The sequence below is a fragment of the Abramis brama genome (assembly GCF_963993115.1).
Source record: "Abramis brama genome assembly, chromosome: 10".
NCBI classification, from domain to species: Eukaryota; Metazoa; Chordata; class Actinopteri; order Cypriniformes; family Leuciscidae; genus Abramis; species Abramis brama.
The window spans coordinates 18,225,403-18,297,491 of record NC_139972.1 but is presented as its reverse complement, the minus strand read 5'-3'; the positions used below and the strand labels follow the sequence as shown (position 1 = coordinate 18,297,491).

The 72,089-nt window shown below is 38.1% G+C and overlaps 3 protein-coding genes across 9 annotated transcripts; all 3 read left to right on the top strand.

Annotated features, from left to right (window-relative positions):
- Positions 1-12,883: 12,883 nt before the first annotated feature.
- On the top strand, positions 12,884-28,512 carry LOC311090339 (uncharacterized protein; the record flags this gene model as incomplete). Its single annotated transcript, XM_084125599.1, has 29 exons — positions 12,884-12,903; positions 13,886-13,988; positions 14,064-14,222; positions 14,315-14,477; positions 14,603-14,706; positions 14,797-14,976; positions 15,136-15,342; positions 15,444-15,623; positions 18,167-18,358; positions 18,457-18,606; positions 19,119-19,222; positions 19,306-19,508; positions 19,961-20,181; positions 20,367-20,513; positions 20,587-20,751; positions 21,168-21,319; positions 21,400-21,568; positions 21,650-21,758; positions 23,397-23,536; positions 23,697-23,822; positions 23,990-24,169; positions 24,693-24,917; positions 25,006-25,132; positions 25,339-25,538; positions 25,633-25,845; positions 26,610-26,755; positions 26,835-26,962; positions 28,050-28,197; positions 28,339-28,512. The coding sequence occupies exons 2-29, from the start codon at positions 13,895-13,897 to the stop codon at positions 28,510-28,512; spliced, it is 4,506 nt and encodes a 1,501-aa protein (XP_083981725.1). The 5' UTR covers positions 12,884-12,903; positions 13,886-13,894.
- Positions 28,513-31,135: 2,623 nt separating this feature from the next.
- On the top strand, positions 31,136-38,873 carry LOC311090338 (uncharacterized protein; the record flags this gene model as incomplete). Its single annotated transcript, XM_084125598.1, has 15 exons — positions 31,136-31,331; positions 31,430-31,592; positions 33,615-33,694; positions 33,792-33,952; positions 34,066-34,156; positions 34,251-34,402; positions 35,008-35,074; positions 35,157-35,294; positions 35,651-35,971; positions 36,717-36,820; positions 36,890-36,996; positions 37,090-37,169; positions 37,266-37,300; positions 37,393-37,524; positions 37,643-38,873. 15 exons carry the CDS (start codon positions 31,136-31,138, stop codon positions 37,892-37,894), a joined length of 2,079 nt encoding a protein of 692 aa, XP_083981724.1. The 3' UTR covers positions 37,895-38,873.
- A 981-nt stretch (positions 38,874-39,854) lies between these two features.
- Positions 39,855-60,370, top strand: scn3b (sodium channel, voltage-gated, type III, beta). Of its 7 annotated transcripts, none has more exons than XM_084125825.1 (7): positions 39,855-40,029; positions 48,068-48,166; positions 50,624-50,787; positions 50,874-51,108; positions 52,796-52,934; positions 56,481-56,562; positions 59,165-60,370. In XM_084125825.1, exons 2-6 carry the CDS (start codon positions 48,112-48,114, stop codon positions 56,542-56,544), a joined length of 657 nt encoding a protein of 218 aa, XP_083981951.1. In that variant the 5' UTR covers positions 39,855-40,029; positions 48,068-48,111; the 3' UTR covers positions 56,545-56,562; positions 59,165-60,370. The 7 variants fall into 7 exon arrangements, with proteins under 7 accessions (XP_083981951.1, XP_083981954.1, XP_083981949.1 ...); XM_084125823.1 differs by lacking the exon at positions 39,855-40,029 and adding an exon at positions 47,392-47,885; XM_084125824.1 differs by lacking the exon at positions 39,855-40,029 and adding an exon at positions 47,458-47,723.
- Positions 60,371-72,089: the final 11,719 nt, after the last annotated feature.

Genomic DNA, 72,089 nt, shown 5'->3' with positions numbered 1-72,089 from the left:
GCCCTGTCCCAATTTTTTGTCCCAGTGGGACATATCAGGACAAGCAGAAGCAGGCGAACTGTACAATCTGTGTATCAGGCAAGCTGCAGTTATCTAAAGCAAACTGTGACACACTCCCACATTTCTATTTCTGAAATTCATACTGAAGCTTGTATCCTGTTTTTTTTCCTTTTTCTCCTACACCAGGTTTTTATTGCGATGCGACATTTGGGGCTGTAAATATGTCTGTCCTGCAGCCTTGTCCAAAGGGACATTACTGTCCTGAAGGAGCTGGTATTGCCAAACAATTTCCATGCCCTGCCGGCACCTATAACCCCCGTGAGCTCATGGACAGTCAAAGTGACTGTCTGTTGTGTCCGTCAGGACATTACTGTCCAGATGTTGGACTTGAAGAACCTACAGGTGAGACTGATGACATTTCAGTAAAGATTCTGAAACAAATGCCCCAAATTCTTGCTTTACAAGCCCTGTGTTCAAATGCGTATTTGTAGGACTGTGTTTGGCTGGTTTCTGGTGCAGAGAGGGCTCCTATTCACCCAGTCCTATGGATGGCTCTACAGGGGCCCCATGCCCAGCTGGTCACTACTGTCCTAAAGGTGTTTTAAAAATTTCAGCTACCAGAATTAGCCTTTATCAATCCTGTCTTATGAGAAATTTGCTAAAGTTGTTGTCTCTAAATAACATCTTTTGTCGGCATAAATTAAAAATAAAACACTAGAAACTAATAATCAGTTATGTTCAATTCTACAAGTAAATTCTACAACATAATGTCGGTGCTGATAGCATAGTGGTTAGTGCACTGACATGGCGCAACTGTGCCTCTGGCCGACCCGGGTTCGAATCCAAAATAAAGGTCCTTTGCTGATCCCATTCCTCTCTCTCCACCCAAAAGCTTTCCTGTCAATCTTCACTGTCCTGTCCGCAAAAAAGCACAAAAAAGCTAAAAAAAAAATATATATATAATGTACAGTATTAGTAAAGTAATAAAAGTATAAAGTAATTTACACATATTATTTCACATATTTATATTTTGTACACATATTATTTGCTGTTTACCTAATTCTGTTAAATTAAATATCACAGCATGTGAAGAACTTTTGAACATGTTACACTGGTATGATATTTGAACTTATGGTACACTACTGATGTGATTTCATTCATAAAAGTGTTTTAAAGGTCTCCCTGTGTTACTATAGGCACTGCCAGTCCTATGCCCTGTCCGGTGGGAACGTGGTCTAATAGTACAGGACTGAGGAGTGCTGAGGAGTGCCAGTCATGCCCTGGAGGGTTTTACTGTGCCTCTACCGGTCTGAAAGAACCCAGTGGACTCTGCTCAGATGGGTATGTGCAAAACAATATGCACAGTACAATTGCAACACAGATGCCCAGTTTAACGTATGGCATCATATGCCCCCAAAAGGTTTTATTGTGCTGAGAAAGCTGAGACTCCCACTCCCACTGATGGGGTCTCCGGCCACATCTGTCCAGTGGGTCACTACTGCCCTCCAGGAACCACTCACCCTGTTCCATGTGATCCTGGGACTTTTGTAACCGTCACTCAAGCCTCCCAGTGCTGGCCCTGCACAGCTGGCTGGTACTGTGTGGATGGAGCCCGGCTGCTGTGCCCAGCTGGTTGGTGCTTTGGTCTCTCGTTGGCTATGTTCGGAATGGAGTACTAGTGTTCTGCTTACTGGATGCTGCACAGCATATACTGCCTACATTTTAACAAAAGTACGTGAAACAGTATGCATTATGCAACTGTTCATGTTTTAAACAGTAGTGTGCTACATTTCTGTCCTCATCCAGTTATCAATTTGTAATTAATAATTGTTATTGTGTATTAATGTTTTATGTTAAAACAACTTGGCTATAAGATCAAATAATGATTAATATAAATCTCTCTCTCTCTCTCTACAAAGCTGCTATTACTTTCAGTTCCAGTTCTGCTTTTATACAGAATATTTACAATATTATACACTATACTATTTACAACAGATATGGTAATAATAGTATAGTAGTATGCTATTCCGAACATATCCATTTTATGTTACTGCTAGAATAGTAGTGAAAGTAGTGTCAATAGGTTACTTCCTAAGTCTAAGTCCAAGAAACTCAATTAATTTGTAAACAGCACCACACAGTGGAGAGAGACAATACACAAACATGCTGACTGATTTCATCCAAATCCAGCAATCATATTTAAGCTGTTATCTTATGTCTGCCTGTAGGTTTCTATTGTCCTGAAGGCACAGGGTATGACTGGAGGCCTTGTCCAGCAGGGACATACAGTCCTGACTCTGGTTTGAGTGTCCTCTCTGAGTGTAGGGAATGTGATGGAGGACACTACTGCCCTCTTCTGAACTCCACCTCTGTCACAGGAGAATGCTCTGAGGGATATTACTGCATGCATGGAAACATCTCACCTCAACCTCACACGCAGTCTGCAGGTAGCTGGGTTTACATCCACGGATTTGGAGAATTTTAGATCATTTAGGGTTATTACATAAAAAAATTCTGAATGAAAGATGTGAATACAGTATTTAATTTTTTAATAATTAAATATATTCAAATAAATTTCTGGAAACAGTTTTTGAAAAGGCAACATCACATTGTTTTTGCCTTATATGAAGACTTTATAAATATATATAAAATAGAATTTAATAATGCTTTTTTTTCTCCAAGGAGCAGGAGGACCTTGTCCTGTGGGTCACTTTTGCCCACAAGGCACCACTCAACCTCAGCCTTGTCCAGAGGGCACTTTCAGTAATAAAACCAAACTGATCAAAGTGGTAAGAGGAATTTCTCTATTTATAACAGCATGAGACCACACAAGTCCTATTGTCCTATTACATCTGTAAGGACCATGGATACCTTCTCTTAAAGGAAGAGTGTTTGTCATGTTCTGCTGGTCATTATTGTGACATATCTGGGCTGGCTTCACCCAGCGGAGAATGCTGGGAAGGTTTTTACTGCAAACAGGGAGCCGTACTCCCCAACAGCCCAATCAACGATCACAGAGGAGGACCGTGTCCGACAGGTAAATGACAGATCCCCAATTCAGGGCAGATTAAAAACACCCACCTTCCCCTCACACCGGCCCACCTCATCCTGTTTTCCGCTCCCGCGCAGGTTATTTTTGCTCTAGAGGCTCCAGCGCTCCTCAAATCTGTCCAGAAGGATCCATCAGCAGTAGAGAGCGACAGGGCAGCTGCAGCCTGTGTCCCCAGGGGTAGATACACTTATACATTTACAAAAATGGTTAACATTTAAAGGTGAACTGTATCGGGGGGGGGGGATCTACTATCCCAGATTGTGCAGAGCCATCAGCCCACATTATTTCAACGTAAATGATCACGTTTCACTGTGGAATTCCTGGTGAAAACTACGTCATTACCCATGATTCTGCAAAAAACAAGCATGGTTTTATTTTTCTCCATCGTTTTTATTTCAGCTGTGTTGTTCGCAATGCTTCATGGGATTGTAGTTCTTTCCCTCATTAAACCCGTTAATTGCACAGTCTTGTACCTTTGTCTTTTTGTCTGGTTTTTAAATACTTTTATGCTTCAAATCTAAGTTTGTAATGTTGTGAATGGCCTCGTAGCTGGTTGATCTGGTTCATGGCTTATAAGAAAGAAGAAATTTTAAAAATCCCTATGGGACAAATGAATCAAGGCCACTGGAAAAGCAAAGTTGCACTGTTGTGAGTTTGGGGGCGGGGCTATTTGTTTGATCGCCCAATAGCAGACAGTGGAGTGTTCATGAAGCCTGTCATTAATTTTGCATTCTGTTTACCATCAAGTCATTCATTGTGAAGTAAATATCTCTTTTCACTCACAGTTACTACTGTCCTGCCTATGGTTCCTCTTCTGAGGGCATTGATTGCCCAGTAGGCCATTATTGCCCGACGGGCACCCATCTACAAAATCAGCACCCCTGTCCAGCAGGGACTATTAATCCACATACAAGGATGACCAGCCGTGAAGACTGTTTTCCCTGCCCTCCAGGTACCATTTCTACAAGCGACTGCACTCCTATTGAGTTATTTCTCAGAGTTACTCATCTCTTATTCTCAGAGGGTCACGCTGCCCTATTTCTTCACAGCATTTGCGTAATACCATTTTCAGTTGCAGCCCCTTGTGCTTCTTTCAGCGTCTGTCAAATCTCAGCTGTGAAATTTCCTACAAACTTTCCACCCGGCAGGTTTCTTCTGCGAGTCTCCTGGACAGAGTGCTGTGTCTGGACCATGTGCAGCTGGGCACTTTTGTCTCTCAGGAGCCGTGTCCTCCACACCCGTGGATGGAGGGACAGGTGGTAAATGTCCTCAAGGACACTACTGTCCGGTAGGGTCCTCATCCCCTGAGCCTTGTCCACCAGGCCGCTATAGCAACAGCAGCCAGAACACTAAGCTGTCTGACTGTCTGCCCTGCCCTCCAGGTCAGTGCTCCTCTTTTGGAGACTTCAGACTTCCTTTTAGATCACTTCGTTTCTACTGATTTGTGGACATTTTCTTTGTAGGATCTGCTTGTTCCAGTAGGGGTCTCTCCTCCCCTTCTCATGTGTGCCAGATAGGCTACTACTGCCCACATGGCCAAAATTCCAGCCAGCCTGCTGACTACATCTGCTCACCTGGACATATGTGTCCACCTGGCAGACCTACCCAGATCCCCTGCCCCCTTGGGACTTTCCAGAGCCTCCAGGGGCAGGTCAGTTGAGATTGTTTAATGCCACCTTAAAATTTGTAACATAAAAAGGTGTTTCTCTTTAGCATTACCATAAGTGTTTTTTTTTTATTAAGTTAAACTAAAATAAAAGCTGTTTAAAGTATTAAAAAACATTAATTGAAATAAAGCTGAAATAAAATATAAATATTGGATGATAAATGAGAAGTGTTGATTTGGCAACTAACTGAAATAAAGTAAATTTAAGTTGGAAAAAGTAAAATTACTACAACTAAAACTGAATTGAAAATAAATTAAAGCTAAATAGAAATCACAAAAGCACATAAAATTACTGATACAAACTAAAATAAAAAATAAAAAAATATAAAAATAAAAGCTAATTCAAAATATTAATGAAGACGATAATAGTATTTAATTAATACTAAAACAAAACTGATTTCCCATCTCAAACAATGTATTGTGTTTAACAGCATTCTATAGTGGAAATTATGTTTATGTAAAATTAAAATGAGCAATGGTTGAGTAAAATGATAGACTACTTATTTATATAGCAAATTTTCTAGCATGGTGTACAGTGCTGGTCATAATTATTTGCCCCCCTTGGTAAATATGATCAAAGATGGCTGTAAAAAATAAATCTGCATTGTTTATCCTTTTGATATTTTATAAAAAAAAAAAAAAAACCTAACCTTTTATTGAAGTAAAATAATTGAAAGTTGGGGGGAAATACATTATAAAAATAAATGTTTTTTTCCAAAACACATTGGGAACAATTATTTGCCCCCTTTTATTTAATACTTTTTGCAACCTCCTTTTTCCAAGATAACAGCTCTGAGTCTTCTCCTATAATGCCTGATGAGTTTGGAGAACACCTGACAGGAGATCAGAGACCATTCCTCCATACAGAATCTCTCCAGATCCTTCAGATTCACAAGCTCATGTTGGCACTTCTCCTCTTCAGTTCAGCTTCAAAAAGCTCTTTCTTTTTTGTTTCATCTGTCCATAAAACGTTTGAAAACTAACTGACACTACTGGAACTTCTTACGGGACGGGTTCTGTGGTCAGATGAAACAAAAAAATAGCTTTTTTGGCAGCAAACACTTAAGATGGGTTTGGTTCATACAGGGATAAAAAAAAGTGGGCCTAATTTTCTGCCAGAGGTCCTGGACTTCTTATTCAAATACATGGCATCATGGATTCGATCAAATACCAACAGATCAAAAATCTAAACCTGACAACCTCTGCTAGAAAACTTATAATGGGCCATGTTTGGATCTTCCAACAGGACAGTGATCCAACAACAAACATCAAAATCAAAACAAAAATGTGTCACTGAGCACAAAACTAAGCATCTGCAATGGCCATCCCAGTCCCAGACCTGAACCCTATAGAAAATGAGTGGGCTGAACTGAAGAGAAGCAGCACCAACATGGATCTGGGAATCTGAAGGATCTGGAGAGATTCTGAATGGAGGAATGGTCTCTGATCTCCTGTCAGGTGTTCTCCAAACTCATCAGGCATTATAGGAGAAGACTCAGAGCTGTTATCTTGGAAAAAGGAGGTTGCAACAAGTATTTAATAAAAGGGGGCAAATAATTGTTCCCAACGTGTTTTGGAGAAAAACATTTATTTCATAATGTGATCCCCATAATGTGAAATTTATAAACATTAAAATGGTTTCACTTTGTTTAAATGAATATAGTTTTAAATATATAATGTATCAGATTTGTATTATGTATGATTTCATATTTTAAGATTGAAACTATAAGTTTGGGGCAAATAAAACAATAAAATATCTATATAAAAATAAGTGATAAAGGCATGGTAACATAAAATGAAAGCCTAAAGATAAATACTTCATCTACTTCATATCCATAGGCAGAATGTTCTGTGTGTCCGGCTGGATATTTTTGTGCTGGTTCAGACACAGTAACAGAAGGAACCTCTATACCTGTGCCTTGTCCTAAGGGATATTACTGCCCTCCAGGTACTGACAAAATTACTCTGAGTACATGACGAGGACACTTGAACCCTTTTTTACTCTATTCTTTGTACTTTGAACAGGCTCAGAGTCCGGAGTGAGCTTCCCCTGCCCTGTGGGCACTTTTAATGGCCAGTTAGGCCTGTCCAGGAAGGATCAGTGTGTCCCCTGCCCCCCTGGTAAATACTGCAGCTCCTCTGGCCTGGACACCCCTACAGGCAACTGTTCTCCAGGGTGAGTTTATTCCACTCAAATGTCCTGGTGAATAATATAGGCCTGTTTTCTCATGCTAATGTCTTGGATTTTGCAGTTATGTTTGCAACCTGGGTGCCTCGCTCTCAGAGCCAGTTGGAGATTCCACGGGAGGAAGATGCACAGCTGGCTTCTATTGCCCACCGGGTGCCAGCCATATGGAGCCCTGTCCTCTGGGCACATTTGGCTCATTAGAAGGTCTTTTTCCAGCATATGTAGCATGCTTGCGCTGTTCAATATGGATGAATGGAACTAACATTGTGGGTGTTTGAATAGGAGCAGCATCTGTAGTGATGTGTCAGTCGTGCACATCAGGACAGTACTGTGCAGAACCAGGGCTGAGTTCACCCTCTGGGCCCTGTAGTCCTGGATACTACTGTATTCAAGGATCACACACCCCTACGCCTCAGTACTACAACAACACAGGTCATTTTCTCCACTTACCGCAGTGTTTGATCATGGTAGTGAGTCTAAGCATTGCAACGGTAATTAGTTGAATTTGCTTCAGATGGTGAAGGACCTGGGGCTTGTATAGCGGAGGATGTCCGTTCTCAGATTCAGTTCATTGGGGATGTCTGTCCTGCAGGGCACTACTGCCCGATTGGCAGTGCACGACCAGAACCCTGCCCACCAGGTAGAGTTTGAACTAAAATTTGAATCATTAACTCACTGATTTTCTTTTTTCTGTGGGACAAAAAGGAGACGTTTAACATAATGTTCACGCTGCTCTTTTTCATACAATACTTGAAAGGATATAGTGACGAGTAGTTTTCAAGCTCTAAAATGGAGGATTTTCTGTGAAAAAAATGACCTTGATTTTGGTCTGTTCCTCACACAATGCAATCGTATAGTATAAGAGGACTTGGAATATAACACACAAGTAGTTTTATTTTTTATCCTTTTTGGAACTTTTTGGCTGCTGACCACGATATGCTTTCATATTCTATTGTTCAAGCAAATCAATACTTTTACTTAGAAAGGATGCATTGAATGTATCAAAAGTGACAGTTAAGAGATTTATGATGTTGCAAAAGATTTCTATTTCTGTTTCAAATAAATGCTGTTCTTTGAACTTTCTATTCATCAAAAAATACTGATTTTTTTTATCAAGGTTTCCACAAAAACATGTGGAACAGTGACAATTATAAGAAATGCACCAGATTAGCATATTAGAAAAACTTATGGAGGATCATGTGACACTGAAGAATAAAATAATTGCTGCTGAAAATTCAGCTTTGATATCACAGAAATAAGTAATATTTTTAAATATATTGCAATAAAAAACAGTTATTTCAAATGGTAATAATATTTCACAATATTACAATTTTTATTTTCATCTCCTTTTGTTTCCACTGAAAAAAGAGCAATGGCACGTAAATAATGGCAATTTCCTTTTTTGGTTTAACTATTCCTTGTAGCAAAGCAAATCTTGTAATGTTTCTAAGAAACGTTACTATGTCACCTCCAGTTTGATTTACAGAAGAATAATCGACATCCAACTTGACAGTATTTTGTTAGTATCTCTCTAATTGCGTTTAATCAAATGATCTCTGATTGTTCTATATTATAGGTTCATTCCTAGGCCAGCGTGGTGGTGTGTCTGAGACAGAGTGTCATCCATGTACCCCTGGATTCTACTGTCCAGACTGGGGTCAGAGCTCTGCAGAGCTCCGCTGTCCTGAGGGCAGCTTCTGTCCGGCAGGTTCTGTAACAGGACATCAACCTGGTAGGAAGCAACACTGACAAAGCAGAAATCCATATTGTCCTCTGGGCATCAGTTAAACTGGGCTACTGGATGTACACAGTGCTGAGCAGGTTTAATAAATAGAGAGTGTCTGCTTCCTCCTTCCATTTATCTTAGTGACTCGCCATAGCATCTTTACAGGGTTGCCCTAGTGCTGTCTGAATTATTTAGTACTGCTGCAATAATATGTCTAGACATTGTTTATTTTTATACTGCCTGTCTCTTACCTTTATGATCTGTCTGTTCAGACCGTCATTGTCCGTCTGGTCACGCATGTCCGTATGGCAGCGTCAAGCCTGCCATCTGTTCGCCTGGTACTTATCAGCCTCTGCCATCCCAGCCTTCCTGTCAACCATGCCCACCAGGTAAATATTATATGGGTGAGTCTTTCTAAGCCTCTTAAGGAATGTCTGGGTCATATTTCACCCTAACATCATAAAGAAAACAAATAAGTAAATGTTTTTTATTAAAGGAACACTCCACCGTTTTTTGAAATGGGGCTTATTCACCTTCTTTCCTACATTTAGATAGGTGTGCAAATGCATTTTTGTCTCAGTGCATGCATTGTTTTAGTTTGACAGGGTCGGCGCTAGCTTAGCTTAGCCTAATGAATGGAATCCTTTGTTGCCAGCTAGCATGTCCTTAGTAAAAGTGATATAAAAAATAAATAAAAACCACCTAATTACTTCTTGTGGCCTGTGTATTCACAACGAGTACAAATAGCGATGCAGATTAACACTAGACGATTTCCTATGCAGATATTGACTTGGGACTATATTAGGGGGAAGCACAGGCGAAGCACTGCTACTTGGGCGCAGAGATATCACCTAATGTAGTCCTTAATATATAAGTCAATATCTGCCTAGGAAATCGCCTAGTGTTAATCTGCATCGCTATTTGTACTCGTTGTGAATACGCAGGCCACAAGAAGTAATTAGGTGTTTTTTTTTTTTTTTATATCACTTTTACTAAGGACATGCTAGTTGGCAACAAAGGATTCCATTCATTATGCTAAGCTAAGCTAGCGCCGACCCTGTCAAACTAAAACAATGCATGCACTGAGACAAAAATGCATTTGCCCACCTATCTAAATGTAGGAAAGAAGGTGAATAAGCCCTATTTCAAAAAATGGTGGAGTGTTCCTTTAAGAAAAAATGAAGCCTACATTTATAATTTGCCTTGACTAATCTATGTATTATTTTTAGGATAATTACGCATTGTTTATCATACATTTTTATAGTTACTATCCTGATGTTTTATGTTACTACAGGGTCTTTTTTTACATTACAGTGAAACAATACTGTAACACAAATTTGAAATAAGCACATTTTAATTTCTAAAATCTTAATGGATCTAAAAAAAGGGAATAATTGTCTTCGAGCAAAATTTAATAAAAAAAGAAGAAATACATTTTGAAATAAGAAAATTAATAAATAAAATTATTTTTGATTGAAATATGACATGGAGATTTTTGTTGTTGTTGTCAGATTCCCTGCATGCCAAGAAATGGAAGCATAAAAAAGCCGACATTTAATGTTTTACATTTACTATTCTCATTATCAATTATGATTTTCACTACAATAATACAGAATTTTTTTCAAATTACAGTAATACATTTTTTTTTAAATAAAATTTTAGATCTATATGGTCCTAAAAATAAGTTTCAAAATTTAGATTCACGCGTGAAATATGACCTAGTCATTTTCCTGACAGGTTTCTTGACTTTCAAGAAATGTCTCGGTCATATTTCTCCCCAAATTCATAAGAAAAATTGTCAAATGTATTTTACAAAGGAAATTAAGTATTGACATTGTTTTCAGGACAATTTTACCTCCCAATTCTCATTACCACATTCTCATTTTTCTTTAAATTAAAATCAGCATATTTTTATTTTTAAAGAAACATAATTAATTATTCAACTAAGCGAATTGTATTATTTTTACCGTACTATATGCTTTTTCTTCTACGAGGTTTATACTGTATGGAGGGTTGCACCACCCCACTTCCTTGCCCTCCGGGCACTGCGAATATGATTGAGGGGTTGCAATCATTGCTGGATTGCTCTCCATGTCCTCCTGGATTCTACTGTAACACCAGCGCACTAATCAGCCCCTCCGGACCCTGCTCCGCGGGTCAGCGCCACAGAGATTCCCATTAGAATCTGTTCTGGTGGTGTATATCTTAATTTTACATCTGGTTCTCCCTCCATAAAGGTCATTTCTGCTCATCTGGGGCCACAGAGCCTGCCCCAGTCTCTCAGATGTATGGAGATATATGTCCGGCAGGATATTACTGCCCTGAGCAGAGCAGTGCTCCGTTACCCTGTCCTGTTGGTTTTATTCTCCAGGACAAAGGGGCCACCTCCTCTAATGACTGCTCCCCTTGCCCTCCAAGCAGATATTGCATTGCACCAGGCTCCTCTCAGCCCTCAGGTTGGCAGATAATAAATATTACACCGTAAACCACAAAATAATTCAGCTGAATGATGATGAGAAGTGATGCATATGTTATTTTTGCCCTTCTGCAGGGTTTTGCGCTCCAGGTCATTATTGCGTCGGAGGTGCAGATACTGCCGTACCTCAGGCCACATTCTCTCAGAGGACCTGTTTTTGTGACCTCATAACTTTATCCCACCTCCAAAAGTATGATCTTTGCCTTCTGAAGCACAATATAACCTGTTCAATTCACATTCCAGGTAGGATTCCAAGTACTAAATAATTTATATGGTAACGGATGAGGCTGTTAAAACTGACTGACACTTTTTCAAGGAGATGGTGCCGGAGTCTGGGATGACCTGGATCCCAGACCTCTATTCGATTTATCCGAGTCTGAGGGTTATTCAGAATTACGTCTACAAATCACAGAATCATGTACTGGTTTCAAAGGGGACCTGTGTCCTACAGGTACGCAATGCACACTGATATATTTGTTAATAAAAGGCTTCTTTAACATTGTATTAAAAGGATTGTTCACCCAAAAATAAAAAAAGCATAATTTTTTTGACTAACGTCATTGGCGTTGCAAACTTTTTTCTGAACACAAAAGGAAGTATTTCAAAGAATTTGCTGGTCAGTCTTTTCTATGCTGTTACAATGAACTAGAACTGGAGATGTCAAGCTTTAAAAAAGGATGCAAATGCACCAGAAATTCATCATAAATGTAGTTTATATGACTTGTGCACAATATTCCAAATCTTCTGATATCATGTTATTCTTCTGGGTGAGCAACAGACCAGAAAGTTTGCCATTATTCACTAAAAAACTTCACATCCAGCTTTAAAGTTTATGACAGAGTAATGTTGTTCGATTCATTCAGACCAGTTGTGAACCCATTCATTGAAAAGTTCTGACTCAAAAGGACGATTTATTCACAAATCAGACATCACTATTTCGAAGTATATCAAGACCGAATTTTCTTTTCTTTTTTTTTTTTATGGTGAACTATCTCTTTAATGGATGTCGGCCATCTCTATCTGTATAAGATCATGATGATTATGTTCTGATGGCTAAAGCTCAATGAATCATTTCTACAGGGTCTTATTGCCCAGTGGGTTCGTCTCTTCCCCAGCCCTGTGATTCAGGCTCTTATTGTAATCAGACTGGCCTGCACACTCCTGTAGGCCTCTGTTTGGCTGGATTCTTCTGCCCCGCAGGATCCTCAAATCCTAGTGCTGTGCTTTGTCCTCCTGGACACTACTGTCCCCGAGGCACACCACTACCCCTGCCCTGTCCACAAAGCACAATTTGTAGTAAGTGAAGCTAGAAGCTAGAGCTAGAAGGATCAGTGAACATTTTCATTATTTTGCAAGATGCATATTCAATTTAGCTTCAGTATTTACCAGCATTGCTTCATAGTTACAGTCTACAAATCTTTCTGTATACCCATAATGCAGTTTATTTAAGAAGAATGCGTAGATGTTGTTTGACATCCCGTCTTTATTGCCTATTAACATTTTACCTGCCATTAACCAATTAAAAAGCTTTTTTTAGCTATTTTCTGGTAGGACAAGTCACTTTTCTGGTTTGAACTCTTTGAAGCTTTATGGTTTTATTGTTTAATACTCACCAGGATCTGCTGGTGCATCCGGTGCAGAAGATTGCCTTGAATGTCCACCGGGATATTTCTGTGAGCGAAGAGGCCTAACTGAGCCCTCTGGTCTGTGCTCTGAGGGCTATTACTGCCCTGGAGGACAGAACACATCCAGACCACCAGAGTATGTGTGTGGTGCAGGCCACTTCTGTGAAAGGGTAAGTAAAAAACCTTACGCACAACAGAATTTATTTATTTATTTGTTTATACAAAATACAGGGACACATTTTTTATTTGTATGTGATTCAAATATATTGTTTGCTTTTTGCTCAATTGAACATGCACATTTGAACAACTTTAAACATATTTATTTATAACATTAATGGCACCAGAATACAGGGACAAACCTTTTTTATGTATATTATTAAAATATTAATAATAATTCAAGAATAAAATTCACTTCTTAGGTCTTGTTTAACCTGAAAAATGAAATAATATTTCATTTATAAAATTATATACAGTACCTTTAAAAGTCAAAGAAGTTATACTAGATATGGTGTACAAATTCAAATTTATATATATATATATTTTTTTTTTTAAATATAACATTATAAAATATTCTCATCATTTTATTATTTAATGTTGTTAGATAATTATGTCTTTTATATGGGGTTTCTGTAGTATTTGAAGTCTTTTTCATGACTGAAATGTTACATTTTGAGTGACCCAAACTCTGTAAAAGTGTATTTTAACAAAATTGAAATGGCATGAATTTACTAAACTGACTTGTTAATTTAAAGGGATAGTTCACTCATCATATACTCACCCTCAAGTTGTTTCAAACCTGTATGAATTTCTTTCTTCTGCTGAACACAAAGGAAGATATTTTGAAGAATGTCAGTAACCAAACAGTTAACTGGTCCCATTGACTTCCATAGTAGGAAAAAAAATACTATGGAAGTCAATGGGACCAGTTAACTGTTTGGTTACTGACATTCTTCAAAATATCTTCCTTTGTGTTCAGCAGAAGAAAGAAATGCATACAGGTTTGAAACAACTTGAAGGTGAGTATATGATGACAGAATTTTCATTTTAAAGTGAACTATCCCTTTAAATCCTAATTTTTTTAATTAATTTAAATATCTTATAATGGCAGTGTGACTTTTACAAAACATACTCATGTTGTTCCCGCTCTAACAGGGCAGCATCATGGAGAGGCCATGTTTCCCAGGTAGCTTTCAGCCCAGTCTCGGCCAGCATGGATGTGAACTGTGCCCTGCCTGCTTTTTCTGCCCTGAGAACGGTACAAATAAAATTTCCTCAATAAATGAACAGATGAAATATATGCCTTTGCTTAAGGATGTATTTCTTGTACTAGGTATGACACACCCATTCCCATGTCAGCCAGGATTTTATTGTCCAATCGGAGCATCCAGTCAACATCCATGTCCTCCAGGGAGTTATGGGAACCGGTCTGGATTGGCCGAGTCTTCTGAATGCTCTCAATGTGACCCTGGGACCTATTGTATAGGCTCAGGTATGACGCATGAACAATGATTATTTTCCCCAGAGAACATGCTAATCCTGCTCTGTCTTATATGTGGAGCTGATATTTGTTTGTTTGTCCAGGGAATGTGTCACCAACTGGCCCTTGCAGTGCTGGATTCTTGTGTTTTGGAGGAGCCGTCACTCCCTCCCCAAATGATAATGAGACTGGAATACCATGTCCATCTGGATCATATTGTCCAGCCGGAAGTTTTGCTGCAATACCTTGTCCCAAGGGCACATTTAGGTACCAGTGTGACACATAATAGTACAAAACAAATGAAAAAATGAGAACATTTTACGTTATAAAATATTGTTTTTAAATCAATTTAAAAAATCTCATTCTATTAAATAAAATAAATTGTTTTACAGCAATCTGCATCAACTATCCAACATAAGTCAGTGCCAAAACTGCACACCCGGGTTTTATTGCTCAGAACCAAGCCTGACCTCAGTCAGTGGACCCTGCTTATCAGGTTTGAATACAACTCTACGGCAGACAGTTTTTAAGCCTTCACAGGACTTCTTGTAGATTCTTATTAATATGACATGTTGTATTCTCACAGGGTTTTACTGCAGTGAGGGATCTCCGACTCCAGCTCCTCTGTCAGCCGTTTATGGCGATATTTGTCCTCCCGGTCACTATTGTGAGATTGGTAGCGCTGTGCCAACTCCCTGTCCAGTGGGCAGCCAGCGCTCTGATAGTGGGGGAAAGGGCACAGATGATTGCATGCCTTGCCCTGGAGGTACTGTAATACTCTATTTTGGATATATACTGTCTGCTCTGTGACCTCAAGGTAATGCTCCATTGACTTTGTAGGGCTCCATTTCAGTGTAGTTACTACACTTTTTAGAAGAGGTGAAATACAAACGTGATTGTTGTCATTGGTCTTTTTATATCGCAGGTCAGTTTCAGGATCAGAGGGGGCAGAGCGAGTGTAAACCCTGTCCTCCTGGTTTCCACTGCATCAACCTCACAAGCGGCTCTACGGGGGTCAGCACTCCTTTGGTCTGTCCTGAAGGCTTTTACTGCCCCAATGAGACTCAGCCTGGAAACCCAGTTCCATGTCCCAAAGGCACATACAGTGATTCTCTAGGCCTCATTTCAGCAGGTGATGTATTCTCTATTGTACTGCAATAAGTGAGGAACATTAATAAATGCATTTTTCCATTTCTATCATGCTTATTTTATATATTTTTTGTATAATTGCAGAGCAGTGTCTGGTGTGCCCTATGGGATATTTCTGCGGTTCAGATGGTCTCTCCGAGCCCTCTGGGCCCTGTGCCCCTGGATTCCTCTGTTTTGTGCAAGCAACAGTTCCCAACCCCACTGACAACAGCACTGGCACTATGTGTCCACCGGGGGCATACTGCCTTCTGGGAATAAGAGCAGGTTTTTATCAATATTTTAAAGGGCACCTATTATGCCCCTTTTCACATGATATAAAATAGGTATCTGATGTCCCCAGAGTGTGTATGTGAAGTTTTAGCTCAAAAATACCCAACAGATACTTTTTTTTTACAGCATGTTTAAATTGTCACATTTTGGGGCTCAGAAAAACGCACCGTTTTAGTGTGTATCCCTTTAAATGCAAATTAGCAGCTCCTGCCGGCACAGTGGCAGGACAATCTCATCTCAAGGAATGATAATATAAAAACAGAAACTCTCAGTAGCGGTGTTCATTTTGACCCGGAGTCGGACAATAATGCCTACAGAGTCAGAGAATATTTGCTGTATGGAAATAGAACAGGTATAGTCTAGTTTAATTACGGTTTTAACTTATAACTTAATTAATTGTACATCACACAAAAGATGAAGCGTTAATTTTACTCCAGAGAATCAAGTAAGAGAGTAAGAGCTGAATAAACACAGTACAAGAAGTGCACGTTAAAGTCTTATCCATAAACTCTCTCTTTCTCCCTTTCATTATCAACATACACAGCGAAGTACACAAAACACTCATTACAACTAATAGTAAACAAATATATACAGACATTTTCAGTGGGTGCTTAATCAACTGGTAAACTTTATATCGGGGCGGGTCTATCCTAATATGGCAGTTTCAGTCAACAGTCGTAGGAGTGGCTTGTGCAAAAGTACGTCACATTGCCCTGAATCTGAGAACGGCTGGTTCTGAGACATTGCTTATGATTTATGGGGATTTTAAAAAAAGTACTGGGTAAGATTTTTATCATTATAGGGTGGTTGTGTACACACACTGCAGTGCCAACACACATTTATGTTCAAACGCCGTGTAAAAGTGAATTTTGCATAATAGGTGCCCTTTATATAAAAAGCTTTTATTTGTATATTTTAGTAATTTTGTTACGGGTTTTTGTCATTTTATTAATAGATTTGTTGTTTCTAAATATTTCTGTTTAACTTTACTATATATTTATTTCAGTTTTAGTCATTTATAGGGTGGTTGTGTACACACACTGCAGTGCCAACACACATTTATGTTCAAACGCCGTGTAAAAGTGAATTTTGCATAATAGGTGCCCTTTATATAAAAAGCTTTTATTTGTATATTTTAGTAATTTTGTTACGGGTTTTTGTCATTTTATTAATAGATTTGTTGTTTCTAAATATTTCTGTTAAACTTTACTATATATTTATTTCAGTTTTAGTCATTTTAGTATATTTTATTTCAGTTAGTTCCCAAAGCAACATTTCATTTTTCAAGTTTTTAATGTAATATTTATTTTGTTTTAATATTTTAGCTGTATTTAAATAAACAAAAACTAATTTGAACAGTTTTAGTAAAAAACCTGGGTGCACTCGTGCATTGCTAATGGATCTTAGTGGCATGATTTCAGATGTTAAAGATTTATTGTCCAGTACTGAGATGCACTGTATAATTAATATTTTCTATTACTCATGTTATGTAAAGTAAAGTGAGTCAGAAAATGGCTTTGAAAAGATAACTTATTAAAACGACTATGTATCTCTTTTCATTGCCGACCACAACTGGATAGAAAATGGAAGCTTTAGCTAAGTTCTGCCAGGAAGACTCAATCACTACGTCACTTATTACCTTCATCTCTATCCAATCACGTCTTTATACTTTCTGTATAAAAGATAGGTACTTACACGTTTGAATTCGCAGATGCCGACGCGACAACAACCTCCACCCTCCCCACCACCACCAGGATGGTCCTGTCCATACCTTCTAAGGGGGTCGGCTGCGCCCCTGCCTTCGTCTTCAGGCAGGAGATGCAGATCCGCTACCCTCGGATTACGAGCTATGGACGGGGCCTACGCCAAAGAACTTTACAATGCTTGCCGGGCTGTCAATAAATATATGCTTTGTTACATCACTTTATATCCTGAGTCTTTCTGGTAGAACTGGATCCACAGTGGAGTGGAAGTGAAGTGCTTTTGCTATTGGCTCATTATTGGCACAATAACAACATTGCTGTGGATGAGCTGTTTAGCTCTTTTACTAAAGGTTTTTCAATCTTTACAAACCCGAAGTCCCCTAAAAAGACTGTCAGCCAACCCAAGGAGCTAGCTTTCTTGCTAACACTTTATAATAACTTTCATTAAAAAACATTAACTTTATTACATTATATAATCAGATCATTGGTTCATTAAATTATCATGGTAATATAATTGGTCTCAAAGACAAAAGCTACATGCCCCTTTTTCCTCATTTTTTTTAATCATCATTTAAATTTTCACACACATAAAGGGTGTAAATATTTTTTTTTCTTTTTCTTTGCACCCTGATCTGATCGAGCGCAGTGATTCTATTATTTCTTTCAAACATTTGCTTCATTTATCCTTTGTGGAATTAGGGTATAGTTTTACAGAACCCTGATTTAAAACCATAACGATACAGTTAAAGCACTGATATTATGGCAGAATTTGGAGTTGAATGATGCAACCATGAGTCATATGTTATTTTTGTCTAATTCTATTGTACCGTGTAGGTGAATGTTCTGCAGGCTACTTCTGTGACTGGGGCTCCAGCAGTCCTGAGCAGAGTCTCTGTCCTGCCGGTTTCTACTGCCCCGCAGGCACACACAAGCCCCAGGCCTGCACTGCAGGCACTTTCAGCTTCGTCATGGGCAACAGCCACAGAGAAAACTGTGAGCCGTGTCCATTAGGCTTCTACTGTCCGGGTGCGTTGTTATTTCTATCTACAAGAAAATTAGTTTAAAACCATCTCTGTGCTTTTTTATAAATCAATTACAATAGATCCTATTGCATTACAATGCAGGGGAAGCAGTATCAGAGCCTCTTCCATGTCCACTGGGACATTTCTGCCCCATGGGCACATCACAGGGCACTCAGTTCCCCTGCCCTCCAGGAACAGTGCAGCCACAGTCTGGGACAGCCAGTATGGAGGATTGTCTGCCGTGTCCTGCAGGTCAGACTGAAAATACATGAAAATAACAAGACTTATTGCAGAAATTATACTTTTAGTCAGCAAGGATGCATGACATAGATCAAAAGTAACAGTAAATAAATGTATAGTGTTATAAAAGATTGTTTTTTTGTAAATAAATATTTTCAGTTTTCCCATATTAAACAGCACAACTGTAACATTTATAATTAGAAATGTTTCTTGGGCACTGTATCAGCATATTAGAATGATTTCTGAAGGATCATGTTACTCTGAAGACTGGGGTTATGGCTTTGACATCACAGGAATCAAATACATTAAAAAAAAATATTAACATAGAAAACATTTGTTTTGAAATGTAATTGTAATTTTAAATATTTTATTTATTATATATATATATTTGACTGTATTTTTGCTCAAATAAATACAGCCTTGGTAAGCATAAGAGACTTTCAAAATCTTTACGTCAGTCTTTTGAACAGTAGTGTACAATATGTGTGGGAAAAGGATCTAATCCATGTAATCTGTCTATCTAGGCATGTTTTGTGCTCGCCATGGCCTTTCAGAGCCTACAGGGCACTGCCAGGATGGATATCACTGCCCTTCGGGTGCCACAAGCCCCGATGGCACTGGAAACATGGTATATATCATCAGTTCTGTCTCTTAATAGAGACACTGTGTGTTTACAAAGGGTTAAATTCATTTAAAATGTGTGATTTGCAGATGGAACCTACAGGCAGCAACATGTGCCCGCCTGGCCATTATTGCCCGGCTGGTATCGGCTCTCCTCTCCCCTGCCCCGCCGGAACATTCTCCAGCTCCCCAGGGTTGAGTGGGGCAGAGCAGTGCCAGCCGTGTCCTCCTGGGTACTTCTGTGAGCAGACTGCTATGATCCATCCATCAGAAGCAACTCTCTGTGATGCTGGGTAATTATTTATATCTATGCTTTTCAGGAGCTAAAGACACCCACACACCCACACCCACTTGAGCTGAGCCAACCGGGTACACTCATGCATTGCTAATGGATCTTAGTGGCATGATTTCAGATGTTAAAGATTTATTGTCCATTACTGAGATGCACTGTAACTATAATTGATATTTTCTATTACGCAAATGTGACGTAAAGTGCAAATGAGTCAGAAAATGGCTTTGAAAAGTAAACTTATTAAAATGACTATGTGGATCCAGTTTCTATCCAGTTGTGGTTAATGAAAACAGATACAGTGGAGTGGCAGTGAAGTGCTTTTGCGATTGGCTCATTTCTATCAGTGGAGGAGGATTCTACAAACATTTGGCATCCAAAATCTGGCATATAATTATAAAATAATGATTTTCTTTTGAAATATAGTTTGTGACAGTCTTATTTGTCCCCTCACAGATATGTTTGTATGAACGGCAGTCGTAGTGCTCGACCAGTAGATGGACTACAGGGTTATGTTTGTCCGAGCGGACACAGTTGCCCCATCGGAGCTCCATTGGAAGTGCCATGTAAGCCTGGCACATATAGCAGTGCTCCTGGCACCGCCCACTGTCTCTCATGCCCAGCTGGCACTATGTGTCCTTCCCCTGGCACACAGGAGCCTTCTCCATGTCCCATGGGTGAGTCCAGCCCAGTGCTGAGATTATGATGGATAATGAGTAATTAATTACTCAAGTCTTTCCATTCTGCATTCTGAATAAAAGTATTAATTTCTTTAAAAAAAAAAAGAAACTTTTGAACGGTAGTGTACAGTATATGCTATTATGTTTGCTCATAGTCTGCTGTCTTTTCTGTGTTGCATCAGGTCATTTTTGCCCTGTTGGCACTGCTGCAGCTGTACCCTGCCCTGTGGGCACACTGGGACAGGTTACAAGGGCTCAGTCAGAGGCTGCCTGTGTGCCCTGCCCTACTGGCCTCTACTGCAGTTCACCTGGAACATCACAACCACAGGGTCTGATATCATCCCACACTTTGGTTTTGGTCAGTGACTGTATCATATGTACTAATTGTTGTTTTGTTTGTAGGCCAGTGCCAGCAGGGTTATTTCTGCCAAGGAGGGTCTCCAAATCCTGCACCTCTGAATACGACTGGCTACCTCCGGAATGGCCCCTGCCCACGTGGTCACTTTTGCCCCTCTGGGACCCTAATGCCTCTGCCCTGCCCAGCAGGCAGCATTCGTAACCTCACCGGTGTGTACAAATCGACACATTTATTTGAATATAATCTATAAAACATTTAGAGCCTCATGTTAAAGCAGTTCAAAGGGCAGTTATTATACGCATAGAAAAACCACTAAAGGAGCAGCATTTAGATGCAAATGAATAATTTAACAGGGTGAGCGCAACAGAGCATCAAAATAAATGAGCTAGCAAAAACAATAGGCTGTGTAGCTTAAAGCAAATGTGCACAAATAATATTGCAGAGATTCAACTTTAGTTGCTCTTATAAATGCACTCTAGCAATATACTGTACTTTTCAAATTATTCACATTCATCTAAATGTTGCCCTTCCCATATTCTTTAGAACCTTTTGCACATCAATATTTTATTTACTAATATACAGTGATTTGTGTTTATAATATAACTATTTTTTGACCTGCTCACAGGGGGTTACTCCATAGAAAGCTGTCTTCCTTGCCCAGCAGGGCATTATTGTGCCAGCGAGGGCCTGAATGCTCCAACTGGGCCCTGTGCTGCTGGCTTTTACTGCCCCATTGACTTCTCCTCCACCACCCCACACGCCTTCCTATGCCCTAAGGTCAGTTCGGCCTTCTTCACACCTTCTATCTATTTTCAATCTGAGCCTAGCAGCCTGACTGACAGGTTTTGCTTTCTCAGGGTCATTATTGTCCCTTGGGTTCACCCCTGGCCTTGCCATGCCCCACGGGACAGTACCAACCGAATCCAGGCTCGGATAACTGCATCCCCTGCCGTCCAGGCTATTACTGTGAGGAGGCAATTATTGGAGATCCCCGGCCATGCCCGCCACATTCCTACTGCCCTGCGGGTAACCCGTAACCCATGCTGCTGTAACTCTCTGTGGTGTCATTGGTACATTTACATTATCCGATTGTGCTTTTAATTGCAGCCACAATGGTTCCTCAGCCTTGTCCAAATGGCACATACACCCCACCTGAGGTCAGGGGTCTGCAGGAGGAGAGAGAGTGTTTGCCGTGTCCACCAGGAAAGTTCTGCAAGTACGTCTACAGATCATATATAAGGGTGTTTCATCAACTATTAGTAAATAAACTTAAAGGACACTTTACAATCTCTCACTAGTTTATTTTATCCACCAACAATTTGAGGTCGGTAAGATTTTATAGAATGTTTTTGGAAAAAAGTATCTTATGCTCATCAAAAAGCATTTATTCATTCAAAAATACAGTAAAAACAATAATATTGTGAAATATTGTTACACTTGAAAATAACTGTTTAAAAAAAATAAATTATTTCAATAATTTTTTTTGCCTTTATTATGATAGGATAGTATAGAGTGGACAGGAAGCGAGGTGGGAGAGAGAGGGGGGGCGGGATTGGGAAAGGTCTGCAAGCCAGAACTCGAACTCTGGTCGCCCGAAGCGCAACAGCGCTATATGTCGGCACGCTGCCCACGAGGCTATTGCCCCTATTAGGTTTTCTAAAATGTAAAATTACGAATTTCTAAAAACATATTTATCATTACAAGCAGAGTGGTTTTATGGCAAATTTTCGAACATGACTGAATGAATTCAGGGCGCACATTTTCATTACACAAAACGGTTTGCCTTTGCCATAAGTGAGTCTCTTTTGAATTTCACTAAACGAATGTGTGTGTGCAACTCAACCCAGCAACAGATACAGGAGCAAACAATCATTTAATTTAGACTGTTCTTTGCTCTTTGTTGATCATGCAACATCAGATCACAATTACAGTATTAAAATATTTATAGATTATTGTACTATATGCATAAATATAATGCTGTATGAAACTTTAATGTTAAATACAATGTGAAAAATCTACTGAGATGTTTGGAAATTTGAATCTGGAAATTTTGAAATTGAAAATGTGTAGGAAACCATGGTTTTAGTTTATGCGGCAGTCGTCTGTGAGGGGCTGCCACTTTAATTCGGTTTTGTTGTTTGTTTATTTTGTGAATTAAAGATATGTTGATAATTTGCTGGTTCACGCCTCCTTCGCTGAACTTAAACATTGTTATAGTGGTGCTGAATCCTGGGAAGAAGGAGGAATGCACTGTCAAAGAGCCCTCCACAGTGCCATCGTGTATGGGCTGAGCAGAGTCTGCCGCCATGGGGGCACATTAACACTCGCGCCACCGGCATCGCTCCGTTCTCACGGCTCTCTGCCCCACCCTGCTTGCCACTAATATATTTGAAAAATAATTTAAATTTATTCCTGTGATGGCAAAGCTGAATTTTCAGCAGCCATTACATTACAGTCTTCAGTGTCACATGATCCTTCAGAAATCATTCTAATATACAGATTTGGAGCTCAAGAAACATTTTTTATTATGAATGTTGAAAACAGACGTGATGCTTAATATGTTTGTGGAAACCATGATGCAATTTTTTCAGGATTCTTTGATGAATAGAAAGTTCATATAGTTCATATTTATATATAATATAAATATTTTGTAACATTATACATGTACTGTATGATCACTACAATATAATGTATCCTTGCAAACTATAAAAGGATTATTTTTTTTTTTTAAAGAATCTTACTGACCCCAAATTTTTTGAACGATTGTGTAATTTGTGGACATACATCCAATTTTTTCAGAATGTAATGAAAATTTGATGATTTTGATGGGTTTTTGTGTCTGATTATACCTCAGGGCTGGACAGGTCAAAGGTCTGTGTGCTGCTGGATTTGTGTGCATCTCTGGAAGTTCAGAGTTCACCCCTCAGGCGGCTTTTCTTCTCAACAGGGACCAGTGTGAGTGGGGAGCGCAGTGTGCTGGACCATGTCCCGCTGGTACGTTATTCAGCTTCCTCTAAACCCTTCCATGAATCCAATGAAGAGTCTTAAAACATGAATAAAGGGATTAAGAATCTTATTTGATTATAAATCTGAGATATTTAATCTGTAGGTGTTCAGAGTGTGTGTTTACTCCTGGTGTTGTTTATTTGGACAGGCTTTTATTGCCCTGAAGGTACTGAGGAACCTTTATCTTGTCCTGCCAACACTATAAGAGAAACCCCTGGAGCAAGTGCTGTACATAACTGTTTGCTTTGTCCTCCAAGACAATGGTGCTTAGAGGGTATGTCAGTTGCTAAATGCTATGTGTAAATACTGTATGTTTGATTACCTGACAGATGTCCATGTAGTGTATACTTAGTATATACTTATATAAAGTAGTTTTACATGTCTTGCTACATCCATTGGAATGAAAAAATAAGTATCCTTTTGCTTTCTGCCCTCTTATAGGTGATCCCATCCCACGCTTGTGTCCACCAGGCTATTACTGTGATGGCATAGCTGATTATGAGTCTGAGGGGCGGCCCGGGCCCAGACAATGTCCCCCGTTCACATACAGGCCCACATCTGGGGCAGGGAGCAAGGGAGACTGTCTCACCTGCCCACCTGGCACTTTTTGTAACTCCTCAGGTCTGACATACCATATATAACATACTATATATAATCGTATATTTATGTCCACTACCTTTCAAAAGTTTGGGGTCAGTAAGTTTGTTTTTTTAAAGACAATAATTTTATTCAGCAAGAACACATTAAATTGATTAAAATAAAGATTTATAATTACATTTACAGTTACATTATAGATTTCAATTTCAAATAAAAGCTGTTCTTTTGAACTTTCTATTCATTAAGGAATCTGAGCACCAAATAAGCATATTAGAATTATTTCTGAAGGATCATGTGGCACAGAAGACTGGAGAAATTGCTGCATAATATATTTCAAAATATTACACTTTTACTGTATTTTTATCAAATAAATTTAGCCTTGGTGAGCATAAGAAACTTATTAAAAAATTGCACTGATCCCAAAATGTATATAATATACCATATCTAATCATATATCCTTGTATAACCACTTCATTTCATGTTCAAAATGATTGTCTAGAGTATCTTTTTGTTCCTTTCATCAGTGAACTATATTAACTGTTTTCAGGGCTCACTGATTTCTCAAGCTTCCTTTGCCCACCGGGTCATTGGTGCAGTGGGACAGGTTTCCCAGTGTCCTGCCCTGCAGGCACTATGAGGGCACAGGCCGGGGCAGCTGCTGTCAGCCAGTGCGAGCTTTGCCCTCCTGGAACCTACTGCCCAGACCCTCGCACCACCGGCCAGTCTAATACAGCAGGCATCCCATGTCGAGCTTCTTATGAATGTCCTGCAGGTAGGTGCATCATTCATATTTACTAGTGTACTAAAAAGTTCATATATATATATAACTGTAAAGTATAGTAAAGTGATCCATCATACAGGCTCAGTGACAGAGATCCCTTGCAGAGCTGGTTCATACTGTAGACCCCAGACAGGAGAGCCCAGACCATGTCCTGCAGGATACTACTGTCCTGAAGGATCTCACACCTACAGCTCACCGAAGCAAGTGTAAGCACCAACCAATTAGGAATGTACGATATATCGGGACCATATCGGTTATGGTTATGAAATTGGATATGTAATTGTGATGCTCCTTTCCTCTATTTTTTACATTTTTATGTTTGCCGTCATATAATGCTAATTTAAAGTTCATCTTTAAAAACACTAGTAATTAAATGTAAACATGATTAAAACAAAATGATCTCCTTTTGCAGATGCACTTTTCCACATTACTGTCCAGCCCACAGCTCTGCTATGCTGTCCTGTCCGGACGGCTGGATGCCGCTGAACACCAGTGGACTGAGGAAGTCTCAGGAGAGCAGCTGTGTGATGTGTGGGGCCGGCACCTATCGGCCTCGCTGGTCCCCTCACCTCCAGTGCCTCCTCTGCCCTCCAGGACATCACTGCCCTCCGGGTCAGCACTGAAGAACTCCCAAATTACAATCAAATAGACTAACAAAAGCAGCACTGATTGATTATGTTAACTAATTTAATGATCTGTTTACTAGGCTCACACCATTATAGTGATCAATCCTGTCCAGTAGGGTACATTTGTCCACAAGGCAGCTCTGAGCCTGTTCCCTGCCCGCCTGGATCATATGGAAACCGCACTAGTGCAGAATCACTTGAGGAATGTCACAAATGCCCACCAGGCACCTTCAATCACTTGCACGCCCAGAGAGCCTGTTTCCCCTGTGGGAGTTCTTCCACTTCAGATGCAGGTCAGAATGTGTTGTAGAAAAGGATATTTTGTCAAGCCTTAGGGGACATTCACACTGAACATGTTTTTGCCTCAAAAACACAAGATGCAGGTTAGTGGAATAAAAAAAAAAATACTGATGCATCAAAATACATTTTATACTGAAATCGAAATTAGCCAAAAACCAAAACTGAAAAATGAAGTTAATTTAATAATCAAAACTTGAGTTGTATGTAAATATTTAAATTGCACATAAGGCAGTTTTTAAATAAACCTTTTAATGATATAATTATGTTTCTAATTCAGTTAATTGTTGAGATAGAAACATTTAAATGGTGTTTGTATGAAAAACTTTTTTTCATGACAGATTTATTCAAAAATACATTAAATAATGAAGACAACAGGTTAAGTAAAATATAATGAATATGTAATACAGTGCATCTACTTAGAAAAATGCTTCTCTCTAGAGTTCTAGCTGACTAAATGAATTAGAAATGAATTAACTGAATTAACTGAAAACAGCATAGACTAAATGAAAATCGATTAAAAACGAGAAATCAATATTGTCAAACCAGCCCAAGCAGATATGCTTACCTGCTGTAGCTAAAAACAATATCTAGAGACGTGTTTTTAAAAAGTTGAACTTCTTTTATGTCTGCACATGTTTACGTAAAAAAACAATGAAAAAGTAGCACAGTAGAAAGCAAAAACATGTTCTGGGTGAATGGCCCTTTATACTCTTAGTATAGAGACCATGGAATGTATTTATTTCGATTCTTTTCATAGGGGCGTCCTCATGTACCTGCATAGGCAAAAACCGTGCGTTTCAGCACTCGGATGGGTCATGCTTGTGTAAGACCGGTTTTGTCTTCTACAATCAATTGGACTTAAAAAGCTTCACTGCAGATAGTGAACTGGACTGTCAGCCTGAGGTAAGATGTGTACTTTAGCTCTATGTCTCTTTCATATAACTGTGTGATAAGACAGTAACGAGCTCTTCATTCTGTGAAGGTAAAGAAGCGCTGCTGGGCAGGTCAAGTGAGGCTGGCCTCTACGCTGGAATGTGTCGTCCCATCCACCTACTCCTGTAATGTTACATGTGGACCTCAGGGAGGGACTTTGGATGTAGGGATGGGCATGTAAGTTCACATACTGTGCTACACATACTGTTCCAATGAGGTCTTCTGTGTATTATTATGTTAACACTTTGATTTGACAATCATTTTAATGTTTATGCTAAATACTACATACACTACCATTCAAAAGTTTGAGGTCAGTAAAAAAAAAAATTCTTATAAAAGTAATACTTTTATTCAGCAAGGATGCATTAAAGTAATCAGAAATGATGGTAAAGACTTTTAGATTGTTATAAAATATTTCTATTTCAATTCTTTCTATTTATCAAAGAATGTCTCAGAGTTTCCACAAAAATAATAAGCACAACTCAAATCAAACCAAATCAGCCTATTAGAATGACTTCTGAAGGATCATGTGACACTGAAGACTGGAGTAATGCTGCTGAAAATTCAGCTTTGCCACCACAGGAATACATTTTACATAGATTTTTAGAATATATTAAAAAGAAAATAGGAGTTTTAATTTGTAATACTATTTCTTTTTACTGTATTTCTGATCAAATAAATGCTGCTTTGCTGAGCATAATAAAAATCTTACTGACCCCAAACTTTTGAACGGTATTGTACGATAATATTTTTAACAGTTGTATAAATTAACAATGTATTATGATAAAAAAAATAATGGTCAATAGTATATTTGCTAAATTATTTTGCATTCATTTTTAAATTCTGTAAAAAGTTGTTATTAGTTTATAATAACCTAATGCTATAATACCTAAGGTAATACCTAATGCATTAACTAATGTTAACGAACTGAACTTTATTGTAAGTGTATAATTTATAAGTTATTACTACACGGCTTTCTGTAATACTTGATTCTGATTGATACGTTCATATTTGACGATTGTCACTGATAACCAATATTATATGCAGTGCTAGTTGCATAAATAATAAATTCATTTTTAGATCAATATAAGCAGAATCATTTACAGGCACATTAGTGCAAAATAAATCCCTTCATGACAATACAAGACCACCCTGTCTGGGTTTATTTTGTGATAATGACCATCTAACTGCACATTATCCCTTACATAATGAGCTGACCCTCATTAAAACGTTATCATGAGAAGTTTATGATGTTTTTCTTCAGTTGTCACTGTGAGAGGTACGTGTCAGTGGAGGAGCTGTGTAACTCTTCATGCATGTCCACACTACCGGTGCTCTCTGCCAGGCTGGATACAGAGGGACAGCTGCTGTTGAGAATCAAAGCCACAGATGAAAGCAGAACCTGGAGCAGGGTGAGTTCTGGACTTTATCAGCTGTTTGTTTTAGAAAGAGGATTCATTATTAATATGTATCGGTTGTTATAGTGATAGAAGAGCCTGTGCTTAGTGATGTCAACTCATCCTCAGTATAACTTTGTTTCATTCCTCACTCAGAATATGATAGATGTACTAGGACCTGATGTTCACGTCAAGAACATTGGAAGGATCCACTTTGTCCAGTTTGCTCCCGAGGGAGTGTTTGGTTGGATTTTAAAAGACCCTGTGCTCATTGACTCTTTAATGTCAGGTAAGCTGACAGTGCTTTTGCTCACCACTGTGTTGATCTAACCTACAGACTCAAACATTTTGCCCAAGCATCTTTAAGTACAGGTCCAAACCAACACTTAATGATAAGCTTGTATGTCTTTCATCGAGATTGTCCAGATCATAAAACTTTAATGCTTGTTGTGGTATTTCCTTTCAGAACCAGTCGAAATTCTGGAGAGAGATTACAGGAGGAGAAGACATGCTGATCAGAATGAGGTTTCAGCGCCTCTTCCACGGATTCCAAATCCCATAGCATGTCTGTCCCCAAACGACATGCTCATCTTTCAGCTCACGATCAATCACATTGGTATGGCTTTGTTAAAAAGTGGTAACCTGTCATTTTTACCTTAAGGAGCTATTTCTACCTGATTTAACCCGTAAAAACAAAAAATTATGAATTTAAGTTGATTCAGCGATATTAAATCATGTTTTTGACTTCAACGAAACCATTTAAAGGTGTACTATGTAATATTGACAGCTACTTTAGTGGTTGAACTTGGAACTGCAGTCCAAATTTAAAATATTGGAGAGTTATTTCTTTCCCCTTCTCCTCAGACTCAACACTCACATGGGTTGCCAGATTGAGGACACAGAATAAAAATTTGCATTATTGATAATGGAAAGTGATGAGCCTTACAGTTTGCAATGTTTTTATTGGCGAGGCCCAGTCCCAGTTTGTTTGCTGGCTTCCATCGCTGTGTTTTCCGCCAACTGGCAACCCGGGGTGTCGAAATACTATTGGGTAAATTGCAGGGGGCGGGATCACACGGACCTAAACAAAAACAGACATTTCCACAAGGAACGCACATTTCAAAATAGAATAAATGGCTGTTACATTGTTTTTCAGAGAAACAAGTATTTGAACTTAGCATGTTTCCTAAATCTGTGCAAACATATTTATGGTATTTTATGCTTTAGTACAGTAAAACCTTTAAAGTCCAACTGAAATCAAAATTGACCCTATTTACTTTGTTAGCGCATATTACTAGTCTTGTGGTGAACAATTAATCCCTGCAAGTTAAAACACAGAAAAAAATTGTTTGCCGTCGTAATCTTTAATCAAAGTCTGAAAAGTTACTTCCGGTCTGGAATGGCGTCCCTTCTGATGACATAGGTTTGAGGACTTGGGTTGGGAAACCCTTAACCACTCCCCTCAAACCGTTAGTCTGCTATGAGTGAGAGATGGAGAGGAGGAGCGCTAGAGTAAAACCCTGCCCTCTGTTCAATATTCCGTTTCACTGGGAAATACGTCACAGCACTGGAGAAAAGTCGTTTGCAACTTCCGGTTCACGCGGACTTTAATTTAGATGTTCATTTCAAGTTACAATTTTTTTTCAGTGTACATGTATGCATGTTTCATGTCACCCTGTCAATTTAGACCGCCACCACAGTCACTTCCCAGTATACCAGAAGGACCACCTGTTCAGCAGTAACCCTGGCTGGGATTTTGGGTCCTTCAGACGTCTGCAGCATCTCGTCATACACACACAGCTAAATTCCAGCAGGTAAAAATAGATAGAAATATCACATTTAGCTTCAGGCCTGGCTTCATGCGGGGGCTTGGGGGGACTTAGCCCTCCTATGATGATCTGAACCCCTCCAACTAGGGGTGCAACGGATCAAAAAACTCACGGTTCGGATCGTTTCTCGGATCAGAGTCACGGATCGGATCATTTTTCGCATCAGCAAAAAAAAAAAATGTTTTTTGTTTATTAACACTTTTAAATTATTGAAATAAAATATATAAAATCAACTTAAAGTGCACAAGACATAATATCTTCTTTTTAACATAATTAATGAAAAACAACTTAAAGTGCAAAGGCATATCTCCTTCCTTTAAACATGGACCAGTGCTTGATGTGTTTCCACTGTCATATAGGGCTGTCAAAATTGCTCAAAAATGACGTTCGAATATTCCCTCAAAAAAAAAAAAAAAACACATATTCGAACTATTCGAACATCTGGTTGCGCATTTTGTCAATGACGCGCATTACGTCAATAACAGGACAAATTAATACAAAGAGACATAACTATAGGCTACTTGTATAGGTAGTTTATTTAAGTTTAAACATATGTGACAACGTATTACCTACACAAAAACAAGTAAATCAACTAATGGCCAAGACCGCAGACCTCTTTCTCTCTCTCGCCCTCACCCATGCTGCGTTCACACCAAACGCGGATAGAGCGTCTGGCGCGAGTGATTTCAATGTTAAGTCAATGTAAAGACGCGTTTACGCGCGTCTGGAGATCTTGCGGCGCGAATGAGGCGTCACGCTCTCTGCGGTTCATAACGGTTTAAATGAACAACAAATATAAGCAAATGTTGAGTGCTGATCAAGAGTTTTGTGCAAGCAATCCGCGGATCACGTGTGTGCCGAACCGAAGATATTGATCCGAACGGATCACGGTGATCAATGATGATCCGTTGCACCACTACCTCCAACCCACACCTGGAACGCAATTTAAACCGCAACGCGATCTAATCCAAATGCGATTTCAACCGAGGGGACACAACCCCCACCCCCCGGAACACGATTTCAACCGCAAGCCCCCCTGATAATTATAAAAGCCCCCCCACCCCCACCCCCCATCTGCATCTGATCTTCATGTGATTTGTCTTAATAGATTTGCACATGTGTTCATGGAGCCGGGAAAGTATGTGTTCCTGGATAACGCAGTGCCGGACTGGAGTCTGATAGTAGTCGTGAGTGAGCAGGGCTCTGAGTGTAACCCCACCACAGCCTCGTTCCAACCCACGACCCCCGCACAGCTAGTGCGACATGGGATTATCAAACAACACAGCTTAAACCTGCTTCCAGACTGGGGACTCATCACAGGTGAACCAAGAGGAGCTTATGATACATTTGAAATAGAAAGTTGCATTTTTCTTGCCAACAGGAATGTTTAACATACTGTGCTTGGTATTTCTCCATAGGGATCTTGTTTCTGCTGGTGTTGTTGGTAATAGTGTTGACAGCCTCTGCTCTTGTCTTGAGGCCTAATCGGTCCAACCTCATCGCTCGAGGGAGGCCAAAGCCTAAGTGGCGCAGCTTGGGTGAACCCAGTGTTCCTATTGAATATGTTTTTAATACAGACGGGTAAGTCAACTGATAATTGCTCAGGTTTCTTGGTGTTTGTTACAAGCATGTTCACTAGAACGTGCAAGAATACTAGGGATGCACCAATATTTCAATTCTGATAACGCTAAAATCTGTCGTTTGAAATGCTACATGTTAATTTACATTATGAAAATATATATTCATTTTGAGATTTGCAATAGATTACATTTAACATTCTTATCAAATTATTACTGTTATTAAAGATCAACATTAAAGGAGCTATATGTAAGAATTTTCACATATTAATCACTTTTTTATTGACAATGTTTGAACAGCTAGCTATGAAACTTAAAAAATGGTTCCCCTAGGAACATTTTCCTGTTGCATTCGCACCGCCAGTAGGAACTTTGAAGTGACATAAGCCCATGCTCGCTGTTGTGACTTTTATTTTGACGGCGCTCAGAACGCCAGAGCCTGAGCAAACAAACAGTGCCTGCATATTCTGTGTTCATTAGTTTACAATCTGTCTAACAGTCCTGTCTAATATGATATTAGATAGAACTGCTATACATAGAAAGCAGACAGTATACGAAAAGTTATTAGCGTATGTCGTGTGGTTGATGTCCAGTGTTGCTAGCTGAGCAGAAATACATGATCATGTTTAGCTTGGTCCCCTCAAAGTTGCGTTGGATTTTCTCCTCAGGTTAAGAGGCCCATCTATCACTGTTTTCCATGTTCGTAGAGTTAGTTTCTGGAGTAAATATATAGGCTATAATCTGTGTGTTTACATAGCTTTTTTAAAAATGGCAGGTGCTGGTGTTTTGCGTGCGTTCAGCCAATCCACGTACACTAACGTCACTAATAATTCCTATAGTGCTGGTTTAGACCCTACTCTGAAGGAGGAGCTAAATTAGTTCCTCCAAAAGAGTTCCTAGAACTTAAATCGTTCCTAGTTCCTGCTGTGCGAATGCTCCGACATCCGGGTACTTTTGCCAATAGCTCTAGGAACTATGAAAAGGTTCCTCCGGTGTGAAAGCCCCTGTTATGTATGGTAATGTCAATGTGTCAAGCAAAGAAAAGGAATTCATTGAAAACTATAGTCTCATATAGCCAGATCTATATACTCTATGCCTGGTCTCAAATATACTTTATAATCAAACTATCATAACAGTGTAATTTTACTTACCTCATCTGTCGACATGATGCCAGTGGATTACAGAGATGGTCCAAACATATCCACAATAAACAGATGCTTTCTTAACTGCTACTTTCTCACCACTGTCATTTTTGCAGTTTATTTTGTTATTGAGAGGAAAGCATGCAGCACATATTTACATATTCATCTAAACATTGCTCTCAGCAGCGTGGACAGCGTCTGGATGTTTGTTATATCACTGCAAAGGTTTCCAAATTCTTTTTACTTGAGTATTTACCATGAGTATTTCGGGGCATTGAATCACGGTCAAGTACACGAGTGCGAGCACGAGCAATAACTTAACTCACTTAATGCTAATAACAAGGGTTTCTGAATTCTACATAGTATCGCCCCTTTAAGTGAGTGTTAAATAATGGCAAATGTAATGTAAAAATGTAAGAAATTAACTTTGAATAAATATAAAATATTGACCAATATACACTGCTGTTTAGGGCCAGTAATTTTAATTTCTATTTTTCTATTATAAAAAATACAGTAAAACCAGTATATTATTAAAAAATGTATTATTATATTTTAATATATTTTATTATGTATTAATTTATTCCTGTGATTGTAAAGCAGAATTTTCAGCATCATTACTCCAGTCTTCAGTGTCACATGATCCTCCTGAAATCATTCTAAAATATTGATTTGCTGCTCAAGAAACATTTTTTTTTTTAGTATTACCAATGTTGAAAACTGCTAAATGTCTTATATCCGTGATGCATTAGCAGATCTCAAAATTAATATCCATTTTTCATAATGCACATTATGTTGTGATGCCTAAATCCACATGCAGCATTTAAAACGATCAATACCATACTGAGCACGTGGTGCAATTTTGAGTGTACTGTGTTGTGCTGTAGCTTGGACAGCTCTGAGCCTCTAGGTCTGAGAGAGGTGGGAGAGGGAGCAGAATCAGAGGAACTTTCTCTCTGCAAAGGAGGTAACAGACAATCATCTGAAATGTCTGACAGCTGACAAATATACAAACACTCTTCTGGTGAATTCTGTCAAATCACATATTGATCCAACATGTGAAGGTTTCAGAACTTCACTAATGGAGCTGGAGGAGTTCAATGTGAAAACGCTGTATGACAAGTTAGAGGATCAGAACTTACATCTGGCATCCCAGCTGGCAAAGCATCGCAAAGACACACAGGAGTTTTACAGGAACATGTGCCAGCAAATTGATGCTTTGAGGGTAAGACAGAAAACGAAAAGTCGACTGAAGATAAGAAATCCATTAAAATCGAAATAAAAAAAAATAACACAAGCAGTCTCTATAACTAATCAGCTTCTGCATCTTGAATTTAGGACACACTAGAAAATATGGAACCCTCAAAACTGAACCAGTTGAAAAAAATACTAGACAGTGAAGCTCTGATGAAAAGAGAAACTGCTCATGGTGAGACAGCAGTTTGCTTGAACTTGAACGCCTTACATGTGTTTCTGCATTCTTAACAGTCACAGGTCAGTGAAAGTATTTGTGTTTGCACCAGAGCCGTGGATGGGGCTGATGGAGGCCGTGCTGAGATCTTTGGAGGGAGTGATGTGCAGGATGAATGGGGAGGTCTGGCAGCAACAGGACAGCACAGCTATAAATAGCCACAGAGACATCCGAGAGAGTGAACTTCCCACCAGATACATTCAGGTTAATCATTTAAACCAATTAAAACAACACAGAGCCAATTTATAAGCTATGAATGTAAAAATGTATGATAAAAAAAAAAAAAAAAAACTGTAATGATTTTAGTGATATTAAAGGGATGGATGCCCCAAAAATGAAAATTCTGTAATTATCCTTGAGACAAATATCGTTCTTCAAAAATTATGCTCACAAATATTATGCTATTATCATTTTATGTTTTATCATAAAAGTGGTCCATTTAGCACTATTTTTGATTTGTGAACAAATCTTTCTTTCAGGCAGTGTTGTTTTAGTTAATTGAAATAAAGCTGGAATAAATTATAAATATTAGATGAAAAACGTTATAAATACTACAATAGTATATAAATAATACTAAAATAACATTGCTTTTGGGTTGTCTTTTTAAAAAAAAAAACAGTTCATTCAGTTTACATAACCAGTTTGAATGATTCATTCACAAATGATACACGAAATGGCTTACAGCTTTTGTGTCCCACAGAGGAAAGAAAGTCATACAGGTTTGGAACGACTCAAGAATAAGTAAATAGTGACAGAATGTTAATTTGTGGGTGAACTATCCCAATAAGTGTTTCGATATCATTTTACAGTTTTCACCCTCAGACATGCCTGAGTTTAAAGTGGGTGCTGATACAGAGGCAGCTTCCTCAGATCCAGGTTTGACCTTGTTAAAAACCAGTTTGCAACCTTTCACCCCAGGACTGCTGCTGTGCTAAAAGTACATGCTCTCGTCTGTCAGGTCAACAGCAGAGCACCATCCCCTGTGTGAGTGAAGAGGAACTGGCCAAGTTTGTGTCTCTGACGCCTCTCTCCAAAACACTGCAGGAGATAAAGGAATGTCTCCAGACGCTTGTCCAAACGCCCAGGACTGAGGACGGTCAGTACACATTTGTGCTTTTGGATTCAGTATTAAATCCTGCTCAGTGGGCTAAAATAGAAATGCACTTTGAATAGGCTGTTCATGTCAATGAGCTAAAGTAATTAATTATACTGATATATAACAAAAAAATACAAATATACTATTTTATACAAATATACATAAAAAAAATTATATATATATTAGTATATATCTTTTTTTGTATATATTGTATATTTTTGCATAACCAGTTTGCATATATATATATTGTATAATAAATTGTATCCCATCACAAATGTCTGTTTTGTGTGTATTGTAAGGTCTCCTGATCGTTTCAGGGTTTTGTAATGATCTACATCTGCTTTCTTCTCCTTCAGTAATTATCAGTCCAGCGGAGAGTGAACCATCGCATCTGATCCCTGTTGCCCTTGACAACCTTTCCCCCCAGCATTTCGCAGTCTTCCTGTTTGGCTGCCATGTTGCGCGTCTGTTGAGCAGAGCTTGTGACTTCCCCCCTGTCATGCTGCTGTTGGCCAGGACGGTGCCAGTCTCGCACTGTGATAACCTGCTGGCCTACTGCCATAAAGACTTCTATTATGACACAGCCAATCAAATTCTGTACATACTGGAGAAGAAGCTTCAAAATGCTGGCCAGTTCATCTCCATTCTCTTGCACTCTATGGCCTACATAACCTCAGGTAAGAGAGATTGCCCTATCCATTCATAAAGAGTCTACTCAAATATATCTAAAGCTTTTTTCACCTGTATTTAACAAGACAGGTCACTATTTAAGAAGACAGTCTGAAATCAAAAGCATACTGGACCGACACTACTGTTCAAAAGCTTTATTTGATCAAAAATACAGTAATATTGTGAGGTATTTAATTGAATGCATCCTTGGTGAATAAAAGTATTAGTTTCTTAAAAAAATGTAACACTTTATTTTACAGTGTCCTTGTTACACACATTACATGTAGTTACTGTTGTAATAACTATAAATTATGCATAATTACATGCGACTAGCCCTAAACCAAACCTAACTCTAACCCTATAGTAATTACATGTAGTTAACTGTTATTACTCAGTACTTAAATGTATAATTACACTGTAACACAGACACCTTAAAAATAAAGTATAACCAAAAAAATTACTGACCTCAAACTTTTGAACATTAGTGAAAAATGTATTAAAAAAAATACTAAGACACAAAATAAGACAATTAAATATTCACATATATATTATACATTCACATATGAACACATAAGTTAATTTACTTAATCAATTTAAGGCAATGGGTTTCCTCGCCTTTTTTAAGTTAAGTCAACTGATCAATTTTTACAGTGTAGAGAGATGTTATCACATTTCAGTGACATCAGCAATGATGTGAAAATTAAAAGCGGCAAAATTAAAAGTTAAAATCTTTTGCCATTTGAATTTTTACAGGTTCAAAATCTCTCGACTTCATAAATGCCTTCCACTTGGCCATATCGGCGTTAAGCATGCAGTTGTTTCATCACTCTTTCGCCGAAGACCAGAGGAAAGGAAAGGTAAGGCACCTGTTTGGAATATTTATATGAAATCCAGGAAGAGCTATAACAGACTTTTTCACTTGTTAGATGGTCAAGGAAAACACACCGGAGGCCTTTGGAACATTAGTAGAGAACTTCTTCAGTGTAAAAATACCTATTGAAACCCATTTTTCACAGCACCTGCTGGCAGAGAGGTTAGTATCAAATCTAAGGTGCATTTGACTTCAAGAACATATTAAAACATGAACATTAAGGAAATATTAACTCAGTTCCTCAATTGATTTTAGACTTCAAGTATATAAATACTTCAAGCTGGAACAGCTCCTGCAGGAACTAAAACCAACTCTGAAAGACAGACATGGAGATGGTGAGGGATTACTTGTTTTATGAGAACTCTTTACTGAATACATTCTTAGCCTAGCAAATATTAACATTTTTGGGTCTTTTGTGTATATTGTTGCAGGACAAGGGCAAACTGGCCTAAAGACTCAAGTCCCAGTGAGCGAATGCGCTTTTACATCTTATGTTTTATTTATTCTGAAGAGTGTACAACTATGGAAATGTCCCTTTTTCCTCTCCCTGTGCTTCAGGTGCTGTGTGTGGAGAGAGAAATAAACAGACTTAATGAAGTTCACCAGCAGCTCTCCTCTGAACTCCACAGGGCAATGCTCATAAGTAGCCCACCGGAAAGGAAAGAGTCCAAGTTTGACAAACCGCTACAGGTAACAGCCATTGGAGACCCCGATAACCCCCACAACGTGGGAGGGAGTGCCAAATGCATTTACATTGTAACATGTATTTCTCACTTCTGTCTGTCTCTCACACTCCCCATGCTTTCAGGAGCAACAGATAACGCTGGAGCTGCAGAAGTGTCCAGTGGATCAGAGGCTGAAGGAGATGAGAGACAGACTTTCTAAACTGAGTCCTAATGAAGACAGAGCAGATCACAGCAAAGTGCTCGCTCAGAAAGACAGCCAGACTCCCAGCAGACGTAAACCAGAGAAACAGACTCCTGCCGCAGGGAAGTCCAGCAACAAGAAAAAGCAGAGCAAGCACATGGACAAAGATGAGGAAAAGCGTGTGACTGCGTGAGGAGTAATGTTGGAAAAATTCCTAATATAACAAGTTACTGTACCAGCGACAATCACTTTGGACCTTTCAGAAGTGTGAGGTCGATAAGATTTTATTATAAATGTTTCTTATGCTCACCAAGGCTGCATTTATTTGATAATACAGTAAAAACAGTAATGCTGTTAAATATTAAAATTATAATATATTAGTGTCACATGATCCTTTAGAAATCATTCTAATATGATGATTTGCTGCTCAAGAAACATTTATACATTTATATTTCTGTCAGGACCACTATCGTCAAATACGATTGACAATTAGCATACAGTCAGGATTGGCGGTATGGTTCTGTTCTGGGAAAGAACTCCCTGCGCATTCATGCGGAGAGCAGCAATAACCGCCCTTTGGGTAAACAGAACAGAACCAACATGAATGCATTGCAGATATCATTAATTCAAAATTTTAATGTACAACATAATTAGAGAATTTTAGTCTGATTCAGGGGGAATCAGAATGCCAAATCCTGACTGACGAGAGGAGGAGCTGGGGATGGAGGAGGGTAATTGGCTCCTGAGAAACGCAATAGCTGTTGATAATACTGACGAGCTTATATATATATACAGTGATAGGCATCGTATTCCTATAGGTAGCCGTGGATCAGCTGAATAAACTGTATTTATTTAAAATTGAAATAATTTGTAACAATGAAAATGTCTTTTTGATCAATTGAATGCATCCTTGCTGAATAAAAGTATTCATTTCTTTAAAAAATATATCTTACTGACTTTACATAAGTTTAGGTGTTTTTAAATTGTTTATCTTCATTTTTGAACATGATTGTTAGCCCTAAATAAAATCTAAATCTAAATGAAACCCAAGTTGAAACCCAAGACTTGTTTCAATACATTTATGCTAAAAACGTTTCCCATTTCTTAAGAGTCGGCCCAAGAAACATGTAAAATGTTACTAATTAAACACACTCTCTTCTGAGCAGTAAATTATGTGACGTGCTTTATCTCTGCTTTTCCAGTCAGTAATCTAACAGTTCATGCGTGCTCATGCTCTGAGCCGGGCTAAACTCTATTCCTCTAGGGGAACAGACAGTGAACAGATTTGGAAGGGAAAGCAGTAGCTATCATCACGCTCTATCGGTGTTACACCTCTCTGTCCTTGAGCTGATACGCTCAAGAAACTTCCATTGGCTGTTTGCCGTCTGCCTTTATCACTTAGATTAAACAAACAGTGTATCCCACGTGGCATCCAGAGCAGACTTTCCACTTCACATACCTGTCAGCCTCAGTGTACTGCCGCTGAAGTAGATACAGTGATTACAAGGCCCTCATACATCTTACTATTCTCTCATTCAAACCTTATTTTGTAGATGTTTACATTTATTCCTAGATGGGCCATTCATTTTAGTGTTAAACTTTATACTTTTGAGAAACTTAGCATTTAAAGTTTTTAAATCCTCTATTGACACTGCTACAATTTTTTATATCAGTATATCATTTTTTGCAGTATAATAATAATTATAGCACAACCCCAAATCCAGAAAAGTTGGGACATTTTGTAAAACTTTTCTGGAATTGGGGTTGTAATTGTTTTTTATATTAATATTAGTTGTAGAGGTAGCAACAACATAACTTGTCACCACAACTAATATCAACAAAAACAATAATAATGGTCATTGTTATTATTATTATTATTATTATTATTATTGTAGTGACAATAACTATAATTGTCAGTGTTTTTGTGTTTGCTGTTGTTATTTTGTGCATATCAATCTTTTTGGGTGAACCTTAATAACTATAACAAAAACTTTAATACTATTCTTTTGCTGCTTGGCAAGCAGGAAATGCAAATATAATTGCTTTTGCTCTTTTTGTTTAATATGCATTATTAATGAACAGGTTGTCATGCTTGTATTTCTGGAGGAGGTAGCTGTGATCATGCCTATTTCTGTCCTGGCTCTCTTCATTAAATGGACAGCTGCAATACCTGAGAGCACTCTACTTGAGTATTGAACTCATAGTCAGATCTCGAGTCCACTGTGCAGTGTAGCTTATTATGGAAACCACTGTTTTACTGGTAGAAATATTGTCCTCTGTTATAGTGCTGAAGATCCACTGATATGTCCATTAAGTGACCATCCTGCGGTAAGTGTTGTCATTTATTATCACTATAATGGCATATAAATCTCCATTTGCAGATATTCGATCTTCTAGAAAGATCTGTTGGTAATGCCTCTTAGTAGGCTAAACTGCATGTATGACATCTGTCTACATCAAAACTGATAGAGAAATATAAACAAATGAACTATATGAAATAGGTTAGGTACTTTTCTCAATCTTATTTCTTAGAATAACCTTTGGATTACATTTCTACTGTAAAGCTAGACTGATCAAATTAAACTCCTCAGAAAACAAAGCAATTATTTCATAGAATGGCTGCCATATTTGACTTTGTGTTCTGGAAGTAAAAACATAATTCATATTCTCCATGAAATTAATTTTGAACCATCACTTACACGACTTTAAAGACAGACCTACTATGAGCTGTGAGGTTGTTAATCCATGGTATTTTCTTCTGCTTAACCCATCAACTTGCATTATTTCAGTGTTTTTTTTTATTTTTTTTTATTACATTACCCATGATGCTTTACAGAAAATTACACCACTCAGAGTCCAAAAAAACACGCGCCAAAATAACTCTTTAGCTCCGCCCACTTCCACTGATCTTTATGACGCCATCATATAGATCATTAGCTACGTTTACATGGACACAATCGGAATGAAATCAATACCATTGATGAATCCGAACAAGGTGTTTACATGAATGATAAATAAAGTAATCGGGTTGATGTGCGCGTTTATATGTCACAAGTTTCAAATCGGATCTGATGTTTTGACATGCGCACACTGCACGAATATACAGAGTTTCCCGCTTTTCGCGCATAAATATTCTCCTCTATTGGTTCTTTAATTGTTTTAAACAGCAGACGTAATATTAATTCGTCTCTGGTCATAATTTAGAGCATATTAACCGTTTTGCCGTGCTGCTTATTGATCACGCAGTAAAAATGCCCCTCCCCGCGGCCAAAACCAGTCGTCTGTGGATGAGAATCCAAAACAAGGACTGGTGGGACGTTGTCCTGCTTCACTTCACAGACGCGCGAGTGAAATGAGAATTTTAGAATGGGAAACTTATTAATATGACACTTTATTCAACAGGAAGAACAGCTCGTTCCGCGCGTCATACGTCATTACGCTATTTAACGTCATTGCACATGCGCAGTCCTTTCAGTTTCGGTTTTCAATCCGATCAAGTGTTTACATGTTCTCTCGATCGGATTACAAAAGGGATAAACCACCCCTTACAATCCGATCGAAATTTCATTCGGATCGAGCTCAATCGGATCGATTAAGGTGTTTACATGAAGGTTTTTTAGTCCGATTGAGCCGTCAATCCGATTATAAGTGTCCATGTAAACGCAGCTAGTGTTCGATCTCCATACTCTAAACCAGGGATGGGCAACTTCGGTCCTGGAGGGCCACTGTCCTACAGAGTTTAGCTCCAAGTTCCAACCCTAATCAAACACACCTGAACAAGCTAATCAAGGTCCTCAGGATTACTAGAAAATTACAGGCAGGTGATTTTTTCAGGGTTGGAGCTAAACTCTGTACACTGTAAAAAATTTCTAACCCTCCCAAATCAAAAATTTCAAGTGACCAATAACATCTAAATTTTTCAATTGGCCCAATTGAAATTATTGTTGCAATAGTCTGTTAACATTGGCTCAATGAGAAATAATACGTCAGACTAATTGAAAAATTTAGATGTTATCGGTCACTTGAAATTTTTGACTTGGGGATGTAATTTTTTTTACAGTGTAGGACAGTGGCCCTCCAGGACCGAAGCTGCCCATCCCTGCTCTAAACAGTAGCGTTTTTAACCACCACGCAATTGCGTGTGTTGATGACAGCTGCACTGTTCTACCTTATTTATTACATTTAAATTGCTTCCGTGACCAAATTTAGAACTAAAGTCTAAAGTCTTTAGAATTTAATCTAAATTAAATCGGCTCATCATTTAAAGCAATCGTGTCTCTTATTGGATTAAACTGCTCGATTCATGTTTCTTAATGAACGTTTAAGCGTCGAGTTATGGGTGAATAGGCTACCAAGCAAACACAGTATGTTGGCACAACGTACCCAACCTTCTAACAACGTTTTAACAACATGGCCAAAAGGTTGCTATAACTACGTTGTGTGGTGAAGATTGTTACAGCGTTGACACAATGTTGACATTAAACCACCGTTCAGGGCCATTGCTTAAGGTTGTGCATATATATATATATATATATATATATATATATATATATATATATATATATATATATATGTATATATGTATGTGTGTGTGTGTGTGTGTGTGTGTGTATCTATGAAGGTTGTGCCTAGGGTGTCTGGACAACCACTGGACGAGATATGTAGCCTACTCGTCGTCACTGTCATGAAGCGTGAAAATCAGCCTTTTAAATTTAAACCGTCCGTTGGGCTCATTGTGTTGTCTCATTCTTCATCGAGCAAGGATACCTGAGTAGGCTATTGCGTTTAATTTACCTCAGCTACTGTAAATAAGATACGTGATTATTCAAACACAACCAACTTCATTTTCTAATGTGACTAATGTAGCCTCGTTTGCACAGTTTCATTTGATTTAATTTGTCTCGTTCGTTTCTTTGCTCCTCTGGATTCGTTGATGTTTTTTTGTTCATTAAATGTTCTGATCTTTGCTTTTGTTTTAAATGTTTTATTTATTATACTTAAAAGAAATGTGTATATTGGTTTATTTTAATTTTTTTCATGACTTTTGGACCTTCTGTCATTTTTACTCTTCAAAGTGTACACTTCCTGGTGTTGATTATAATTAGGCTAATTTACTGATAGACCCATTAAATAATAATAAGGATAAACAATAAAGTTTAAAGTTTAATATATTTAAAAAGTATATAATTATCAAACATCTGACTAATTAAAAAAATGCTAATGAGGGATGTCTATAGGCCTATAGCATTAAAAAAAAAGTTGTCAGAACGTCGTCTCTCAGTTGCTGAATGTTGCGCAACAATGTTGCTACAGCCCTGTCCGTCTTACAATTCTACGTTGTTACAATATTGACAGTGACGTTGCCATAGCAGAAATGCAACGTGCCGCAGACGTTGCCACAACGTAAATGTGTTTGCTGGGGGCAGGGTTGCCAGGTGCCAGCAAGGTTTTCCAGCCCAAAAACCGCGAGAATGCACAAAAAACCGCCCAATTTTTTTTTTGTGGCTTGTTTTTCGTTTAAACACATTGAAATCACTAACAAGCTTTAAAATTACCCATTTTTCGACTTAGCCTATCAGATTTTAGAAACAATATTCACACTAGAAATATGTTTTTATATATAAAATCAACATTTCTAAATTAGTAGTTTTATATTTCTCCATCTTTTTTAAATTTGATTATGCTGTTCGCAATGTTTCATGGGGTTGTAGTTCTTTCCCTCACTAAAGCCATTAAGTACAGTCTTGTACTGTTTTGCTTCAAATCAGAATGTGTAGTGTTTGTGATTGACCTCGTTGGCTTGGTTCATGGCTTATAACTCTTTAACAACTTAAAAAAAAAAAATCCTTATGAGAAAAATGAATGGAAATAAAAATATTCCCGGAACCAGTGCCACTGAAAAAGGGGCGGGCACTGTTCCACTCCTCCCAATAAAGTAAATTTAAATGAATGCAAGTAAACCTGAAAGTCTATTGAAATCTATTGTTTTCTTATTTTAAATGGTTTACACCAGATAATAGGGGGCCGGAGATACTTTTGAGCAGAGGGATTTCATTTGAAAGTTTTTGTAATGCAGCACATGGTATAGTGCTAGACAGTAATTTCTCTTCTTGAGTCCAGTGATGTGTGAGAATTGCTTGTGTTATCTTGCTCCTCGTTGTTATTCAGTGATAACGAATGCGAGCTCTCCATGCCATAACGTCTCTTGAGACCTGGTCATTTGTTTTGTGTGCATCATTATAGAAATTGCTCTGTACTGCCACAAACATAACAGAGCATAAAGATGGCTATCAACTAAAGTGCGACAACTTCAGATAGATACAAAATAATCCCCCAAAATGTTGGTATAGCACATTCCAGATGAAAAGGAGAGCTGCTGCTGGTGGTAACTAATATATGTGGGGTTTGTGTTCAAATCTGATGCACCATTGGTCAAGAATGGATTGATAAGGTGAGTGAGATTGATGGGAAAAGGTCAGAAATTTTTTTTTTTGTAGGTTTGTATTGAGAGGAGGTTCAGCAGTAGGTGGTAAAAGCTGGAGTGTTTCCTCATGGGAGATGGTTTCAAACAGAGATGGAGTAGGATGTAAATGTAGGATGTGGCAAGTGTTCCCTGTTGGGAATAATTTACAATATGCCAGTTTTTGATAGCATTTAAACCTGAAAGCATAAACCTAGTGAAGATGTCATAATGGGTTGGAGTTGCACAGTTAGGATGAGACGTCGTCTTTGTCAGGAACTTGTTCTTAAACTGCTGAAAAAAAACATCCTTTTATTGCTAAACACTTCAGCAAACAATGAGACTGCTGTGCCTTTCAATTTATGCAGACTGACAGAATGGCCTCTTTGTTTCTTGACCTACTCAGCATGCAGAGCGTTTCTGAGAATCATGCAGGTCATGATGCTCTGTCCTGGGATTGATCTACTCCCATTATGAGCTTCAAAAAACAGGGTTTTTTTTTTCTTCTACAAGGCGAACTCAAATGAAATCAAATGGACCATTAGTGAAAATTTCTATTTTGCATTTTTATTATTATTATTCAAATTTAATATAATTTATTAATTATAATATTTTTAAAAGTTGAATTACGTTTTATTTTTTAAAAATCCTCAAGTTTTTCTTATTTCCAGTTTTAATTTTTTTAAACCCAGATGTTCTCAGATTTTATATATATATATATATATATATATATATATATATATATATATATATATATATAAAATAGTTTTATTTTATATAAAATATTCATGTACTGAAGCTAATAAAGAGAATGTTTTATAGTTTAGACATGTTTATTCTTAATTTTGTTTTACATTCTTAAAATCCTAAAACTTTTTTTTTGTGTGTGTGTGTGTGTGTGTAAGTTTTCAATTTTGAATTGCAGATTTTAAAATGTGGTTTCAAACTTTTGGACTTTGAGTTTAAAACATTTTCAAATATATATATAAAAAAAAAATATTAGATTTATATAACTATATAATAATATTATATTATTATTTATTTATCTATAGTGTAAACTATTCATTTACTGAAGCTAATAATCAGACACACAGGGTTTTATCCTCCACTGCTGGATGAAAGCATTACACTGGCCTGCTCTCTCCATGCTGTCGTTTTGCGTTGCTGTTGCCATGGTTTCCCAGTATCGTGGGTATAGCAACCACCAGGCCTGCCATTTTTAGCCTGTGCTGAGACCAAGCCTGCTGACAATATCTCCCTCTTTAAGCAATGCAGTCCTGCCATTGTATTAGAGCTCTGTACAGACACACCACCCTAAGAGAGATCCATTTCAATCCCTTCCACAATTCATTTCCTGTTTGTCCGAATAGATTGGAAAGTATTTGGCACGACTGGTGGAAACACACAATCAGACCGTTTGTTGTGTAGGTCTGGGACTGTGAATCATGTGCTCTTTGTCTTCCTGTGAGATCAGCATAATAAAGCAGCCATAATCCCAATGATGAAATCTGTAATCCTTAGCTCTGACCTTTGCACTAAGCTTCACTGGGTTCCCATACATTACTACTTTTTCCAGATTAAATCGTCGACATTCTAATTGTAAGATTAGACGCATTTCTTATGTTTGTGTTGATATTCAAACTGGGATCTAATCCCAACAAATATCCTTCCCGACGGTACCGTAACTAGTCCTTTTTGTGTGTAGAAAAGCAAGATGGGCATAAATGTACACTGATCGTGAGCATAAACGTAGCATTTGCATATGCATTTCAGACTGTATGGATTACTGGAGTGCAGGAAACACGTTTATCCTCATTCTCAGATGTTTTTCATCAAGCGTTTGACCTATATATATACATATGTGCTGTCAGTCATGTGACAAAGTGTTTTAACTTAATAGCCATGCAGTCAATAGCCAAAACAAAGTGTTTTGATTCTGTGCGCTATTTAAACATAAGGCACATTTCAGCTCAAAATGCCATTTTGCATTAGTCAGTTTCTTCAGCACTCGTCATCCATGTGATGACTGAAAGCTGGAAAGGTTATAGATTCGGTATGCGTATAATAATTGCAGTAATTGCACTGAAGCCGCTTCCCCGACCACGCATAGGTTAAGTAGGACCAGTGTGTGGGTTTGAATGATGAAATGCAGTTCTCGAGCGAATACAATAGAGGCCTTCAGATGCATACAGCTCATGGTGTGCTGTTCTCACTGGGGTTGATGGATGTTGTTTATGAGGAGAGAGAAGACAGGAGCTGATGACTGAACGATGGATGCTGGTGTACAACTCACTGATGTGTGTTAAATGTGTGGGCTCTGACGAAGCTTCGGCTTCACATCTGTCACGTTCTGTTGCGCATGAGGACTCCACTGCCACGGATGAACAATTCACACATTAGGCATCGCATCGGGCCTTGAATAGAACAATCTAGGTTCCTTCTTGAAGGTCCATTTTTGTGTACTAGACACGGTTTTGGCTACGAAAAAGATGCTGAACATTTCCACTGATATTGCTTAGAACATTTATACAGTTCATTTAACACTATGGCCTGGTTTCACAGACAGGGTTTATATTAAGCCAGGATTAGGCCTTAGTTTAATTAGGACATTTAAGTAGCTTTTATAAATGTGTCTTAGAAAAAAATATTACTGGTGTGCATCTTGAGACAAAACAATGGCACTGACATATTTTAAGATATTAAAATAAAATCTAAAAATAACTAAAAACAGTGTGGGGTAAGTTGTCACATTGAAACTTGCTATTAAACACTCTATTACACTGAAAACAAATTGGTGTAGAAACAATTTTCAATTAGAAATTGCTAGTAAATTTCACAATATAATAAGAAGCGCCAAGTAAGTAAAAAAAAATAATCCAATAATATTTCTTTCATCATTTCTATAGTGTATAGGCTTTATAGCTAAATTAAACCATAAAACAATTAGTCTATGAATGACAACAATTTACACTAGAGCTAACATGCAAAAATATGAAACCATTGTTTGGTTTGTAATGAATTTATGTAATGTAATAAGAATGGTGAAAAATTATATTATAAAATTATTATAACATTTCAAATACGTGACAATTTCAACTTACATTTTATGAAAAATTACCTTCAAAGTCATTTTTTTTATCAGCGAAACAAGTTTTTTTTTTTTTTTTTTTTAAAGACTTTTGCAATTCACTGCTAAGCAACGAAGCCAGTTTGAAAGTGGATCAAGCGGCGCATGCGCACTGAGCATGTCTGTCATGAGTAAGTGGCTGCTTAGTAAGAAAACAAAGACAGGCGTCTCTTATTCTACAGCTGCGGTGGTTTGACGATGGAGCATCTGTACTGCTCATGTGGATGCGAAAGGAAACACAAGGAATCAGCAATCCTTCTCTGTTACTGACATCTTCTGAAGCAGCTCGTTTTGGAGGCGCTGGATTTCTTTACTTCGCGCGCATTTTCTACCGGAATCATTAAGATCCACAGGTCTTTAGATTCACGAGCGTCGCCATGGAACAGCAGCGTCCGCCGCTTCTAGCTTAAGACGTTTACGGATGTTTGTATCTCGGTAAGAAACCTCAAACTTTTTCTTGAGAAACATAAAAACGTTCTTTCCGTCCCGTAAACCTCAGCTCCGAGTTGTTTCATTCACGGCTTGTTATTAAAGTCATAGTGTGTCATCTTTACGGACCTCTCTCTGTGTCAGCGATGTAAACATCTGCTGTAAATAGTGAGTATTTGGGCGCTGTCCGTGGTGCTGAAACCCATATTCTGTCAGTCATATAGATCTATATATATATATATATATATATATATATATATATATATATATATATATATATATATAGGCGTTTAATCTCTTTAAAATTAAGTTTCAGTGTCGGTTTTTCTTTTTTCTCTCTGTACTAACAGGAGGACTCAATCTGAGACACCGCCCTGTTATTACAACTCCCAGCATGGCAACTCACATGAGGCTTGTGTTGCATTTGCTATTGCTGTTCCTATTTGCTGGTAAGTGTTTTGATATTTTAAATGTCTAATTCGAGCGATAAATAATAAGTATTTTGTAACAGACACATTTTTATCATTTAAAAAGTAAAAAGAAAGAAAGAAAATACTAGCGAGATACAGTAATGGTTTAATAGTTTGAGATAATAAAAGTTGTTATCATAGTTTTATATTATTTATAGGAACTGAATTGTATTAAACTGATCATATTAAAAAATAAGCATACTAGGTTTTGTCCTGTTAGCCATTTCTAACATGTGTATACAGAAACATATATAGACCTCTGAAGATAAATTTATTCCCAACGTTTTATTGCATTTGTTTTTTATTTTACAATTTGTATCTCCCATGTAAATGTAAAATACATCAATGTGTGGTTACAGCATGCTATTATATTGCTTTTAGATAAAGACGTTTTTGTCAATCCACTTGATTATTTGTAGGGACACTCTGTTCAATATTTTTTTAATCAGAAATTATTCTCATTAACTCGCTCCCCCCCAGCCTCTTAAATGACTGTATCTCCTAGGATACAGAAACCATTTAAACCAGTTAATTAAACAACAGAGCATTAGTATAGACAGTGTTTGAGATTTGTGAGGTGCTTGAACATTATGAGCCACAAATTTACATATCAAATACAAGTACAATCCCTGCATACAGAGATGGCATTGATTCAGCTGTAAACAGTAACATTAGTGTCAATGACTCAGCCTCTCTTCACAGACTGTGGCAGTCTGGTGTCATCAGAATATTAAGTTCTGAAATAGATTTAGAATTGTATTTCATCTACCACCAAGTTCACATTCTTTGACTAGTGCCGAAGTATGTCACAACTAGTTATTATTATACATCATCTACAGTATGCTTGTGGGCTGGACAACTACATTTGGTGTTTCCATTGGCCCATATGACCCTTCAAACAGAAAAGGCACGATCAGTGTTGACAGCTTGTGCTAGAGGCAAATGAGTTATGTAAGATGGTCTCCATTTCAACAATGGCAGAGAGGTTATGTTCACAGTCGAGTGAACACTCCAGAACAATCTTCACATCATTGAGGCCTCGGCCCGGCCCCTGCTCAATGGGGTGTTCTCTGCGGTCAATACTGAACATGTGTCTGCAGCAATCGGTGCACTTTAAAGTATGTTTTTGTCTGATCGGGAGAAGAATGTGCTGTGAGCTCTTTCTGGAATTAATTTTCTGTATTTCTGGATAATAATCTCTCTCTGTCTCTTTTTTTCATTCTCTGGTGCTCCGTTGAGAGAACTCTGCCTCAGATTTAATTAACCTCCATAAAGTATATGCAGATTGAAGCTACATTTTTGGAAAGGTGTTAACTTTTCACTCCAATGGCCATTAAAGGCATGATTGTATGCCCTACATGTGGTTGAAAGGTAGATAGATAGTTGGACCGATAGATAGATAGATAGATGATAGATAGATAGATAGATAGATAGATAGATAGATAGATAGATAGATAGATAGATAGATAGATTGATTGATTGTTACAAAGCACCTTTACAGTGAGTGATAACAGGAAAATTATGTATTTTGGCTGTTGTTCACCTGAAGTCAGTTCAGTGTTGATTCAGTTCCATTGTAAAGATCATCAATTATTAAATTAGTTCATTTCATCTACAAAGCAGTTCTGCAGAAAACAATGATGTCATCGTCCAGCTCTTTTCACTTCTCATACAGCAGCGTCAATACAGTCAAAACAATAAGATCAATAATATTGTTGAATATTAAATGTCCCCAACTAAGCAAACCAGAAGCAACAGTGGCAAGGAACCCAAACTCCATCAGGTGACAGAATGGAGAGAAAAAACCCTTGGGAGAAACCAGGCTCAGTAGGGGGGCCAGTTCTCCTCTGGCCAATGAACACACACGGTGTGACTATGATTCATGATGATCAGTAGCATTCAAATATTCTTTTGCTTGAAGATCGATTCATCACGCCAGTATGTAGCCCAAGTTGACCACAGGGTCTGTGCGGAGGACCTGTCTGGTTCTTGTGGTCTCTGCTGAGGATCTGTGCTGATGGCTGTCATGTCGACGAGGCCTTTTTTAGGGGATTGTCTAGTACAGTGGTTCTCAACTCCAGTCCTCGGGACCCACTGCTCTGCACATTTTGTATGTCTCTCTTATCTGACACACTCAGTTCAGTTCATGGAGTCTCTCCTAACGAGCTGATGATCTGATTCAGGTGTGGTAAATAAGGGAGACATACAAAATGTGCAGAGCAGTGGGTCCCGAGGACTGGAGTTGAGAACCACTGGTCTAGTAGATACGGGTCGCATAGATAGATAGATAGTAAGATAGATCGTTGGATATGATCTTTCTTTCTTTTCCATCTTTGGATCGATGGCTAGCTAGATAAGACAGACAGACCGACCGATCGACCAACAGATAGAAGTTTGCATGTGTGTATGCAGTAATATTCTCTGTGCTTTCTGCAGTGCAGGAGGTCCGGCTGGTGTGTGTGGATGTGCCATCCAACTCAGAGGCCATTGTAGGGCGTGCTATGAAGTTAACCTGCATCTACTGCATGAAACGAGAGGAGATCTCTGCCGAGACCAAAGTGGAGTGGACCTACATCAGTCCAGATAAAGAACAAATGCTGGTGAGGTCACCTCTTAGCTTTTTTTTATACATGTTGTATTTAATAAATGAATATATATCTGACACATAATCATCTCTCCAATACAGATCTATCTATATGACCGCCAGCCGCTGGAACCAAAGGACGTAGAAGAGCAGTGGAAGGGCCGTCTGACGTGGAACGGCAGCAAGGACCTGCAGGACCTCTCCATTAGTATCAAAAACGTCACTTTAAATGACACTGGCACATACGAATGTAAGGTGTCCCGCTTCTTTGAATTCGATTCATTCAAGCATTCTGCCACCAAGACAACCACAATCGATCTGGAGGTGAAAAAGGAAGGTAAGTGAGCGTACACACCGCTAGACATTTCTCACACTGGAATCACAGTATTGTCTAGCAATAATTGATCTGATTACCTCATCTCTACAGTTTGATTTGGATGGCTGCACTGTAAGCCATTTTCAAACATGCTGTAACTTGAAAATCAGATACTACCGAGCTCAGTACAGAGTCGTTCCTTCAATACGATGTCCTGACATGTTGTTTTTTGTTGTTCTAGTAATGGTGTGCTCTGTTCTTTTTTTTATTGTTATTTAAGCTTACTTATTGGAAGGCAGGAAGTTGTTTTCAGGGCTTTATCTAAGCAACCACTTACCTCTCTATCTGTTGTAAGGGGTAATGTAAAGATTCTGGTTTGTATGCTATTTTCTGGATGCCTGAGATTGCTGAATGCAGAGTACTTCCTCTCACTTCAATCGAATATACTTTACCTAATGTATATTTGTCTATATTTAATCATGCAACCCCAATGCATCATCTCTATCTGTGAGTGTCTCGGTTCGCAGATAGAAATATATAACGTTGTATTTAAGTGATGGGTTTAGAGGATAATTTGAATTGCAACCAGCCTTCCAGAACCACAAACTTACAGTACAACTCTGCTTTTACATTCCATGCCATTTAAGATCTATTCACCGCAGTGCATGAGACATACATAATAAACTTTTTATAATGTGATCACATCCTTTTTTTAACAATCATGCAAGATTAAGTAAATCATTTTGTACAAATTATTTTTTCTCTAAAATGTCACATGCGCTGCACTGTCTATGTATACACAGTGGTTCTCAACTTAAAAAAAAAAAAAAAACATTTTTAAATGCAAAACAGTTTGTGGATACATTATGAATATAATCAGATCAATGTGGGTTGGCTTCTGCTCTGAAAGATGAAGCTGAGAACCTCTGATCACACAGTCACTCTATGTTGATCTTTTTATAGACTTTTTGGTATGCACATGCCTTATGGTATGAAATCTAACTTTTGAGTCTCACTGTCCTCCAAGGGAAAGTTGACATGAAGTATCTGAGCATGTTTGTATTATTGTGTGCTTTTGTGTTTGCAATTGCATGTGAATTATTTACTGTAATGTGTCTTCTAAAGGACATGCAGAAATATGTATCCATCTATTTCTACCTCACTTAAAAATCTGATTTACCAAATAAAATCAATTGCAAATTTCATAAATTATTTAGATGAATTCTTGCCAGCAGTCAGTTCATTTCTGATAACAGACCTACTATGCATGCTGTTGTAGTCTTGTGCTTGTGTTCATATAATAAAAAAACGGATTAAAACACACACACACACACACACACACACACACACACACACACACAAAAAGTGGTTAAAATTGTTACATGAAACCAGTTGCTCACAAATGTATCACCTGGATACAAAGCATGACTGCTCATCTCTGAGGTGACGTATAGTTGCACCTTGTTTTTACTAACCATTATATTTCCTGGTGACCTAAAATAGCTTTGAAAACTATCCTGGTGCATTACAGCATTGATTTGCCCAATCATGCATTCTGCACTTTTGTCCTCATTCCCAGTACACTTGAGAGTGAGACTGAATTCATCACAAACATCCTTATTGGCACAGTATCTGTCTGGCAAGCCTCTTCTGATTGCTCAGTTAATTATACAAAATTCCATCTGATAACATATTTTCATTTTCTTAGCGAGTCAAGACATCGCAGCGCTGTACTCCGAGATCATGATGTATGTGCTCCTGGTGTTTCTCACATTCTGGTTGTTGGTGGAGATGGTCTACTGCTATAGGAAGATCTCCAGATCTGACGAACAGGCACAGGACTCTGCGTGAGTATTTCATTTTCATGTGAACTTAACACTATAACCTAAGAAACAAGTTCCCAAATTCCCAATTATTCACGGTTCGGTTTTATCACGGTTTTAGGGTCACCGTTTCTGTACGGTTCGGTATGTGCTATGTTCAGGGGAAAAATAGTCCTGTCAAATGAAAATAAGAACAAATAATCAAACTACAAGCAACAGCACAAATAAATACAATAGAGCAAAGATACAAATAAAATAAACATAGTTTTTCAGGTATCTAACAGTAGTTTTCAGGTACAGAAATTGAATAAAGTTACCAAATGTAAAACAACATTGCATATAATCTTCACTGTATAAATTAAATAAAGATTAATCATTATTTAAGTTACAAAATCTATTCAGTCAAGAGCAGTGATTGTTTCCTTGACTTTTGTTGTTTGATTGACATTAAAAACACAGACAGCAGGAATATTAGGCTGCTGTCACTTTAAGAAATAATGCACGGATCCAAACTGATACACGTGCGTAATTTTCCCCCGACTGTTTACGTTCAAATAACTGCTAGGATACTCGCCAATAAGGGCATGTTGACAACATTTTTGTGTGAATTTGTCTGTTCAAGCGCAAGACTACATTTTTTCACGCGTGCGTGAGTTCTCTTTCGCATCCTCTTGCGTTTGAATTTTTTAATTTGCAAGGCTTAAATGAGTTTAATTTACAGAAAGCCAACGTGTGCTGTTTAGGTCTCATCTGCGCTCGCAAACTATTAACACCCGGGTTATGACGGCATAAATGACATCATATTAGAGCATACAGCACTGGTATTAAACAAAGTTTAAGGAAAGCCAGAATACGTATCCATCGACAGAAACATACATTAGCTTAACTCTGTCTGTCTGTTTTACGCGTTGTTATTTTCAACAAAACATTTTATAGATGCGTATGCGTAGTAAGATTTGAGATGAACCGTGGTGCAATTTTTTACAGAGTACCGTTACACCCCATACAGTATATATATATATATACATATATATTAATAATTTTATAATTAAGATATAATATAAATATATTAAATATATCAATAAACATAACATTCAGCCACAATCAGGCTGGGTTTACACTGGCACAAAAAATCCGATCTTTTACTCACATCTGACACAGATCAGAATTTGTTGCACACGTGTAAACACAAAAATCCGCATGAGATCCGAGATTTTCCACTTCCGATCTGAGCCAATTCCAAATGTGGTTTTAAATCAGATACATATCCGATATCTGGACATCTGACCCACGTCTAAACACGAATATCCGATTCCCCATTGAATTCCAAGGCACCACAAGGCGAGGACGACCACGTTCACAAAGATTGCTTTTTAATGTTGTATTATGAGGCAGACGTGCCTGTAAGCGCTCGCTCACAGCTTTTTATTGAGGTGGGAACTTTATATTTATCTTTGTAAAGAAAAGAAATTGCCCAAACACAGAAACATTCAGAAGCTGAATCTCAACCTCTGCCCGTGACTTTTATAAACAAAACAGCTTCACTACTGAAAGCTACATTATATTTCTAAGTGATAACTTCGCTATAATTAAACCAACAAGCTTCACTTTTAGGTTACTCACTCGTGCACGCTCTCTCTCTCTCTCTATCTCTCTGGTTAATTCATTCGAATTGATTAAAAAAAATATATTACAGGGCTACTTTATTTCACTTCAGAATTCTAGATCTGAGCTGTAGATAAACGAAAATTATTTCCGGACTATAGCTGTTCCATCTGATTTTGCGCTGCAAAAAATGAATGAGTCATGACACCTGTTATCTTGTTTATGCTGCCAAATAATCATGACCACCCGACATGAATTATATAAATCATTTTAATAGCACGGCCATTCAAAACAAGGGTCTAGCATGTGCATAGTAAAACAATCACCCAAAATCATTTTGGGCAGGAATTAATGTAAACACAGATATCGGATTCCAGTACTGTCTAAAGTGAATGTAAATCCCCAAAATCGGATATGGTCAAAAGATCGGATTTGTGCATTAAGACTTGCAGTGTAAATGCAGCCTATGTCTCTTCTTCTGAGAAAAGGGTCCATTTAAGTCCATCAAAATGTTACTTCCAGTCTCTATAGTTTACTTTATCATTTAATCCACTCCAAGCATAATGGAAACGTAGGCGTAAGTACGGCCTGTTCGACAGCTGAATAATACATGTTCTTACTCAGACATGACATTCATCATTATAGACTAACTTGAAAGTTCAATCATTAGTGATGAATTCAATGCTGTATTCTGGAGATTATTGAGTTGTTTGGATACTTGATGGACTACCATAACACACAAACACAGGCATATGGGTAATGTGTGCATAAATGCTTTTAAAAGGGCGCATTAGTGCGACCTAATTCCATCAGTCATGTAGAGCAGATGGGAAAAAGTAGTGGCACATCAGGCGTACTTGTTGTAATCAGATTCCAAACTGATACTCATTGATCTCTGACTGTCATTTGATGTCTTCCTGCTCTTTCTTTACCATAAGTTTACTTTGTTGTCAGTCATTTCTTGTTGATTTGTTTGTCAGTCATATGAATATGTGATTTATTTTTCTGTCCTCACTCTGCCAGCAGAAGAAAACATGGAGATCCCCAAACATCAGCATCATTGAATATTAAATCAGAGTCATTGAGTATTATAGGAGTAGTTTAGCCAAAAAATTATATTAGTGAATAATGACGTACATTTGGACTTAAATTATGACTTTTATTATATTTGTAAGGGTCTATTTGTATTTTTTGGAGCAGCTGGTCACTATGAACTGTTGTTATATGGCACACTGAAAAAAATGTGCTTCATTTGGTAGCATCTACATTACATTAAATTATTTTATTGAAGACAAAATATTATATTGTATTTAGTGCTGTCAAATCGATTAATTGCATCTAACATAAAAGTTTGCGTTAATAATATATATGTGTGCGTGTGTGTGTGTGTGTGTGTGTGTGTGTATATATATATATATATATATATATATATATATATATATATATATATATATATATATATATATATATATATATGAACAAACACATATATTATACAAACACAAACTTTTATGTTAGATGCGGTTAATCAATTTGACAGCACTAAATATATTATATTATAATATATTATTTTTTATTATTTAACATCAGTGACCTAAATTTCCCTAGATTACACTAGATTTCCCTTACACATTTAAGGGTTAGATTAGGTTGAAATTGCTCCTAAAAAATACATGTTAACACTGTTAACATGTTACTGTGCAAGAGCTGCATAATGATTTTTCATTTCTCAAAAATGTTTAGTTTTGAGTTCCATGGGGGAAAAACACCATACAGGTTTGGAGCAACATGATGATGAGTAAAGAAAAAAAAAGTTGTAATTTTTATTTTTGGGTGAAATATCCCTTTAATGTGGTGATGGTAATTGTCCTGACTGCTGCTTTGCTGAAGGGACCTAAGGTGGTGCAGAAGTGCACCCTCAACTCTTAGTTTTTGCCTTTTTCTTTTGTACCCATGTGTCTACAGGACAGACTACTTAGCAATTCCCTCTGAAAATAAAGAAAACCCGGGCCCTGCTGTAACGGAATAAAAGTCTTACACCATTACGGTATTTTTGAATTTACCTCTCAATTAGAAACGTCATCAGTAATTCCCCACTCATCCCGAGTAGCTGACTAGAACCCCTCCACCATCACAGTCTGTTTCTCTCTTTCCTTGTCCACATCCTCTCTTTACATCACTGGATCTTCATTCCCATCCACTCAAGCTCATGTCACTCCTCTGTTCACTGCCATATCTGTCCAGCAATTACTAACCTCAGCTGATCTCTCAACATAATTCAATGAGATGTAAAGTACAGCAGTGGTCAAGGAATGCTGAGGTCAAGGATTGTTCTTTGTGTAAACTCCTTGATCGATGATTTTAGAATGCATAGATAGTTGTGAAATGACATGGATCCTTTTATTTTAATTTGCACTGTTTTTTTATTTAGTTAATTTCTTCTAAGCAGCTTCCTGCAATGTCTTCTGATATGTGTTACCAGAGTGATTTTTAATTTGAGGACGACTTTTTGTTGTCGATGGGGGTTATGTAACATCCTATGGAAGACGGTAAGGAATGACAGTATGGAATGTTATAGAAACATGATTTGATTAGTATGGAAATGTAGATGTTTATTCATGTGGAACACAACTGCAAATTTGTATTACTACAGTATTATTATACTACAGTGTATATATATACAGTGCAATGCATAAGTGAATACACCCATGCTAAAGTTGACTAAAAAGAGGAATAAAAAATCATATTTTGGAAATTGAACTTAATGCCTTAATTAAAAAAATTAGGAAAAATCCAACCTTTAAGGACACCAATTTTCTTTGTGAATGAATAATGTATCGTAAATAAATAAATGTTCTTCCTTAAAATACATGGTGCATAAGTGAGTACACCCCTATGTTAAATTCCCATAGAGGCAGGCAGATTTTTATTTTTAAGTATTTTTTTATATTTTTTTTTAGGATACTATGCATCCTGATAAAGTTCCCTTGGCCTTTGGAATTAAAATAGCCCCACATCATCACACAGCCTTCACCATACCTAGAGATTGGCATGATTTTATTTCAGTTAGCCTAAAAGCTAGTTTGATTTGCATTGAGAGATGATCTTATGGAAAGTACCCCATGCCAATCTCTAGGTATGGTGAAGGCTATGTGATGATGTGGGGCTATTTTAATTCCAAAGGCCAAGGGAACTTTATCAGGATGCATAGTATCCTAAAAAATAAATAAAAAAAATACTTAAAAATAAAAATCTGCCTGCCTCTATGGGAATTTAACATAGGGGTGTACTCACTTATGCACCATGTATTTTAAGGAAGAACATTTATTTATTTACGATACATTATTCATTCACAAAGAAAATTGGTGTCCTTAAAGGTTGGATTTTTCCTAATTTTTTTAATTAAGGCATTAAGTTCAATTTCCAAAATATGATTTTTTATTCCTCTTTTTAGTCAACTTTAGCATGGGTGTATTCACTTATGCATTGCACTGTATATATATATATATATATATATATATATATATATATAGTACCAGTCAAAAGTTTGGAAACACTACTATTTTTAATGCTTTTGCAAGAAGTCTCTTATGCTCATCAAGCCTGCAGTTAAAAACAAAAAAAAACACAAAAAAAACAGTAATATTATGAAATATTATTACAATTTAAAATAATGGTTCTCTTTTTTAATATACTTTAAAATGTAATTTATTTTTGTGATGCAAAGCTGAATTTTCATCAGCAAGTACTCCAGTCTTTGGTGTCTTATGATCCTTCAGAAATCATTCTAATATGATAATTTGATACTCAGTTATTATCAATGATGGAAACAGTTGTGCTGTTTAATATATTTTTTTGGAATACTTTTTTCAGGATTCATTGATGAGTAAAACGTTAACAGCATTTATTCATAAAAACAGCATTTATTCAAAATAAAAACATTTCTAACAAATCGTATAAATCGTTACCATCACCTTTTATCAATTTAACGCATTCTTGTTGAATTAAAGTACTAATTTCTTAAAAAAAAAATAGTTATTGTTCCCAAACTTTTGAACGGTAGTGTATATTGTTACAAAAGATTTCTATTCTAAATAAATACAGTTCTTTTTAACTTTTTATTCATCAAATAATCCTGAAAAAAGTATCTCAGGTTATAAAAAAATATTAAGCAGCACAACTGTTTCCAACATTGATCATAAATCAGCATATTAGAATGATTTCTGAAGGATCATAAGACACCAAAGACTGGAGTACTTGCTGATGAAAATTCAGCTTTGCATCACAAAAATAAATTACATTTTAAAGTATATTAAAAAAGAGAACCATTATTTTAAATTGTAATAATATTTCATAATATTACTGTTTTTTTGTTTTTTTTGTTTTTAACTGCAGGCTTGATGAGCATAAGAGACTTCTTTCAAAAGCATTAAAAATAGTAGTGTTTCCAAACTTTTGACTGGTACTGTATATATATATATATATATATATATATATATATATATATATATATATATATACTTATATAGTAGTAATAAAAATTGTGTTCTATAATTATCATCATGATCATGACATGGAACACAACTGCAATTTATATTGTGTTACAAATATACACTATAACCAAATCTGGACATTGCTTTCTGTTTCAGGTACTGACCAGTCTTACTAGAAACCGGTTTAAAATGGAGAACAGGCACTGATATCGTTCTGACACTCTGAAAGCTGCTTTGAGAAACCAGGAGACCTGCCAAATCAAATCCCTCTCGTCTTGATAATGTGATGTGTGGAACAAACTCTTAACTGGTCCATTATCTCCCACTGTCTCAGTGGAAGTCAGCAGTAACTCGCATCTAATCTCAGACTGATGAAGATCTGTATGTGTCTGTGTCTGTCCTCAACTTTTGCCTTAGTAGAGACACAAATACAGCAGCCCAGAGCTGAAGAGCTATCATACTGCCTATACACGCACTTTTTTTAAACAAATGTCAATCATTATCGTCAGAATGCCCATGTGAGCCTTTCCCTCTTTGGTATACGCTGCTCTTGCTCTTTTGATAGAAATATATGAAGATAAGTCTGGATTCCACTTAGACTTGGTTTTTATTGTAGTGTTTTCTATTCAAAGAATCTCATTATAGTATTTTGTTTTTTTATAGTGTTTTATTTAAGAAAATAACTTTAGAGTCACTCAGATTTGCCACTTTGCAATCAATAATAAAACTGTGGCAGGTAAACGACTGTAATGAAGGATACACTGTGTACAGCAGTGAATGCTCTTTGTGTGACTGAACACATGCTGTCATCTGCATTTACATTGGTTATTGCAGACATTCTTGCAGCACTAAAGCAAGTTTACGGGATTAAGATTTAACAATCAATGCGTCATTGCATTATCCCACTGGATGCTTTGTCAACAATGGCAGTTTGTACTGAAGCCACATTGCAACCTTTTGCTATTGTTCAGTGGTGTTAAGCAGCAGTGATGGAATATACAGTATATAACGTACCTTAAACATTTGCTTTATAATTCCACAAACTCATTCCAGATTGACTGTTGACAGATAGCTGGAAGTAGTAACAAAATCTATTCAGCTGTTAAAATAACACTATGTGTTTGTATTTCCTTTTTTCCACTGTTGCTGTTATGAATATATAGATTTGTATGGTAAATGTATTTTTTATTTTTATTTCCAGTGGTGCAGGCTTGACTCACTGTTAACTTTGCCTTTTGCATTGTTTTATATAGGTCATTTACCACCGCACAAACACTGCACTTGGTCTACCCTGCTATAATGGAGCATCACTTGTCAAAGCTTGTCATGTATATTAAACCAGGCAATGCATTTAAAAACAAATGTCTGACTGCTTATTATTTAGAGACATTTCTCCCCCAGCCTTAACACATGGCATCTGGGTTCTAAAATATTTTAAATTAAAACTCTAAAAAAAAAGCATGCAAGATTTTCAAAACCATAGATAATCACACTTCTCAGACTATGTCAAATTGACTTTTTTTAGGATAATGCATTACTTGAAAATTGAGAACTTTGTCTTATAGTACTGATCATGTTTAAAGTATTTGCGTAGCCGGGCTATATAATTACACATACACAGTGAACAAATATTCTACAGTTACATAATATACATAGAATATGTAATGACGTTATTGAACAAATAGGGCGTGTTTTATTGTCAACAATTGGTCTTTGTCTCCCTCTGTAGTTCATGAAGTGCAACTGCAGTTGACTCAAGTGGAAGTTTTTCATAGTTATTCATTTTGTAATTAAAATGTAATGCAGTTCAATTCAGTGTGCTGCATGAGTATGCTTGGGTCAGTCTTCAATTGGAGTAGCAAACTTGAGGCAGAATTTATTATTAAAAGTATTATTATGTTTTATTTACATTTTTTCAAGGAAGGCAGTAACAACATACCTACATGTAGCGGTTTCATTCAAAAATACTGTCTTGGAAACTTGGAATACTGTCATAAAACTACTTTGGGAATGATGCTTGGTATACAAAAAAAACTTTTTTTTTATTTAAAAAAATTGTCGCCATAGACAAATTAGTATCTAAAATGGGGGCTGCCATCATGAAAGTTTAAAGATCACAGGACATTTTGGAAATACTAAATATCAAAATTTTGATTAAAAAAATAGGTACAATCTTACGAGCGTAAAACCATGGACACCACAGAAGAGTGACACGTGAAATTTTCCGCTCTGTGCTATCCTGCCTCTGGACTGGAGCAGACTTAATTTGGCCCAATGGAAAGCATATTTACACTCTGTAAATCGTTCCCTATCCCCTAGGCCTATACAGTGCATTATACTGTACTATTTACTGTAGTAAATGTGTGAACAACAAGTGACCGATTTTAGCCGCAGTTTCGGCGTATATTCATAATTCAGGGGGTTGGACGCTTTAGATTATAGAGAGCATTTGATTGGACCAAAAATCTGATGAGAAGCTGAAGTGCAGAGTGATGTCATCAAAATCATCGATCCATATTGGCGGAAGTGAGATTGCTTATATCTTCTAAATGCGAATGTTGTCTATGTTTTGGAGCACACTAGCTTATAGATATCAGTAAAGGTCAGTTTAAAGGTAAACAGTAAAAATAAAGTAGATTTTGAGATGTAAGCACGTCCCAGCCGGGTTCATCACTTATTGGGGTCATCTGGAAACATTTCCATTGGGGTCTGTGCTATTTGCGTGTTTTTGTATTTGGTTGTGTTGTGAGTATTTGGAGCACACATGTGTTGTGATACTGATGAAGATGTTTTATTAATTTGCGGGTGTTTTCTCTATTTGCATGTGTTTTCTTCAGTTGAGCTCTCTCGGCCACTGTATAAAAGCCAAATAAACTTCAGTTTTGATTTCATGGGGACTTTAAGGGGTAACTGTAGAGTTAAGTGGTTCTAACTTAACAAATAAACACGGAGAGAGATTTCCAGCAAGTGCTCTTGAAGCATGACTTTATTACAGTCCCTGGTTTACCAGCTCCCCTGCCTAACCACCCGGGGGCAACGTCACATCATGTGTCCTATAAAACCCCTTAACACTACATCCCCCTTTCTAAGATCAGTTGTACTGATATATAACTCAAGATTAAACTAACACCTCTGTACTGTAACAGACTATCAAAAGTTAACTGTAGAATTATAAATCAAACTGTATCTTATGAACAATAAGCATATGAACATTAACTGAAAATCTGAACTAAGAAGGTGGGGTAGACTGCCCAATCCTTCTACTGAGTGTGGGGGTTTATTCTGCCCCGTAGAAATCACTCAGTCTCACCAGGGTAACCTTCTATTTAGCCACAAAGTCCTTCAGGTACCCTAGAGGTCACCTCTCTCTTGCAGGGTAGCGTGCCGGAGGCTCAGGACTGCATGGTTGAACTGGGCCCTGCTCTGCATGATCTGGCCTCACTGGCTGACCAGTAAGTTGCTCTGGCTCTGGTAGGATGGTCTGGTGGGATGTTCTGGTGGGATGGTCTGGTAGGATGTTCTGCGCTGCTGGCGCCACTGGCGTAGAGACGAGGTGGTTTCGGTTGCGGCGCAGGTTCCCTCTGGGAGTGTCAATGACGTATGGTGCTTCCGCCTGTCTTATCACTGTCCCCTTCTCCTTTGTGTCCTTTACCCAGACATGGTCGCCTGGTGTCAGTCTTTTGGTCTTTTGAGATGTTGAGCTCTGTGTCTTTTGTTGAAGTTCCAGCTCAATCTCTGTCTCTTCTTCTGTTCCTCCTCTTTGAGTTTGGCTATGTCAGTCCAGCCTGGGTTGAGAGGTTCTGGGTTCTGAGCTGCCGGCCCATTGACAGCTGTGCTGGACTCTACCCGTTGGCGAGTGGTGTGGCTCTGTAAGCCATGAGTGCCAGATACGGGTCTTTTTCTTTCTGGAGGAGGCCTTTTACTGTCCGCACGGTCTCTGCCACTCTGCCTCTCCATTGCTCTGAGCATATCTGGGGCTGGACGTTGTGTGTGTGAACCCCCACTGTGTTGCGAACTGAGTGAAGCATTCAGACGAGAACTTGGGTCAATTATCTGTCATGACCTCAGACGGTATGCCATGCCTGGCGAAGTTAGACTTGCAATGTTCCACTACTGCTAATGTGGTTGTTGATGTGAGTTTAGCTACCTCAATGAAACGGGAAAAGTAGTCTACCACCAATAGGTACTGGTTATAGTTCCACTGAAACAAGTCAGCACCCACCTTTGCCCATGGTCTATCAGGGAATTCTGTAGGCAGCAGTGGCTCTTTGGGGTTGATTCTTTCTTTTGCACGTGTCGCAGCCCTCGACCACTTTCTGAAGCTGTGTACACAGTCCCGGCCACCAGACAGATTGTTTGGCTCTTTCACGACACTTTGCTATACCTTGGTGTCCTGCGTGCAGTTTCTGAAGGATGTCTGTCTGTAGCAGCTTGGGAATAACTAGCATACATCCTTTCAGTAATAAGCCGTTCTCCACTGATTGCTCTTCCTCAACATGTGCGTATGGTAGGTAAGCTTTGTCTATTGTGGATCTGTCTGGCCAGCCCTCAGTACAGTACTTTTTCACTTGGCTCAGTATTTCATCACGTTCTTGGTGTTCCCTTTTTTCTTGTAGCCTCTTTTCTGTAGCTGGGAGGGTTGACATGATCATGTTTACGTACATGTTGACTTCCTCTTCCTGATCCGGCTGCCCTCTGTCTCTCAATGGCGCCCTTGACAGCACGTCTGCCGTGGCCAACTTCTTGCCGGCCACATGGGGGATGGAGAAGCTGAAAGCAATCAGTCTCATTCTGAGTCTCTGAATGCGTGGCGGGAGCTCATCCAGGCTCTTGGAGCCTAGTAACCATCCTCCTGTCTCTGGAGTAGCACAGCTCCCAGTCCAAATGATGAGACAACCATCAGCTGAGACAACTGTCTCCGCTTTTGCGTTGTAGAGTGCCAGCCCTGGTGGCGTGCTCAGCTCCTCTTTGATGCTGTTGAATGCTCTTTGTTGATCATGCCCCCACTGAAACACATTTTGCTTCTTTAACAGGTCCCGGAGTGGCTGTGTCTTTTCTGCCAGATGAGGTAAGTACTTTCCCAGGTGATTCACCATTCCGAGGAATCGTCTCACTCCGCTCGCGTCCTCCTCCATGTCTGTCACTGCCCTCACTTTGTTTGGATCTGCTCTCACGCCGGCTGCATCTATGATCTGTCCGAGAAATTTGACATGGCCTTTTGAGAATTCACATTTCTCACTTCTCAGCGTGACGCCTGCCTCCTGCAGCCTCCCCAGCACTGCAAGCAGTCGTGTGTCGTGCTGGGCCTGTGTGTCTCCGTACACGAACACGTCGTCCATTTGGCACAGGGCGCTGTCAAGTCCCTCCAGTATCTGGGACGTTCTCTTCTGGTAGTGTTCAGGTGCCGAGGATATGCCGAAGGAGAGGCGGTTAAAGCAAAACCTCCCAAAGGGAGTGAGGAATGTTGTGAGGAGGGCAGACTCCTTGGCAAGAGGAATTTGCCAAAACCCTGAGTTTGCATCGATCTTTGAGAATACTTTGGCGCCTTCTAGCTGTCCAAGTGTGTGTTCGACTGACGGGAGCATGTGTCTCTCCCTCTTGACTGACTCGTTCAATTTGGTCAGATCCACACAGATGCGCACCTCATCTTTGCCTGGCTTTGGTACAGTGACCATTCCGGCGCACCAGTCTGTGGGGTTGTTCAACCCTTGAGAGCACCCCCATCTTTTCCATGCGCATGAGTTCTTTTTTTACTTTAGACATGAGAGGCAGTGGGATTTGTCGTGGGGCTGATATGGAGAATGGTTTGGCGTCTGCTTTAAGCTCTTTCTTGTATTCACCCTCCATCTTGCCTAGCCCTTTGAACATCCATTGTTGTAACACCAAACCCAACGTTGGGAGACAAAACTTTTTCTTAAAATATAATAAAATATGTATTTTTGACAGACTAATTTAATTATACATGTCAAATAAAATGTGTATTTTCAATATGAATTGTATAAAGCGCTATATAAATAAAGGAGACGACTTTATTTGGGTTAAAAATGTAATATCGTTGCAGTTACATCGCAGGATACCTCTTTAATGTATGGTGGAAATATATGCAGATTTTGTCACACATGAATTGTCTCTAAATTAACTTAATTAAATATGTATTTTAAAACAAAAATGTACATTTTAACAGCACGCAAATTGTTTTCCCCTTAATAAAATGTACGTTTTATGATTTATTGGTTTATTGCTATTAAAAGCTCAATTTTCAACTGTTGCAAAGTGTCCAAAACACTTGGGCACTTTATAAACTGACAGGTGACAACTAGGCCTACAGACATATTTCTGCTATGAGTTCTTTGACCACAAGAGTGCAGTGCTTTTATTTTGATAACGACACACAAAACCACTGTAAAACATTGCGGGTAAGCGACTTCTCCCAATGATTTGTAGTGTTAAACGACGTTTAATGGATCTACAGTGACAGCTTTTGCTATGTGAGGTGATGGTCCTAGAATATCACTCTCATGGACGAAAATCCATAGAAATAGACTTATTCCACACATACAGAGACCAATTCCTGTGGCTGACATTTGTAAAGATGTCCCGGGAGACAACATCTGAAAACAAATTGATTTAGGTTAATTTTCAGGTGCTGAAGGCAGGCGTCTCTTACTTCAGAGTTGTACATTTTGATCTGTCTGCCAGTGTCAACATCCTTTGATGTCCTTCTGGGATTTCTTATGACAGCGCTGTGCTTCTGAGTGTGCGCCTCTTAAATTAAAAATGATTCTTTGTTTTGTCTGGTAATTGCTTCTCAAAATTCAGAGATTAGGGGCAGAAGAAAGGCAAATAGAGTACCGCTGATTAAAGTGCTCTCAGAACATTCCTTACAAAGCGCAAATCCCCCACTGAACTCATTTTAGTAGCCTGCGCAGTGGAATGTTTTTTCAACTCGGAGATCTGTAAGATTGAATAATGGTAGAGAATAAGGAGGAGGCAGAAATCTATTCCTTAAAGTTGAGAAGACCAAAAAATGACCAAAAAATCAAAGAAGGGGCGTGGATGATCTGATGCAGCACAGCAGGCCAGAGGAGAAACCGACACACCTCAGTGAGTCTACTCTGATTTTATTCAACTCTCAATCACCTAAATAACTTTTGGGACTGTTTGTCGCACAATAAACTGTCATAGGAAAAAAATGATGTACATTTTATCAACAGTGAGGTCAGCATGAAAGAGAAGAGTTTGCTACAAGAATAGAAAATGATTAGCCTATGACTTTCAGGCTTTGAAATATGCAACACACACACACACACTGATATTTATATGGGAGACCGGGTGTTGTAACATGGGGTCAATTGTCAGAAAAAGAGCTGTGGTACCAATTATTAAGATTATTTCAAACACTCAATGTTTTGTAGAGTTATTCACCTGCATAATCTAAAGTAGCTTTTTCTCTAGTTTAATTTGATGCTTTGCATTCATGCTAACTTCAAACCCACATGCTAAAACAGTTAGCTATGTTATGGCTGTTTGGGGTGGGGATAGTTTTAACAATTCATTAAAAATGTTACAACCCTTTATGATGATTCCAGTTATCAATCACAAGACAAGACAAGTCAAGACAAAATCACGTGAATTTTTTTTTTTGTTGCACATAGGGATTTATGTGGTAGGCTAAATATGTTTCCTTCATAGTTTATGCGCATGTCTTCTTATCAGATAAAAACATTATCGGCCTCATTGAGCACATTTTTTCACATTTTTAGAATTTATGTGCATCTTGCCATTTCCAGCATATGTGATATTACAAAATTCACATCAAATTAGGTGGGTGGCAACATAGCCAGTGACTGAATGAGACAGGAATACAGTACAGACACAAACACACACAGCAATTGTTTTAGTACTAGATTTAAAGTCTTAATAGAATTACAATAAAAACAATTTTACTTTAAATTATTCAAAACAAATTATTCTTTGTTCTTCAGTACCATTCTTGCATAAATTAAGATTGTGTGCATCCTATTTCTCTCATTGTTACATCTATTCACAGCATGTGTTACAAATCACCCCAGTGGTGGGGAAGGTTATAACAACAGAACTCTTTGTGTTTGACATTAACTCACACAATCTGTGAATCAAGTGAGTTTTATTTATTGGAGACCATAGACTGTAAAAAAAGATGGACGACGCCCCTTCGCTCTCTTCCATTGATGAGAACTGAAGCCGCCAGTGTCCCGATATGACGCTGACATATTGGAACTTGAGTCTGCGCAGTAGCGATCTCGGGACCAGACCTGCGCAGTAGTGAGCAGGAAGTAAAGCCGCGAAATCAACGCTCCGCCCTCACTCTCGCAGAATGCACTCAGGGAGAGTGGATTCTGCACACTTTTTAAAAAATTGATTGCAGTACGACAAGAGACTTGTTAAAATAAAGTAAATACAATCTCCTCAGTCCTCCGAAGATCCCGAAAAATTGTCTGTTGGTGCTTCAGTAGTCTCAGCCTCAGACGTCACGCCCACGGAACGTTGGCTAAACGTCTGATGCAAATGGTACACTTAACTGGAAACACTTCAGGAATGTCGAAGTCGTCATCTGATTGGTTGAATTTTATCGGATTTCCGGGGGGCGCGAGTGTCGCGTTTATTTTTGGTCCGCCGGGAAACAAAGCGCAGACGTGTGATTGCGGAAGAAAAACTGTTGTGTTTACATGAGTGACAATGAGCATTTATCAAGATCAGCTAAACGTAGGATTCTCAAAAGTATGCGAGGTTCACGGCATAGACTCTTTAAGAGATGTCCAGGAGTTTTGTTTGAGGCACTTAGTGGAGACAAAAAGAGATATTTTAGCCTGTTTGCCGACGGGATTTGGGAAGAGTATTATTTTCCAAGCCTGGCCGACCAGATGTGGTAATGCAGACGCCATTGTTGTTATACGTGCACGAACAGATCAATGACTTACTGCTTGTTTTCTTCTCCTTCTTTGATTTTCTATGCTGACTGACTTGTTGCACGCCGGTCTGTTGTTGTGGGGACATTTCCACGCCCCGAAACGTGACGCTGAACGAAACGAACTGTAATTGGTTGTTTGACATGTCGGTCAAACGGCCTTATGGGCGGGCCTTGGCCAAAGAAAGCTGCTATGAATTCCAGACCTTCAGCCGTCAGTCTGAAGGTCTGGCTACGCGAGACTAGTGCTTCAGTGACTACTTCGCTCAGAGAACCTGTCAATCACAGCTGTCAATCATGACGTTACACCACCGCATCACGTGACTAACTAAAAACCAACTTATTTTTGAAACAGACACTTGAACTAACATCAGCGTGATAAAAACGACAGCAAATGAAAGAAACCACCTTTGGAAAAAAGATATTTGAAGTGTAATTTAATTGTTTATTTGGTCTCACGTCCCATTGAATAACACGGGGAGGCGGGGCTTATGACCTATACTAGGACCAGTCACCGGGGGGCGATCGAGACGTTTTGGCTTCACTTTTCAGGGCTTGTGCGGCACGCTTGTTAGAGACGAATATGGCTACCATGTATCAAATTTTAAGAGATCTAGCACAAACAACCACTGAGTTACGATGCTCAATCAAAAGGTGTTACATTCATCCCCGGTCTCCCCCTACAGGTACTTCAAAATCAAATATAAAAATTGTAATTAATTAACAGCAAAAGGAACTTCATCTAAATATGAAACACTTTTCCCTGTCAATTTATAACTTCAATAAAAAGTGAATTACAGAGGGCCTGTGGTCAATGTCAGGTCTTACAAGGCAAGACAGTGGGCTTCTAGACTTCAGAGTAATTGGAGCTCAACGTCATGGTGACTGCCCTTGGGCCTCACTTTTACATAAGCTTAAATTACAGTAATGCAGTCATGTACCAGTGCCCAGCATGTTGTCATCGCAAACCATAAAACGTAAAATAACACATTCATCACTAAAACACATCTCTGCTTCTCACGCAAGCAGACTGTTCTGAGAGAAAGCTGAATTCAGTTTACAGCCTCAGGAGTGAATTGATCTAATTTAAATCTACACTAATGAGAATATTGCTGAGAGACGAGAGAGTTATTCTTGCTTTACGTTTTCATTTTAAACCTCCTTCCACAGAATTGCATAGTTAATATGGATTCTGTCAGATCCTTTTAGAAATGCTTTTCACTCGGATGTTCCTCTAGGATGCTCTGCCATTACTGTTCCACACTCTAATCATTTCACAGATAGTTAGTAACGGTCTCTCATACTGTCCTCTGCTTGTGCACAAAGATAATTTTCAGGCTTTGTTGTGAAACTCTGTTTTTTTAAATGAGGGGCATCGTGAGCGGCTTGCTTAAGCCAGCCACAGTGGCGAATTTTTCTATTTGTGGCACTGTTACTTGCTTTCACCCCTATATGAGCATGTTCCGCATACTAACATCTCAGAGTGGGAAAACAACGTTCTGAGAAATGTTGCTCTGTTTCTGTGGACGGAGCTTGTGACTCTGGAAAACCTTCGGAATTGGTTGGTCTGCACAGTAATTGTATATGTAAATGGTTTTGTCACAAGGTCTCAAAACATTAGAAAGCAGGAATCAGCAGAAGTTGTAAAGTGAGTAAAAACCACAAACATGAACACACACACACACACACACACTGATATCAACATGTCAGACTCTGGCTTTCTCTAATTTATTTCACCTGTATTTAAAATCCAGGCCAGTGTTGCCTTAAACAAAAAGAGCATTAACAACCCAGGCCGCATTGCTAATGAGTGTCGCAGAATCAGCGTGGACTACAGCACATGGTGACGTATGTGCTCTATTGTTAGTGTAATGAACACCTGGACATCAGTGTAGTGCTAAATCAGACACAGAGATGTAGCAGCTACTCTTCAGTTCTGCAGTGAAGCGCAAGATGCTTCCCTTTTTTAAAATGAATTCTTTGTAGTTACGAAAGCTGTGAAACATAATCAGCACAGTGATTTTACCTCACACTTAAAGGGATGGTTCACCTCATAATACATTTTTTACTCATCATTTACTCACCCTTATGCTACCCCTGATGTATATGACTTTTGTTCTTCAGATAAACACGAATGAAGATTTTTAAGAAAATAATCCATCAAGGTGAATCCATAATGCAAGCGAATTGATGAAAGTCATATACATCGGAAATGGCATAAGGGTGAGTAAATTTACATTTTTGAGCAAACTATCTCTAAGTTTAGCACCATGCACAACAGAAAGATGTTTGAACCCCAACAATGTCTTCCATAGTGCACCATTATTATGCCTCTACTACAATAATTAAGCTGTAGGTTCTCTCTCTGATGAGTATACTGAAAATGCGGTTTCAAAATGACGGTAAAAAGGTAGAAGTGGTTAGGAAGCCTGTTTGAAAACGGTCATTATTTTAGCAGTTTTGTTTGGTTTGTTTAGCAGTTTTCCTTGTATGGATTTGGACAAACAAGGCAAATACTTTTCCATCATTAAAGACTAACTTACAACAACACAGAACAAATGTGTTGGAAATTTCATCAGGCACATTCAAAATCAAAATCATAAGAACACCCTTCTCCCATTAAACTACACAGCAATGGAGACCGCAGGAGCATGTGCATAATTTATCATGCCAGAATTTCATTAAGTGCAATGATTAAAAATAAGAAGCTCTCCTTGAGGGACATTGATATAGCTCTTGATTACAAATTTCCATTAATTGCTGCTAAGGTATATTTCATTAAGATCATTCGGTGGAGGCAGTGGTCAGTATGCGGTCCATTCTGAAGGACCAATTAAAATCCATAAAAAGGTTATGAAACTTTCAGACAGTTACGTCTTCGGTTTCACAGACAAGCAGCTGATATCACAGCAGGAGTGAAAGTTCTAAAGGTTCCTTCTTTGATGATTATTTTATTATACTTAATGTAGAGCCTAGTGGTCCCCAATAATCTAAATCTATCAAATCCAACTCAGATATCCTGATATTCTTTTTTCATGTGCAAAAAGTGATTTGTAATGTATGTAGTGTACTAAATAGTGTGAATATGTATACACTACTGTTAAAAAGTTCGGGGTTGGTAAGATTTTTTGTTTGTTTTTGAAAGAAGTATCTTATGCTCACCAAGGCTAGATGTATTGGATCAAAAATACAGTAAAAACAGTAATATTGTGAAATATTATTACAATGTTTATATATAAACTGCTTACTAGCTTCATTTAAAAATCGCTTTCGAAATTGCAGTGGGATTAAAGCAGTTGCTTATATACTGTATATATATATATATATATGTGCACATGAAAACTACACTCAATTACTAATCAAATATATGAGCATGTCAGCTGTGAAGAGGAAAATATTAGTTAATAATGATCACATCTGTCAACACTAGCTGGCTTTAGCGTGTCTTTGAAGTGCTGCTCTGTGCAGTGCTCTCATTTATTGGGGTTGTCATCCAAATGGCATGCAAAATTGTGAAAAATGCGTTTTTAAGAGGACAACATGTCCAAACCAAGAGCTCGCATTATCACTTCTCAGCTTATCTTAAGCATTTTACATCAGTTTGTGTAAGGACCACTAACTGTCGAGGACATTGGCTCTTTTTGGGGGCTGTGAACACTCTGTGAAAGACTGAGTCTTATCCTTACAGTTTAATCAATGACAGTGAAGAGGCTGGGACAGATTGTTACATCTGCTGATGACTGAAGTTTTTATCTTTTGGATGACAGGTATCAACTATTGGCTTTTCATGGCACAAACTGAATCTGTTTACAGCAGAGCAGGTTTTGAACCTGGTTCAGCATAACAAGGCAATTACAGTAAACATTATCTGTGCACATTTAATTTGTGTGCAATCATGTTATCCTGTTGTAGAAATAATACAATCAATTGCTCATTTCTGGCAGTAAATTGGGTGTCACTTTTCATGCTTGAACCTCCTACTGCATGAGGCAGACTTTGTTTCTGCTCTATAAAAGTAATGTAACCCTATAGATGTTTGTTTTTGATTTGTGATTTATCTTCACTCTTTTGGTGTCACTAAACCTTAAGGTTCCCAGTCATGTAAGGAAGGATAAAAGCACAAAATAACATGAT

Coding starts and splice junctions, on each gene's coding strand:
- scn3b (XM_084125825.1), top strand. CDS start 48,112: ATGGCAACTCACATGAGGCTTGTGTTGCATTTGCTATTGCTGTTCCTA. Junction 48,167..50,623: donor ATTGCTGTTCCTATTTGCTG/GTAAGTGTTTTG, acceptor TGCTTTCTGCAG/TGCAGGAGGTCCGGCTGGTG. Junction 51,109..52,795: donor TCTGGAGGTGAAAAAGGAAG/GTAAGTGAGCGT, acceptor TCATTTTCTTAG/CGAGTCAAGACATCGCAGCG.